Genomic DNA, 71,676 nt, shown 5'->3' on the forward strand with positions numbered 1-71,676 from the left:
TGGAGATTCCAGACCTAATCACACACGCGCGCGCGTGCACACACACACACACACACACATGTCTCCTGTCGGTTCTGTTTCTCTGGAGAACCCTGAGTGCTACAGCCTATATTTAAGGAATCGGAGGAAAGCAGAAGAGCCAAGAAAGATGACAGCAGAGGAGGGCTGCGCAGTGCGAAGTGGAGACTTTGGAGTGTGATGGATCAGAGTTCATGGATAAGAGTTTCAAGAAAATATTTATTTATTTATTTATTGAGACAGAGTCTTGCTCTGTCGCCCAGGCTGGAGTGCAGTGGCGCTATCTTGGCTCATTGCAACCTCTGTCTCCCAGGTTCACGGGATTCTCCTGCCTCAGCCTCCTGAGTAGCCAGGACTACAAGGGTGTGCCACCATGCCAGGCTAATTTTTGTATTTTCAGTAGAGACAGGGTTTCGCCATGTCGTCCAGGCTCGTCTCAAACTCCTGACCTCAAGTGATCTACCCGCCTAAGCCTCTCAAAGTGCTGAGATTATAGGTTGAGCCACCACAGCCAGTTGAGTTTCAAGGAAATCTTAATAAACAGTTTCAAATCATAAGTCAAACAAGATGGAAAGTCTGATCTTAAAAAAATTCTGCATTCTGGCTAGGTGTGGTGTGGTTCACACCCGTGATCTCAGTGGTTTGGGAGGCCAAAGTGAGTGAATTGCTTGAGGACAGGAATTTAAGACCAGCCTGGGCAACACAGCAAGACCCTGTCCCTACAGAAAGAAAGCTGGGTGTGGTGGGGCATGCCTGTAGTTCCAACTACTTGGGAGGTTGAGATGGGAGGATCACTTGAGCCCAAGAATTCAAGGTTACAGTAAGCCATAAGCATGCCACTTTACTCCAGCCTGGGCAACAGGGCCACACCCCATCTTAAAACAAAATTCTGTATTCAAATATCTGCGTATCATCTGGATATCTATTATTTACAACTCACCTATTTCTGGAAGAAAATTGGAGGTAATGTCTTTTTTTTTTTTTTTTTTTTGAGATGGAGTCTTGCTCTGTCACCTAGGCTGGAGTGCAGTGGCTCAATCTTGGCTCACTGCAAACTCCACCTCCCGAGTTCAAGTTATTCTCCCGCCTCAGCCTTCCAAGCAGCTGAGATTATAGGTGCCCGCCACCATGCCTGGCTAATTTTTATATTTGTAGTAGAGACAGGGTCTCAACCATGTTGGCCAAGATGGTCTCGAACTCCTGACCTCAAATGATCCGCCATCCTCGGCCTCCCAAAGTGCTGGGGTTACAGGCGTGAGCCACTCTGCCCAGCCGGTAATGTCTTTTAAAACTGTCCAATTAAAAGTGTCCATCCAGTAGCTAGTGAAGCTACAGAGGCATGTCAATGTAAAACAAGCTTACTGTCAGAGCTGTCTTAACAGGAAGTGTGGGTAGCGACTCCTGGCAGGTGCTGAGAATAGATGGAGGCCAGGAGATCCTGCTGCCTTGAAAGATTCCTCTTGCAAATCTTGTGCTCAGGCCTAAAACCTCAAACATAAAGCTTTATGCCTTTGTTTTCGTTGTTGATGTTGTTTGAGACAGAGTCTCACTCTGTCACTCAGGCTGGAGTGCAGTGGTGCCATCTCAACTCACTGTAACCTCCGCCTCTTGGGTTCAAGCGATTCTCATGCCCCCCCATCCCGAGTAGCTGGGACTACAGGCGCGTGTCACCATGCCCAGCCAATTTTTGTATTTTTAGTAGAGATGGGGTTTTGCCATATTGGCCAGGCTGGTTTCGGACTCCTGGCCTCAAATGATCTGCCTGCGCTGGCTTCCCAAAGTGCTGGGATTACAGGTATGAGCCATTGCACCCAGCTGAAGCTTTATGCCTTTGGATTAAGGTAATGTCTTTTGACAAAATACATGTGGCTTTGGGAGAGATAAAAGACAACTCCACAATGGGTTACTAACACACGATAATGAGCCAGGAGTGGTGCTTCATGCTTGTAATCCCAGCACTTTGGGAGGCAGAGGTGAGTGGATCACTTGAGCCCAGAAATTTAGACCAACTGGGGCAACATAGCAAGACCCCATATGTATAGAAAAATAAAATAAAAATTAGTTGGGTGTGATAGCACACACCTATAGTCCTAGCTACCTTTGAGGCTGAAGTGGGAGGGTCACCGGAGCCTGGGAAGTTGAAGCTACAGTAAGCCATGATCACATCACCGCATTCCAGCGTGGGTGACAGAGGAAGACCCTGTCTCAAAAAAAAAAAAAAAAAATGACTGGGTGCAGTGGCTCATGCTTGTAATCACAGCACGCTGGGAGGCTGAGGAGGGCGGATCACGTGAGGTCAGGAGCTTGAAACTACCTTGGCCAATATGGAAAAACCCCATCTCCACAAAGAATACAAAATTAGCCGGGCATGGTGGTGCATGTGCAATCCCAGCTACTCGGGAGGCTGAGGCAGGAGAATTGCTTGAACCCAGGAGACAGAGGTTGCAGTGAGCCGAGACAGTGCCATTGCACTCCAGTCTGGGTGACAGAGTGAGACTCCGTTAAAAAAAAAAAAATGGTATTGAGTGAGTGAATAAAATTGCGGGGATCAGCTGAAGTATGTTGGGGTGGGGTGGTGGGGCTGGTGGAGATATGAGGAAGTTAGAATACATGAGCACTTAAGAAGAAAGTTTGCCAGGACAGCATGAGGGAATATCTGGAAAGCAAAAGAGATTTTAGAATTTTGACAACAGAATTTATTTCACAAATTTATCCATACTCAATCTTGGTTTTAATATAGAACTAGTTAAGTTAAAAACAAAATAAAACATCTTTTTTCTTTTCTTTTTTTTTTTTTTGAGACAGAGTCTCACTCTGTTGCCCAGGCCAGAGTGCAGTGCTGCCATCTTGGCTCACTGCAACCTCTGCCTTCCAGGTTCAAATGATTCTCCTGCCTCAGCCTTCCAAATAGCTGGGATTACAGGCGCCTGCCACCATGTCTGGCTAATTTTTATATTTTTAGTAGAGATGGGGTTTCACAATATTGGCCAGGCTGGTCTCAAACTCCTGACCTCAGGTGATCCAACGGCCTCAGCCTCCCAAAGTGCTGGGATTACAGGTGTAAGCCATGGTGCCTAGCCTAAACATCTCTTCTTCATGCCTGCCAACACTTGACCAAAATTGGCATCTCTTGGAGGCACTAAGGTGGGGTGAAGGGACTTGTTGATGAGGGAGGGGTCGGAGTATTATAAAATGAAACTCTTTTTTCATTGGCAGAGATTCTTCTTCCATCCCTTTTTATCGTTTATACTTCTCTTACTTAGTGGGCAGAGGGAAACCTCACAGCAAATCATCCTAGAGAACCAAGTCCCGGGCCAGGAAGGAGTGGCTCATGTATTTGTGTCCTCAGACCTTCCTGGCCTTCAAGCTTAGAGCCCCAAACAGGAGTCCAGAGGAGGATCTAGGACCTTACAAAGCAAGAAAGTGTGAGAAGAACAAAGGTGGGGCAGATTGGTTAGGAGCTGGAGCCATCCTGGGTACTTGCTTTTAGGAAGATGAAACCGTGACGTCAGTGCTATAGACAAATGGGTCAACACCAGCCCCTGTGGTCGATGGACCTTCATCACCAGGGTCGGGAGGCTGTGCTCCTGAGGAGGTGCTACACCTGGGGTAGGTTTGGAAGCAGGCTGGAAAGGGCCTTGCTCTCATCATCCCTTGTATATGTTCCTATTAATCCACTTCTCTTAGTATGTATACTGGAATTAATTTACCCAAGTTCTCTCCAAAAAGTAAACCACTAATTCCACAATGTGCACCTTAACGGTAGGCACCTGGGGTAGGCAGCACCCACAATGCCTCCAGGAGTTCCTCCCTTTCCTGGTGCTGTGGTTTGCAGGTGTCCCCTAAACCATATGTTGGAAACTTAATGTACAATTCAAAAGTGTGAATGAAACTTAATCTATGATGCGACAGTGTTGAGGAGTGGAACTTTTCAGAGGCAATGAGGTCATGACGGCTCTGCCCTCATGGATGGACTAATGCTATTATTACAAGTGTGGGCCCCTCTTGCTCTCTCTTCTGTGTCCTCGCATCATGTGATGCCTTAACCATCTTACAATGCAGCAAGAAGACACACATCAGATTTGGCCCTTCCATCTTGGACTTCCCAGCCTCCAGAACCATGACCAAATCAACTTCTATTGCTTGTAAGTTATCCCAAAATCTGTGGTATTCTGTGATAACAGCACAAAATGGACTAAGAAATCTGGTATTCAAGCCCTTGTGTAGTCCCCTTCCAAAGCGTACCAGGGATGTTCTATGTGAACCATAAAAAAACAGAGAAATGATAGTATGTTTCTTCTGTGATTAGGTTTTAAAGGATATGACAGCTTTCATCTTGGTCAGTCTCTCTCTCTCTCTCTCTCTCTTTTTTTTTTTTTTTTTTTTTGAGACGGAGTCTTGCTCTGTCGCCCACGCTGGAGTGCAGTGGCAGAATCTCAGCCCACTGCAACCTCCACCTCCCGGGTTCAAGCGATTCTTCTGCCTCAGGCTCCCCAGTAGCTGGGACTACAGGGGCGCACCACCATGCCCAGCTAATTTGTTTGTATTTTTAGTAGAGACAGAGTTTCACCATATTGGCCAGGCTGGTCTCAAACTCCTGACCTCGTGACCTGCCCGCCTTGGCCTCCCAAAGTGCTGGGATTACAAGCGTGAGCCACCGCGCCCGGCCCTCTCTCTCTCTTTCTCTCTGATCACTATAGGTAACTAATACAGGACCTCTTACTCATCTCAGCTCCTATAAGAGTATCTGACATTTAGCAAATTCTTAATCAATGGTGATGAAATGAATGAATGAACAAATGTGGCTACACTTAAGTAAACTAGCAATGCAGTCAGTCTAAGCTAAGAGTTGAGACATTTCATATGTAACTTTAATGTGGTTTATCTTCTCAGGAATTCCTACCAAGTGATAATGTGGCAATGGAGAATAGAATAAACTATAGAAAGATGATTTAACTTATTGATCTGAGCAAAAATCTAAGATGATTGTAAACAAAATTTTATACAGCACAAAAATGAATCCTAAAAAATAAATGACATGCACAAATCTCCAAAGTAAGTTTTTATTACAAAAACTTTTAATACAATTCAATGTTTTATTAAGGTTAAAGTCAGGACCTTGACAACCTACTGAGTTGTAAGGAAACACATGAGGAAAGTCAACATGTCTCTAGGCTGACTTGAATTATTCCTTGACTAAAAATTCTAGGGTTATGTGGACTTTTCTGTTATCCTGACTTAACTCCTTTCTTTAACAGCAAAAAAAAACAGCAGGAATAAAATTCTTGGCAGACTGCTCTACAGAATAAAGTGAACAACAGAAAAATATAGATATGAAGTGCAGAAGCAGCAAGTTACCACAAGAGGGGGCTATACACTCAAGAAAGAATAGTTGGTTAGCGAAGTTTCTCTATTATCGGAAAAAATTAAAAATACTTTGAGAAGTTTATTCCATGCCTTCATCTTTACAGCCCAGCTAAATAATCCCACAAAAATGAGAAACTAATGTTTTACAAAGCCCCTCAGTCTCCTTCAAGAGAGTGGAGGATTTATTAAGGATAGGCTATTTTGTTGTCTGCAAAGCTCTCCTTTCATCTACCCTAATGCCTAAAGATGCAAAGCTCTCCTTTAATCTACTCTAAAGTCTCAAGATGCTGGATAAAGCCGTTTCCCCGTAAGGTGAGCATATGCTTGCAGGCAGGTGTGAGCCTTCAGGCAGAGTGTGCTGTCATTGTTTTTGTAGGCAACTTGGTGTATTGAGAAGACCAAAGACCTTGGTGTCAGACCAACATGAGTTCAAGCTCTGGCTCTGCCATCAGTCAGGCAGGTGACATTTAAGTGATTTAGTTCCCTTAAGTCTCAGTTTACTCATTCACCTATAAGTTGTGAGAATGAAATGAGATGTAGGTAAAGTGCTTAGCCTAGAGTCTGGCGCTTATGTTAACAATTAAGGGCCATTATTATTGTCTCTTATTTATTATTTAGTTCTATCATCTGTAGCTACCTAATTCTTAGTCTAGCAATTGTGGAGCAGGAGTCATCAAGATAAAAAATGTAATCTGATTTGTTCTTTTTGTTGGTTTTACTAAAAAACCTTAGATAACCTGAGATATGTTGTTCTTTTTGATGATTAAAAAAAAAACATTTAAGGCCAGGCACGATGGCTCATGCCTATAATCCTAGCACTTTGGGAGCTGAGGTGGGTGGATCACCTGAGGTCAGGAGTTCAAGACCAGCCTGGCCAACATGGTGAAACCCCATCTCTACTAAAAACACAAAAATTAGCCAGGCACGGTGGGGTGTGCCTGTAGTCCCAGCTACTTGGGAAGTTGAAGCAGGAGAATCACTTGAACCTGGGAGGCAGAGGTTGCCGTGAGCCAAGATTGCACCATTGTACTCCAGCGTGGGTGACAAGAGTGAAACTCCGTCTCAAAAAACAAAAACAAAAAATGTAAAGTGGAAAAAGAGAGATAAGTGCTACACCAGGAATATGCATGTTACATGAAACCATAAAACACAGATAGTAAAAGCACTGAAAGTCCATTTGATAAACAAAGCAAGGGCATTTGTTTTAAGATCAAGGGTAAAATAAAATCTTCAATGCAAACACAGGTAATATTAGTTACAACTGACCCTTGGTTTATAATTTGAAGGCTTATTCTACTTTACATGTATTATGCTAATTCAACATACCTCAAATGTTGACTTTGAGTGGTTAAAATATTCTAAAGGAAACTAGAAAATAAACAGCTTACTACATCTTTCATAAAATAAACAAAAAGTATTTAGAAATTGATAGGCTGCCTGAACTTAAATCACACATGACTCACTTGGTTTGAGTAGAAGATGGTGGTTTACATTGTCTGAAGGACCCACACTCTAAGGGAACTTCCCAACATCCATCCTGGAAGTGATGAAATAATTCTCTAAATTCCATTATTTTCATTTCCCCTGGGCAACAATTAGATTCTCTGGTATCCAGATGATTGACACCTGAGGCGGATTTTATAGACACCCATACCCACAAGGCAGAGACCAACCACGATGGCCCCAATCACAGGAAGCACAATTGTGTAGTCAGACGAGCACTCATCCACTAAGAGAGAAAACAAATACAATACAGTGGGTAAGGTTTGGTGATGCAGTCCAGAAAGTAGGCTAGAGGGGAAAGAATATGAGCTTTGGCATCAAACAAAGCTTGACTTTTAACTCCACCGTTAACTAGCTTTGTGACCTTGGACAGGTAATTTACCTTTGCAATTTCCTAATTTATAAAGTCAGCAAATAATATGTAAGACTGTTAGAAGATTAAATAACCATATTTTCTCAGTAATTAACATTCAATAATCATAATCCTCATTTCCTGAACTGAGTAAGAAGTCACTCCAGGCATACTGCCTGCTAAGTGGGATATGCTTACAAAAAAGAGACCAGCTGGGCGCGGTGGCTCATGCCTGCAATCCCAGCACTTTGGGAGGCTGAGGTGGGCAGATCACCTGAGGTCAGGAGTTAGAGACCAGCCTGACCAACTTGGAGAAACCCCATCTCTACTAAGAATACAAAATTAGCCGGGCACGTGACACATGTGTAATCCCAGCTACTCGGGAGGCTGAGGCAGGAGAATCGCTTGAACCTGGGAGGCAGAGGTTGTGGTAAGCCGAGATCACACCATTGCACTCCAGCCTGGGCAACAAGAGTGAAACTCCATCTCAAAAAAACAAAAACAAAAACAAAAAACAAAAACAAAACAAAGACCATTTGGTGACCAGTGACCAGATTACAGATGATCTCTTGAGAAACATGATTTTTATCCATTTTATAAAACAATTTTGTCACTCCTAAGGTTTTATTGTATTACTTTTAGTTAATATTAGAAAACAGACCAAATTATTTATGAGAGCTTAAAAGTGAGAGTTTACAAACTTATCAAAACTGTTTTTTCTTTATACCATTAGAAAGCGCTTACTCAATTCATCTAAATGTAATTGATTGAGTCAGAGACTAATAAATCTCAACTGAGGAAAGACGGAGGGGTCTGGGGAAAAGGGGGAAGTTGATAGAATAATAAAGAGACTGGGAGAAAAGGGCAAATAAATGAAGAACCATGTGTTAGTCATAGATAGCTAAAAAGATACATGTGTGAGGTCGTTGTATGAACCAACACTGAAATTATGTCCTGAACCAAGGATCGCCATCAACGCAATTCAGTGTACCTGAGATCCAAGAATAAAAGGATCAGAAGAGGTCAGAGAAGACAGAGTGGCAATCAGAGATTCCAGGAAAAAGAAAATTGGACAGGAAAGAAACTGTGCTTGTAGTACACTACTTGGCTTGACAGCAGCCAATATTTATAAAACTATAATAATGCATGCCTTAATACCTTACTGATTTAACCAAAAATAGTTGTGTAACCACAAATCTTATGTGCCATAGCAGGAAGTCTAAAATGGATCAATTAGGAACTATCATGATAAACCTTTTACTTTTTAGAGTTATGGAGATGGCAATCAGAAGAAACTGTTAAAATTAGTTAAATGTATTTTGTATCTTGGGGCAGGGAGGCAGGGGGACAGAGATATGTTGCTTTCCATGATAAGACCTTTTGGAGTACATGAAACTTTGTTACTTATATATGCTTCTCTTTTTTTGCAGCCTGTGCAGCCTGGAACTCCTGAGTTCAAGCCCTCCTCCCACCCTGTCCTCCTGAGTAGCTGGGACTAGGGGTGTGTGCCACCATGCTGGGTTAATTTTTTATTTTTTAGAGATGAGGTCTTGCTATGTGGCCCAGGCTGGTTTCAAACTCCTGGGCTCACAGTCCTTGACTTCCCAAAGTGCTGGGATTACAGGCATAAACCACCATGCCTGGCCTATATTTCTTAAATAAAAAAAGAACTTTGACAAGTTTTAAGGAATTAAAATGAGTGGGAAAAAATACAAAAAGTTAAAACAAAAGGTAAAGCACACAACTGTTGACCCAATAATTCCATCTCTAGGAAATTATCCCAAAGATATATTTGCACAACTATGCAAAGATATATTACAGCACTGCTCATTTTATGAGAGACAATTTAAATATACGTAAAAACTAAAATAGTGTTCAGACAATAGAAAATAATATGGCCATTAAAAAAGAACGTGGCAGGTCTCCACGTTCTATAACAGAAGTTCCCTAAGATCCGTGAAGCATCGTGTGAACCCAAACCCATGTGCTGGTGGGTCCGGTGTGCAAAGATACACCAAAAACTGGGAGGAGGACTGGGAGGGAAGTGGAGGGCAACTTTTACTGTCTATACAGTTTTGTTAAATGATTAAATTATTTAACATTGTTTAAACATTTCTAAAATGCAAAAGAGTACACAAAGAAAAGTAGTGACTGATACAATCACCACATTTCTTCTATTTGAATCAATCACTATAAACCTTTTTGGGCATGTGGTTCCCCTGTGAATATGTGTGTGTGTGTGCACGCGTGCACGCGCACATGTGCAAACTCACGTGCGTGCTTAAAGCAAAATCACTCTATTTTAAATAGTCTATGCTCATTATAACTAAAATAGTAGAGAAAATCACAAACAAAAAAGTGAAACCAGTTACCCCAGGGCCATCCACCCAGAAATGTCATTGCTAACATGGAGAAACATTATTTCAGGCATCTTTCTTTGAACTACAAGGATAGATAGGTTAGAAAAATAAATAGAAATACTTTTATTAAGATAGGATCATACAAGTACTATTTTAATACATTTGTTAATTTCAATTTTACTTGCACTTAATAGAAGAAAAAAACTTAAACTGAAGGAATTATCACACACCAATGTCATGGGAAATATTGGTTCATAAGGGGCCCCTTTAAAGTTGTAGAAAGAGATTCTGAAGTATGCATTAAACAATTATAAAAGACATTAAGAGGTTATGAAGTAAATTGGACTTGTGCTTGCTAAACTTTGTTTCCAGTTTAAACATTATCTATTGATACTGTTTTGAACGACTAGCACTAACAGATTCCCTTGCATCTCCCCTCTCTTCAACTCCAAAAAAAATTTTTTTTTTGAGACACAGTCTTGCTCTGTTGCCCAGGCTGGGGTGCAGTGGTATAATCATAGCTCACTGAAGCCTCAAACTCCTGAGGTCAGCCATCCTCCCACCTCAACTTCTCAAGTAACTAGTAGTACAGGCAAATGCCACCCCACTCAGCAACTTTTTAAATTTTTTGGAGAGATGGGGTCTTACTATGTTGCCTAGGCTAGTCTTGAACTCCTGGCCTCAAGTGATCCTTCAACCTCAGCCTCCCAAAATTTCAGGCGTGAGACACTGTGCCCAGACAACTCCAAATTTTGAATAGTTATGTTACTGTTTTTAACATTGTCTGGGTTTGTTTCATTTTGTTTTTTTTTTTTTTACAAAGTAAACTGATTTTATTGTGAAATTCTCACAGACAGAAAATTAAATCAAATATTTATTCTGTCCTTTTCATTTTACAATAACCTTATCACTTATTTTTGTACCATGCATTTCAATTGCCTGCTAAGTAAAAAATGTTTTAAAAACTATTAATTTTTGAAGTTTTTAGCTTAAATTTTATCATCAAGAAGCCCACAATAAAATACGTTGCCAGCAGCCACCCACCAAGCCCCTGTGTGAAGAATGTTTTGGTTGCTATTTCAACTTAAGGAAACAATCTTTGACCTTGATCCATTGTATAGGTTTATAACACTTCAATTCTATTTGATAACTATCATTCCTGTAATCTTTAAAAATATGTTCTGACTGGCTGGGCATGGGCTCACGCTTGTAATCCCAGCACTTTGGGAGGCCGAGGTGGACGGATCATGAGATCAGGAAATCGAGACCATTCTGGCTAACATGGTGAAACCCCGTCTCTACTAAAAATACGAAATAAATAAATAAATAAATAACCAGGCCTGGTGGCGGGCACCTGTAGTCCCAGCTACTCGGGAGGCCGAGGCAGGAGAATGGCGTGAACCCGGGAGGGGGAGCTTGCAGTGAGCCGAGACTGTGCCACTGCACTCCAGCCTGGGCGAAAGAGCAAGACTCTGTCTCAAAAAAAAAAAAAAAAAAAAAAAGTGTTCTGACTATTTAACACATTCATATGATTTAAAAAGTCAAAATAATACAAGATGCTGTACATTGAGAAGTTTCACTTCCACCCTTGCCCCTTCTTCTTAATTCTTCCTGTCCCCTATTAGATAATTATTTTCCTTAGTTCTTGTTTATATTTCTGATGTTTCTTTGTGCAGATAGGACAATAATGAATATACTATTATGCACTATACTTTTTTGATATAATATATTTTGGAACTCTTTCCTTAAACATACATAGCATCCTCATTCTTCTTGAAGCTGTTTAAGGATTCCTTTGTGGGATGAATCAGTTTTAAAATCTGGCCCCTACTGATGGACCCTTGGCTTGTTTTCATTTTTTTGCTATTACAAATAATGTTGTAATGAATAACCATGTACAAATATCATTTCATATATGGGAAAGTGTGTTTGTATTCCCAGACCCATAATTGTTTGGTACATTTTATATGTAAACGGATCCACTATTCACCAGCATCAGTCTTTTTTTTCCATTTATTTTATTTGTTGATTTAGAGACAGGGTCTCACTCTGTCACCCAGGCTGGAGTGCAGTGGCGATCGCAGCTCACTGCAGCCTGGACCTCCCAGGCTCGAGTCATCCTCCCATCTCAGCCTTCCAAGTAGTTTGGGACTACAGTCATGCACCACCATGCCCGGCTAATTTTTGTATTTTTTGTAGAGATGGGGTTTTGCTATGTTGCCTAGGCTGGTCTTAAACTCCTTGGCTCAAGCAATCCTCCTGCCTCAGTCTCCCAAAGAGTTGGGATTACAGGTATGAGCTGCTACACCAGGCCTACTGTGACTTTTCTATTCCTAAAGGCTGCTTATTTCCTTGTTTATATTGCGACTCATTTCCTCTCTCAGTGAATTTCATTGTCAAGCAATATTTTTTAGAAGGGCTTACTTGTGCTGTATCCTTTGAATTATTTCATAGTTAAGAATATCTAAGAAGAAGAGGCGAGAACGACCCCCGGACCGACCAAAGCCCGCCGCGCTGCATCCCGCGTCCAGCACCTACGTCCAGCCGCCACCTTGCCCAAGAGAAAGGCTGAAGGGGATGCTAAAGGAGATAAAGCCAAGGTGAAGGACGAACCACAGAGAAGATCCGCGAGGTTGTCTGCTAAACCTGCTCCTCCAAAGCTAGAGCCCAAGCCTAAAAAGGCCCCTGCAAAGAAGGGAGAGAAGGTACCCAAAGGGAAAAAGGGAAAAGCTGATGCTGGCAAGGAGGGGAATAACCCTGCAGAAAACGGAGATGCCAAAACAGACCAGGCACAGAAAGCTGAAGGTGCTGGAGATGCCAAGTGAAGTGTGTGCATTTTTGAGAACTGTGTACTTCTGGTGACTGTACAGTTTGAAATACTATTTTTTATCAAGTTTTATAAAAATGCAGAATTTTGTTTTACTTTTTTTTTTTTTTTTTAAGCTATGTTGTTAGCACACAGAACACTTCATTGTTGTTTTTGGGGGAAGGGGCATATGTCACTAACAGAATGTCACTGAAGCTGGATTGATGTGGGGAAAACACCTTTCCTTCCTAGTTTTGAGAGACTTCCTCTTGGCTCCCAGGAGGAGGGAGTCCCTGACTTTGACACACATGGCCACCTTGGCACAAAAACCTTGTGGTATGGAAAAACAAATTTGTTTTTATGTCCTCTTCTCCCTTTCCATCTTTCAGCATAGACTTAACTCCCTTAAGCCCAGACATCTGTTGGGACCTGACCCGTAGTCATTGGTTACCAGTGTGTCAGGCAATCTGGACTTTCCAGTGATGCCACTGAGATGGCACCTGTCAAAACAGCATTGGTTCCATTTCTAGATTGTGGATCTTCAGATAAATTCTGCCATTTTCATTTCACTTCCTGAAAGTCAGGGTCGGCTTGTGAAAAGTTGTCAAACAACATGCTAAATGTGAAATGTCAACCCTCACTCTAAACTTTCCCTGTTCAGAGCATCAGATGAAGACTTCATTGGGTTTTATAGTGGCTTTCTGATTTTTGGTAGTCCATTGAAGAAGGGAGTTTGAAAGTTGTTGTATACTGTTAACGATTGTCTGCCCATGTCCTGCCTGAAATACCATGATTGTTTATGGAAAGTATCTTTAATAAAGCTGGATACAGTTTGGCTTGGAAAAAAAAAAAAAAGAATATCTGCCTGGTGACAGAGCAAGACTGTCTCAAAACAAACAAACAAACAAAAGAATATCTGCCTATTGTCTTTATACTTGATATTTTTGGGTCATACTTTTTTTTCTTAGATCATTGTAGAAATTATTTGCTGGTTTTAAATGTTGTTGTGAAGAAATTGGAGGTCAACTTTAACTTTCCTGTTTACAGGTGATTTTATTTTATTTTCCATAAAGGCCTAAAGACTTCTTTATGTTTGAAGTTTTATAGCTTGTTTCTGATATGTCCCAGTGTTAAACTTTTGGTATCAATTCTTTTTTGGGACATGCTCTTTTAATCCCAACTTCAATGATTTATCTCAAGGAAATGTCCTTAAATCTTCAAATATATTGTCATTCTATCTTTGAGGTCTCTATGTCAGAGTAGCTTGTATATCTAGTAGCTTCCCTGTAATGCTTTAATCATAAGGTTTATCTGTATTACCTGTAATGATCTCAGTCATTCTCTCTATGAAAATAATATAATTTCCTCCCTATTTATTCTGCCTCTTACTGTTTCTATACATTATGTAGTGTATTGCTTTGACATTCCTCTTGTTTTCTTACTCTTTCATTTTAACATCTTATCTTTAAACTCTGATTATCTGGAATTCACATTAAGTGATTCTCAGCATCAAGCAATTGTCAGGAATTTCTTTCTGTTCCTTGAATTATGTTTTCTTTGTATTTTACTATTTTCATTTCTAACTTTCTGTTATGGACTAAATTGTCTCCCCTCCCTTCCCCCAAATTTACATGGTGAAGTCCTAACTTCCAGGAGCACAGAACATGTATTAGGACACAGGGTGTCTCAAGAAGTCAATAAGTGAAAATGAGGTCAATAGGGTGGGCCTCTACCCAATATGAATGGTATCCTTACACAAAGAGGACACATGGATACAGACAGGTACCGAAGGAAGACCACATGAAGACACAGGCCATCTACAGCCAAGGAGAGAAGTTTCAGAAAAACCAATGCTGTGGACACCTTGACCTTGAATTTCTAGCCTCCAGAACTGTGGGAATACACATTTCTGTTATTTAAGGCATCCAGACTGTAGTATGTTCCTAAGATAGTCTTAGCAAACTAATACACCCTCACTCCTTTTCTTAATTTAATTTCATACTATTCTGATTTTGCTGCAGTATTTTGGCACAGTGACCATGCAGTTGGTTTTCATTTTGCTTATGCTTGAGCATGTCGGTCCAAATACTCCATTTCCTATGATGCCATTTGGGTGAATTACGGTCTTTCTTTCCATGGCATCTGACTTCAGTTGATGTTTCCCTTTGGGCTAGATATTTGGATTCTATTCTCTTTTTTGTAGCATGGAAACTAGCTGCAGCCTGGAGCGATCCTCGGCCCTGGGGTTGCTTCCCCAGTTCGCTGCCACCAGTCCCTACCTTTACTCTTCCCAGTCTTCCTGGGAGCCATTTTCACTATCCTAGGTTAGTAAAGGAAGAAGATAAAGCAACCCACTCTTTTTTTTTCCTCCAGATTTAGTAATGGAGGAGTTCACCGAATTTTTTTTCCCTCTCATCACAGGCTTCTTAGGGTGGATGTGTGAGTGGTTAGGAGGGGAGGCAGATGAGGAGCCCATCTCGGCTGCCCCTCTCCTCTCCACCTGGAAAGTGGGCAGGACTGTGAGTAAATCACACATCCAAGCGTTTATTTACTGGCCAGTCCAATGAGACCTTTGCTTTTTGTGTTACCAGAATGCCAATTCAAATTAATTCTACGAATAACTGGTACTGGGGTGGGGGGAATAGATAGCAGGAGTCCAAGCAGTGGCCATCATCCAAAAGAACTCCCTGAAGAAGGTAGGAAGGAAAATTAAATTTAAGTGAATGGTCATATCCCTCTACACTTGATTTTAAATTCTGCTTCTGTTTCATCTGCGAGGGGAGGGATTTCCACATGCTAGAAGGTAAATCTTACATTAATCATTCTGCAGAAGGGTGAGTGGCCGGTGAATAAACACCTTGTCCTCTGCCCTACAGAACTTTCAAGTGCCCTTAACACTGGACACAGGGGAGCCTGGAGCAGGAGACAGTTTAAAGGAGGAGGTGGAAGGAGATCGCAGCTCTCCAAAGCCAAGCTCTTGCTGTTAAGCCTGAGTCACTTGGGGGAACTCCTGGGTCCTCATATCAGATTGTCATCAACGTCTCCTGTTTTAAGAGGGCAACAGACATTTCCTGACACTCTGGATGTCTTCAGGGGCTCTTAGCGCTCTTTTGAAGCTGCGGTGTTCCCTCGGCCACAGCCCCACTTCTAAGAAAACAAGGAGAGCAAAAATGCCTCCTGGGGAGTCAGTACATTTCCCAAATAAGCAGTAGTTTTAGAGTTGTCAAATTTCATAAACGTCATGTTAAAAATAATGAATGGCACCTCTGGAAAATTTGGAAAAACAAGAAAACTTCCAGTCAGTAGAATCAATTAAGAACATTCCTCTCCCCTCTCTCTGAATCAATTAAGAACATTCCTCTCCCTTTTCTCTGAACCCCAATCAATGTAATAGGAAACCATGAATAACATCCTAAGCCATATTTTAATAGCATTTTTCCTCAGATATCAACCGTCCGCCATCAGGAATGTACTGCTTTTGGTGAATGTTTGCATAAAAGGGAAGTGAGTGATCCTGCAGGCGGGTCTACCTCTTCCTGCTTGCCATTCCGGATTGTTTCCCTGCTCTGCCTCCCTCCTCTCCTGCAATGGTCCAAATGGACACATTTACAAGAATAAAACAGCATCAAAGAAAAGCCGACAAACCAGGAAAAAAGTAGCTAAGAAGGCAGACAACACATGAAGCTGAAGGAACAGAAGAGCTAATATTTATTGAGCTCCTCCTTTTTTGCCATGATCTTTGATATGTGCTTCAAATTAAAAAAATGAAATAGGCAGTTACCTAATTTTTTAAACGGATAATACATTACCATAGAGTAGGATATGCTTTTTAAAAAAATAATAGTATACTAAGATCATCTATAATTTAAGTAAACCAAATGTTGGTAAAATCCAGGAGTTTAAAATCATTTTGTAACCAACTTTGAAATGCATTGATTTTTTTTAAAGTAATGTTTTTGAAAACTGAAAATCAGGACTCTTGAAAATGTCTAAGAGAAATCAGTCAATTTGCAAATGTCTTCGCCACGATTCTCCCTCCAGGTTTTTGCTTCCTCCCTTCTCACAAGCACCCCGCTCATGTCTCTGCCTATTGCCTCTAATTCCGGAAGCCAGCACTGGTATATTCAGGTGTGGCAGAGGGTGTCAAGCACACCTGGCATGGCCTCCCCAAGGTAACAGGAGGAAGTGGGGAGGTGCCGTTTCCTAGCCCTGGGGTAGCCCTTTGGTGGGAAGTTAGGTTTCCTAATCAGCTCTGGAGGGTGCAACAAGCAACGAGACAGATCAATCCTTTCACTTCAGGCTGAATATGAGGCCGGAATTCCCAAGACCTTAACCTTGCACGTTTTGAAGAAAGTGGGGCTTTACATGCGTTCATATCCTCTACTGGGCCTCTTTCTGGCCACCAGACATGCGGTTAGCAAAATGACAAGCAGTCCTGTGATACTCAGGCCCATGGCCACAGGGATTTCTCTCCTGTTTCTGTCACTGAAGCATTCATCCGCTGTAATTGAAGTCAGAGTAACAAGTGTTACAGACTGGCCACAAATGCTGGGAAGTGGCACTGCCACATCTGCCTCAGCTTTGGAGAGGAGACTGAGGGAGAGATGGAGCTGCCGGGGCTCAGACCACAGTGGGTGAAAATGAGAGGGAAAGGGATCTTTCCTTCTCAGATCCTCTCAGAGCCACAGTGGCTCTGACATGTGTAGCACTGGTAATTAGTTAGGGAGCTTATTAAATTGCAGATCTCCAGACACATGGCCAGGAAATTATAATTCAGTGGTCTGAGCTGGGGCCGGTGGGATTCTGATGCTGCTTCCAGGCAGATCCAGCTTTGAGAAAATATGCTAGTTTGGCCTAGAGGGTTGTGATCAGAGTTATGTCTTGATTCTCAACTTAGAGTAATTCCTGGAGCCATATTGTCCAACTCTAGTAATAGTTTGAGACAGAGTCCCACTGTGTCACCCAGGCCAGAATGCAGTGACACAATCTTGGCTCACTGCAACCTCTGCCTCCTGGTTTCAAGTGATTCTCATCCCTCAGCCTCCCGAGTAGCTGGGATTACAGGCATATGCCACCATGCCGGGCTAATTTTTTGTATGTTTAGTAGAGATGGGGTTTTGCTATGTTGGCCAGGCTGGTCTCAAAGTCCTGGCCTCAAGTGATCTGCCTGCCTTGACCTCCCAAAGTGCTGGGATTACAGGAGTCAACCAACACACCTGGCCCTAACTCTGTGTTTCTTAAAGGGGCTGCTCAGATAGCTTGGGGCTGCTAAAACAGCATAATAAACAGCCAAAGGAAAGGACAGCAAAAACCCTAAAACTCAATAAACAAAAAACAATGTATGCAGGCTCCAGGATTTTAGGGAGGAGGGGATTTTAGGATTTAGGAGTCTACTGTTTGGGATGACCATTATCTTTTACAAGTCTCAGCTTTGACACTTGCTGGATTCCTCTCCAGTTCTTCAAGCCCCTGTTTAAAAATCGCCCATCAGTCAAGACTTCTTTAGTCCACCCTCTCATCAGCAATACTGTCAATCACAGCTTCCTCTGGGCTCCCATAACCCTCTGCACATGTATCTTTTAAACACCATATGGTATGGTAACCTGCTCCTCTTTTCCCCCTTCTCTTACTCTCTGCTAGAAAATCCTATTTACAGAATGACATGCCTCTTCGCATTTGAGCATCTTTAGTGAAATTTGAAGTGCAAACACTAGGAAGATGGCGTTGAGTTGACAGGGTGACAGTGGGAGAACAAGGGGAACATTTTGGAAGTGGAATTGTTAGGGCTTTGTGACTATTTGTATGAGAGGCTGCTGGAGGGAAAGGAGTTAAGGAGAACTCTGAAGTCTGTTGTTTGGAAAACTATCCAATTAATGATGCTTTTAAGGAAAAAAAATGTAAAGACAAGAGAGCTTTTCTATGCATCCCTGTGAACACTGCTAATAGGAGGCCAGGCACGTCCTGCTGAAAGGTTTTATTTCCCACCTCTGCCACTAAGAGATTTCCCAGACCTGATCACTTCCTGCTTCACAGAGCTTCTGAAGGGGAAGAAGAGCAAGTGTGTACCTTTTTTTTAGGATCACACGATTACAGAAGTTTTTCAAACCTTCATAATGATTGTAAAAGAAAGAAATAGTTTTCTAACACTAGAAGTTTTGAGAGTGGATGACAAATGGGGGCAACCCCTACTGGCAAATTTTCATATGACTGTGGGACTCCGACAAAGCCTACAGAAACCAGGGGACCCAAGGCAAGCAACGCCCAGTCCTTCCTCTGCCAAATGCCTCCCACTGAGTACCTGCGGAGAAGTTTTCTGCTACACGCATCTGCCATTTCATGATGGAACCCAAAGCAAAATCAGATTCATATTGTAGACATTTAAAAGATGGCTAAACTTCTAGCTAAATCTATTTTTGATGACTGGGAAGGTGTGAGCACATTTTTTAGTTATTATGAGAGGGATGTTTTAGAAATTGAAGTACATGACCCTCCTGGGCATATGTAGAAATCCTCGTAACACTGTGTTCCTGGGAGGGAGAAGAGGGCTGTTCTGGAAAGTCACCCTGGTCGGCTCCTGGCCCTGGCCCAGGGATCTGTTTTCCTCCAGGGCAGTCATCAGGCAAGCTCTGCCTGTGATGGTCAGAACTCAAAGCAGAATTTAGAGGGAAACTAAAACCAACTCTGAGGAAACACTGTTGGGTGCAACAGCTTGTAATTGAGATGAGGGGTTCCAACAGCTTGTAATTGAGAAGAGGGGGTTTCCTTCTATCTTGAATTGCTCCATTTTGCTCTTTTCCCTCTGCGGTGGGAAAGAAACTATCCTCAAATCTTGATTTTAGACATTACTGATACTGAGGATCTTTAAAGTGTTCTCCAAACATATCTGAATTTACACCCACCAGGACATAAAGGGAAGTCGTAGGTGGTATTTTCTGTTTTGATTGAGCGCATGAGTGTTTAAATGAATGAGAATGTGTGAGAGTCTAAGAGAATGTAATCTGCTGTAGGACAGCCGTGACTGGGTGGGTGCAGGTGCCTGATTCTGAGGTGGCCAGAGGAGCCTGGCCCTGTGAGCTGTGTGGAATCATACTGTCCCAGGAAGCTCATGACATGCTGGCTCCTTGGACATCTGCAGACAGAAAACCATTTGGATCTACCCTGGGGACTCTAAAGTGTATGTTTGCAACCCAATCCATCTTTAACTTACCATTTCCGAAGTGGTCATCTTCAAAATCAAAGGCTTGAAGTTGGACATTGGTTGTTTTCAGCTGCAGGTGGGCTGACAGCTGGAGGCTCTGTTCACTCACGCACTTGAAGGAATGCCCGACCACTGTCTGGAACATCACCACTGCATGCTTCATTCCTTGGTAAATTGTCTCTGAAAAGGTGACATATAGATTTCTTAAGAGTCCTGATAGGCATCCACCGAGCTCCAGCTGTGGCTGGGCTGCCCATGTGCAGCTAAATGGACTTCCTTCTGAGTGGCTCTCTGGGGGTTCTGCCACCTTCTCCCCATGAAAAAACACCCTGGTGCGGTTTGGAGACTTTTTCAGCTGCTCTGTTTGGGGTATAAGGGAGACACCTCACATAAACTGGAATGCGCAAACACTGAAATGAGAACTTTTGAGAATGTGTTCTTTGGTTATTTTAAATCACTGGGGACAGAGTGGGTGGGAACTAGTCAGTACTTGGGGGCTACAGAGAGGTGCCTCCAAAATTTTAGAGGTAAGAGAAGATTGCTTTCTGAGACTTAGAAAGTCACAGAACCCTTAATGAATCAGTGAAAGGACACACAGTCAGCAAATGCAGCACTTGCCTATCGCCAGGCTGAATGTATTAGACGAGCAGGGTCAAGAACTCATTAAGGGTCGGGCACAGTGGCTCTTGCCTGTAATCTCAGCACTTTGGGAGGCCGAGGCAGGCGGATCACCTAAGGTCGGGAGTTCAAGACCAGCCTGACCAACATGGAGAAACCCCGTCTGTACTAAGACTACAAAATTAGCCAGACGTGGTGGCACATGCCTGTAATCCCAGCTACTTGGGAGGCTGACGCAGGAGAATCGCTTGAACCCAGGAGGTGGAGGTTGTGGTGAGCCGAGATTGCGCCATCGCACTCTAGCCTGGGCAACAAGAGTGAAATTTCATCTCAAAGAACTCATTAGGAGGAGTTGTTGCATCCATCCACAGAAACAGAGAGAAGGGAGAGGCCCATCTCTTCCCATCTGAGTGCCGTCTGGGTAGAGGAACCTGCTCAAGGACTGGCCCTGTCTTATGACAGGTACACCCTGCTCAAGGAAGTGGAGGCTTCATCAGCAGATGAAGTTAAACATTTTAATTATTGAGGCCAGGCATGGTGGTACGTGCCTGTGGTCCCAAGTACTTGGGAGGCTGAAGTGGGAGGATCATCTGAGCCCAGGAGTTCAAGGTTGCAATGACCTATGATTACGCCACTGCACTCCAGCCTGGGACACAGAGCAAGACTGTCTCTAAAATAAATAAATAAATAAATAGGCTGGGCATGGTGGTTCATGCCTGTAATTCCAGCATTTTGGGAGGCTGAGCTGGGCAGATCACTTGAGGTCTGGAGTTTGAAACCAGCCTGGCCAACATGGTGAAACACTGTCTCTACTAAAAATACAAAAATTAGCCAGGCGTGGAAGTGGGTGCATGTAATCCCAGCTACTCAGGGAGGCTGAGGCAGGAGAATTGCTTGAACCCGAAAGGTGGAGGTTACAGTAAGGTGAGATCGTGCCACTGCACTCCAGCCTGGGCAATGGAGCGAGACTCTGTCTCAAAAATAAATAGATAATAATAATAAAAGAAAAATAATTAATCATACAATGAACTCCATTTTCTCTAATTCCATGCTTACTAAGCACTCTTCTGACTACACTATAGCTTCTTGAATGGTAGAAATTTCACTGGTCAGAGGACCCAACTGTCTGGTCCGCTTAGTAGTTACAGTAAGGAATAGTCCCAGGATGAATTAACAAGGTGGCATTAATGCCAGTGTCTGTACATGCAAATGCCCTAGACAACATACTGAATTCTCTGTGTACACGACCGTATCATGTGTTATATCCTGGGATAGTCTGCTACTACCATCCCCACTAACATTACAACTGTCACTACTGTAATTACAACTGATTACTATTCTTAATACCCCCATTAACATGAAAATCATCATTACTGTGACTCCTTAAGCTCCTGCTCAGCCATTAGGATCAGGACCTAGAATTGATTTTCCCACACCCTCAGCTCTAAATTAATTTTTGATCAGTCTTTCACTTCCCCTGCCTTTTTTTTTTTTTTTTTTTTTGAGATGGAGTCTCACTCTATTGCCCAGGCTGGAGTGCAGTGGTGCGATCTTGGCTCACTGCGACCTCTGCCTTCTAGGTTCAAGCAATTCTTCTGCCTCAAACTCCTGAATAGCTGGGATTACAGGCAATCGCCATCACGCCCGGCTAATTTTTTTTGTATTTCTAGTAGAGACGGGATTTAGCCATGTTGGCCAGGCTGGTCTTGAACCCTGACCTCAGGTGATCTGCCTGCCTCAGCCTCCCAAAGTGCTAGTATTACAGGCGTGAACCCCTGCACCCAGCCTCCCTTGCCTCTTAAGAGATTGCTACTCTATTGCTGGCTAAAATCTGGTCCATACCTAGTGATAACATTAGCTAACTGATGTTAGCACTCACAATATTTATTCTCTATCCTAAATGAGACAGGTCTAAGTGAATTAACATATATGAAAATGAGTTGTCAACTATGCTATCTTACTTACATTTAACAATCATTGGCAAATCTCCCTGAACATACCAATACAATGTAGCTGATATTTTAAGTAGATATTACTCCACATTTTCAATTCTTGGCAAGTTTCTTTGGCATAAATTCCTTAACTGGTAAAATAATGTTTAAGCTAGTCAAAGGATAGAGCTTTGAAAAGGAGAAAACAGACATGAAAACTCTTAGTACAGTACCTGGCACAGGGGGATACAAGAAAATAAAAGTTATTTAACTTTGCAGGGAAACATTTGAGGCCTCTGAGAGACATCTAGTGTGAGCGGGAGCTTTGCTTCTCTGGAAGTGAACACTGTAGGAGTTCTCTGAATTTACCCCACTAGAGTCATTGTCCATATAGCAACCAAAGTGAACCTTTATAAATGTAAATCTGAGGTATCATTTTCCTCTCTCCCCCAGACCCCCTGGTGGCATCCTTTCACACTTTAGAATACAGTCCAAAGTCCTGACCCTTGCCTTGCCCACTGGCCCTACATGCTCTGGCCTGGCTGTCTGTCCCTTGACCACATTTGCTGCTTGTTCTCTCTCCTGGCACACTGGCACCCTGCAGGTCCTTGAACACACTAGCCAGCTCACCCCTTAGGGCCTGTGCATCTGTTCTTCTGGCCATCTGGAAAGAGCTTCCCTAGGCCCGGATATCCCCAAAGAGGTGAATCTCTCTTCTCAAACTTCACCTCTTCAAAGGGCCTTTCTCCCCTGAGGGCTTCCCTAAGATATAAGGGATAGACTCACCTAAAATAGCTTTCAATTCCTCTCCACTCCTCCTGCTTGTGTTTGTTCATAGAATTTATCACTACTGGGCCGGGTGCAGTGGCTCACGCCTGTAATCCCAGCACTCTGGGAGGCCGAGGTGCATGGATCACCTGAGGTCAGGTGCTTGAAACCAGCCTGGCCAACGTGGAGAAACCCCATCTTTACTAAAAATACAAAAATTAGCCAGGTGTGGTGACAGGTGCCTGTAATCCCAGCTACTGAGGAGCCTGAAGCAGGAGAATCGCTTGAACCTGGGAGGCAGAGATTGCAGTGAGCCAAGACCAAGCCACTGCACTCCAGCCTGGGCAACAGAGCGAGACTGTCTCAAAAAAAAAAAAAAAAAAAAAAAAAGATCACTACTTAACAGAGCACAGGAGTCCCCCTTATCCTTAGGGGATACATCCCAAGACCCCCAGTGTACCAGTGTATGCCTGAAGCCATGGATAGTACTGAACTCTAGATATACTATGTTTTTTCCTGCATATACATATATACCTGTGATGAAGTTTAATGTATAAATTGGTCACAGTAAGATATTAAAAACAATAACTAATGATAACATAGAAAAATTGTCACACCATAACAAAAGTGATGTGCATGCGATCTCTCTCTCTCAGAAACTCTAACTGTACTGTACTCACCTGTTTTTGCACCAACCATGAAAGGTGAAACCGTGAATAAGGTGGGGGGGTTACTGTATTATCATTTAACGTGTTGTTGCACTCTTCCTCTTCTAGAATGTAAACTCCATGAGGGTAAGATCTATTAGTCTGAAATATTATGGATCCGCAATGCCTAATACAGGGCTTAGCACCTAGCAGGCACTAACTACATTTTAGTAGAGTGAATGTATGATTCCCAGAGTATAGAATCAGCTGCACTATCAACAGCAGATCTGTCAAAAAGCCACTAAACTCTTTATCGTTGCCAATCATGATCTCTGACATCATACTAGTCTAGCCTCATTTACGAGCAGATGGGCAAATTACAAGCACACAGAGGCATAGTAAAGTCCCCCAAAATCACATTGCTGGCTGCTTTCTTAGCCTATTCCTTAAAAGCAGCATTGGCTGGGTGCAGTGGCTCACACTTGTAATCCCAGCACTGTGTGGGACCGAGGTGGACGAATCGCCTGAGGTCAGGAGTTGGAGACCAGTCTCGGCAATGTGGTGAAATCCCATCTCTACTAAAAATACAAAAATTACTGGGTGTGGTAGCACACATCTGTAATCCCAGCTACTTAGGAGGCTGAGACAGGATAATGGCTTGAACCCAGGAGGCAGAGGTTGTAGTGAGCCAAGATGGTGCCACTACACACCAGCCTGAGAAATAGAGCAGACTCTATCTCAAAAAAAAAAAAAACAAAACAACAACAACAACAACAACAACAACAACAAAAAAGCAGCATCAAACATGAGCAGATTCAATAGCATGAAAGGTGAGCTAACCAGAAACAGTGTCATGGCTGGTAGAACGGGCATTCTGTAATTACTAACCTGGATCCGAGACAGTCAAACAGGCTCCCACTTCACTGATATAATATGATCCTTCATCCTGTAAAACAGCAGGGTGTTAACCTTTGGTTCATCTCTATTCATATGTTTACAATCTTGGTTTATAACCTTTGTTTAGGATTCCAGCTATTAAATCTAGATATAAGGGCTGGGGAGTTACTTGATACTGGGTCATAATTGTGTATAAAAATTCCAAAAAAGTAAACATACCACAAATAAATAAATAATAACTAACAGTTTTCCCCTGGCCCCAAATTTCCCTACTGCATACTAGTTGCTAGGGCCTGATATTCAAATTCCACCAGTATAATCTGAGTCCCTTGGTTGGGCCAAATTTCTCCCTGTTACAATGCAAGTCCATCAGGAAGGTGGAGGAGCAGGAGCGTATAGTAAGCTTTTACTAGCAATTAATATCTAAGGGTAGGAATTCTTATCCTGAGACCACGCATCCTTTCCTTTTATTTTTAAGACCATCCATCTGGTTTAGAAGGCTCATCCTTAAGGATACCATGGGAGGACCTCCCGGGGTCCATAAACCCTCTGGGAAAAACAATGTATACAAAATGGTGTCTACACGTTCCTACATAGGGTGTCAATGGCTTTACGCAGCTTAATGGGTCTATGTCTTCAAAATGGCTAAATGGGGCCACTGGGAGGGATTATGGGAAGAAATGCCTTACCCTGAGATCCTGGGTATCCTCTAGAAGAGAACCCCAAGTGGTTGTATTTAAACACAAAGCAGTACCCCCACATTTCATCTAGGAATTATCTTTCCAGAAAAACAAAAACAAACTACAAAACAGCCCTATAAAAACGAAGGGCATGAAACCTTATAGGGAACTGAATTGGGGTGTAGAAGGGTAAGTTGAAAAGGGAGTTTCCATTTTTTAATTGAGGTGATCCACAGTGTTCTCAGTTTTAAACATCCCTTAGAAAACCATCTATAAGTAAGAGGTGCAAAAATGGCAGAGCAACCCAAATCAGAACATGAAATTGAATTACTTTTAGAGGTTTCAAATATAGTCATTAGAGAAACTTAACAATACTAATCTTGACCACATTATAGTTCATTTGTGTATTGTTAGTGGATAAAATGTTGATTCATTATACAATAAAAGGGTTCCATAAATACAAACTGTTTTAGTAAGATCATTGATACTGATACACTGAGCTCTAGATCCTACAATTCATTGAATAGCACCTGCCACACAATAGCTTCCTACCCTGTGTCAGGCACTGTCGCGGGCACTTCCATGCACTTGCCTTATTTAATCCTCACCATAATCATGAGGGAAAATGAGGCTGGGTGACTTGCTCCATGTCACAGTCCTAAGAGGTGGCAGGGGAAGATATGACCTCCAGCTCTGCTTGCCTCCAAGTCTAGTCTTTAACGTCTCTTTCATACCCACTCCATGCCAGGGACTGTTCTAGGTCATGGGAGAGGACCTGGTTGCCTCCGTCAAGGTGCTCAGTCTCTTGGGTCTTGAAGGCAAGTTGAACAATGCCCTTAGACCATCCATTTGCCTTAGGGAGAAATGTCTCTTTTAAAAAGACACCAACTTGGCCAGCCGCGGTGGCTCAAGCCTGTAATCCCAGCACTTTGGGAGGCCGAGACGGGCGGATCACGAGGTCAGGAGATCGAGAGCATCCTGGCTAACATGGTGAAACCCCGTCTCTACTAAAAAATACAAAACCAAAAACTAGCCGGGAGAGGTGGCGGGCGCCTGTAGTCCCAGCTACTCGGGAGGCTGAGGCAGGAGAATGGCGTGAACCTGGGAGGCAGAGCTTGCAGTGAGCTGAGATCAAGCCACTGCACTCCAGTCCAGGCGACAGAGCCAGACTCTGTCTCAAAAAAAAAAAAAGAAAAAGAAGACACCAACTATGTGTTGCTTTTATATACCATTTATTCCGGGCATTTTTAAAATTTGGAGCCTCTTTTAATCTAAGAGAGACTTATATTTCAGGGTCCACAGTCAGGGTTACAAGACCCCCGCCCCATCCCTAAGGGCAAAGAGGGCCCATTGAAGGGTTTTAAGCAGGGCAGTGACATGAGCATAGCTTTGATTTTGGAAATGGCTCGGGCTGCACTGTGAGACTGATTTGAGGAGCAGCAGAATAGTAATGAGGTCAGCTCAGACTCCTCAGAGGCCTCTTGGAATCTTCCCTTTGGTGTCTGACCTGTCCACCTAAGGAAAGAATGCGTGGCATTTCTGTGAGAGTTTCACCATTTGCCACATGCATGTTTTCACTGACATTGCCTCACTTGATCCTTACAACGACCCCCTGAGACCAGAATCGATATTATCAGACCATTTTACAGCTGAGAACAAAGAGGCTCTGAAGAGTTAAGCATCTACCGCAGATGCACATAGCTTGTAGGTGAGACAAAGCAAGATCCTGCCCTGCGTTTTCCTCCATGGGATGTGTGGGTATAGGACAAAAATTCATTATGTGAGAATTTACTTTCACATTCCCTGAAAGGCAGCTGAAACCTATAACCATTGATGGGAAGCAGGACTGGCTACATAATGAATTTTTGGGGCTCAGTAAAAAATGAAAGTGTGGGGCCACGTGTTCAAAACTCAAGAATTTCATGGGGCAACAGCAAAGCATGAAAACAAGCCTAAGCCCTTCCAGATGCACAAGCGGAACACCTGGGAACCCGTTCCTGATGGGCAGGGCCACTGCCGCTCCACAAGAATCCATGCTTTCTAGGACTAATCAAAACATGAGGCCTTCCACAAGCAGAGTGCTCACATTCACTGTGAGTTCATCTTAAGGGCACAACAGGACAGAGTCTGGAACCTGTACTCAGATTTCTTTCCATTTTGACTGAATCAAGATTAGTCAAACGTTGACTAGGACTAAGCTGATGTCTAGCTTTTTTTTTTTTTTTTTTTTTTGAGTCGGGGTCTCCCTCTGTTGCCCAGGCTGGTGTGCAGTGGCAAGATCTTGGCTCACTGCAGCCTCAACCTGCCAGGCTCAAGTGAGCCTCCTGCCTGAGCATCCCAAGTAGCTGGAACTAGAAGCACGTGCCACCACAGCCAGCATTTTTTTAAAAAATTTTATAGAGATGGGATCTCACTATGATGCCCAGGCTAGTCTTCAACTCCAGGCCTCAAGAGATCCTCCCTACTTGGCCTCTCAAAGTGTTAGGATTACAAGGAATGAGGCTTGAGGTATGAGCTACTATGCCTAGCCATGATGTCTATCTTTAGGGTAAAGGAAAAGTATCTGTTAGGTGGATTCATGTCAACAAAAGGGCAAGGGGATATTTAGTTTTCTTAAGATTCCAAGTTTGACTTGACATGATCATACTTCAATCGTCCTGCACATCTCTTCTGACTCACCCTTTCCATATGGTATTTAAGCCCCGGGCCTCAGGGTTAATGGCATGGGGATATACCATCTTGTCTCACCACCATTCAAGACAGACATGGCTTCTGTTCATACATCCCTATTCAGTATTTCTTTTCAAGAAAAAAAAAGATTCCAAGTTTTACATAATTTATGCTCTGGAATGAGGCTTAGTTAGACAATTGTGCCACTTTATTTTGTAGAGTTATAGTGTTACTGGATATTCTTAAAGGAAACAAAATCATCTTTGGTAAACTTTTTTCCAGAAATATTTTAGGTTCTGTGGTCCTTTGTTAATCCGTCAAGAATCTTAACATCCTCCTTAGCAAAACTGAGGGTCCACCAACATGTCTACCTTTGTACAGACATACGGGGGTCTGGCACCAACCAGCCAATTCATCCTGCCCAGGACGCCAGCATGCCAATAACCGCGGGGCCCTAAGGTTCCCCCGTCCACTTCAGCAAAACACACCATGGAAGCTTCACAGTCCCTAGCTGTTCAGGATGTGGATTTTGTCTTCAGCATCGATCACGTCTTTTTTGCTCAGCACCGTTGTGACTAAATCAAGAAAGTTTTGTTCTGGACATAGCAAAAGGAACCTGTGATCTACTTTTTGGCACTTTGACCCAGAGTTCTCTGCAAAATTTAGATTTTCTCCTTCATTGATTCATTTGTTTATCAAATGTTTGCTAAAGATACACTATAGATGAAGTCCGGGAGGGTACTAGGGAAGAGAAGTGAAGGAGCCATAGACTTTGCCTTGGGGATGGTGAAATGTGTGACCAGTGCATTGATGAAGTTTGGGGAACAATGACTAGAGATTCAGGGAACTAAGAAGAGGAAGTCTCTCATTTTACCTGAAACGGAAGTAGGGAAGGGGGAATTTCACAGGATGATGATATTTGAGTTATTTTAAGGATGGATGCTAAAGGAGCTGAGGGGTGGGAAGGTCCTTCCAGGCAGAGGGAAAAGTACCAGGGGAAACAGGGTGTGGAAAGTACAGATTACCTGGGGGGTTCTAAGCGGTGCACTGTGAGGGTGTTAACATTTGAACATTGGTCACGGTCCTCAGAAGCCCAGCTCATAGGCCAAGAGGGTTCCAAATGCCCCTCAAAGGCTCTGGAGAACAGTTTGAGCAACATAATTAAAACCCATCTCTACAAAAAATAAAAATAAAAAAAAATTAGCTGGTGGCATGTACCTGTAGTCCCAGCTACTCAGGAGACTAAGGCATGGAAGGATCACTTGAGTCCAGGAGGCCGAGGCTGCAGTGAGCTATGATTGTGCTACCACACTTCAGCCTGGGTGACAGAGGGAGCCCTTTCTTTAAAAAAAAAAAAAAAAAAAAAGAGCTGGAAACTGGAAACACCAGAACACCAGGTGGGTCTGCAGCATTGATTCCAAGACCTCAGTTGGCCAGTGCACTGCCTGACCCTGGCACCTCTCCTCTCTTGATGGTTAATTTCACTATGTCGAGAGCCAGGGCTGGAGACCTAGAGCTGCCCGGCCAAAGGGGTGGAGGAGAAAGGGATAGTCCTGCGCACAGAACAAAGTTACGAAGGATGTTTTAAAAGCAACTATCCCACCAGGAAGGATGTTGTAGGGAGGTGGGGGGAGAGACGTACGTGATCTTGAACTTGAAGAGTCTGAACAAGTTTCAGCCTGTCACTCTAACCAAATGAGACACTGACAGGGAAAGTTTTTCAGTTTTTCAAAAAATGAAACTGAGGGAAAAAAAAGAAAGGAAATCCACCTCTCCTGACCCCACTAGGGGCCAAATACCGCGCTGAGCACTTTTACATTCTTTAGCTCAGCACACTCTCACGGCAGCCCCGCAAAATAAGCACTGGTTGGCTCCATCTTATAGAAGAGGAGCTGAGGCTCAGAGATCATGAGCAGCCTGTCCATGATCACGAAGTGAATGATATGGATAATTTGCCTTGAGTGAACGACGAGGTTAAGTGACTGATTTTTCTTTATGTTATAGTCATTGGTAGTATTTCAATTTTAAAAACTACAAATTGGGCTGGGCACAGTGGCTCACACCTGTAATCCCAGCACTTTGGGAGGCCGAGGCAGGTGGATCACCTGAGGTCAGGACTTCAAGATCAGCCTGGCCAACATGGCGAAACCCCGTCTCTACTAAAAAATACAAAAATTAGCCAGGTGTGGTGGTGCGCACCTGTAATCCCAGCTACTCTAGAGGCTGAGGCAGGAGAATCACTTGAACCTAGGAGGTAGAGTTTGCAGTGAGCCAAAATCATGCCATTACACTCCAGCCTGGGTGACAAGAGCAAAACCTCATCTCGAAAGCAAACAAACAAAATCCTACAAATTGAAAGCTGGAACTATAGCCTATATTTCTGTTATTTTTCTTTCATAGCCAAGCTCATTGTTAGGGACAAAGTAAGTGCTTAGTAAATTCTTACTAATAAACGAGTTGATAAATCAGGCCTAATCAACATCCATTTATCATTCTACAACCTAGCTCCCATAACATCTATTATATTATAATGAATAAACTCACATTTTCTAAGGTTCTCTTTTTCTCTAGAGCCATGGTTTTCAACCACAGATGATTTTTGCCTCCCAGGAGACATTTGACAATGTCTGGAGACATTTCGAGTTGTCAGACTGGGGTGGGCAGTTGCTCCTGGCGTCTTGTAGACAGAGGCCAGAAATGCTGCTAACCATTTTTCAAGGCACAAGGTAGTCCCACACAAAGACTTACCTGGTCTCAAATGTTAATACTGTTGCTGTTGAGAAGTGCTCGTTTAGAAAGCAGCAACATTTCAAAAGTGATCGACTGAATAGTTGAGTCTATTTCTCTTTTGAAAAAATCTAGAAAGCTTTCTTACCTAAATACACTTCATACAACACACCCATTAGGGCAGAAGTCACAGCATCAGAATCTACAGGCCAAATCTGGCCTTACGTTATAGGTTTTTTGGCCAGCATGGTGTTTTTTTTTTTTTTTTTTTGAGACGGAGTTTCACTCTTGTTGCCCAGGCTGGAGTGCAGTGCCACAATCTCGGCCCACTGCAACCTCCGCCTCCTGGGTTTAAGCGATTCTCCTGCCTCAGCCTCCCAAGTAGCTGGGATTATAGGTGCCTGCCACCACGCCCAGCTAATTTTTGTATTTTTAGTAGAGACAGGGTCTTGCCATGTTGGCCAGGTTGGTCTTGAACTCCTGGCCCCGGGTGATCCACCCACCTTGGCCTCCAAAGTGCTGGGATTACAGGCGTGAGCCACCACACCCGGCCCTCAAAATTTTAAAAATATATTGCCAACATTAAAAAAATCATGTGCTTTTCTAGAAAGATCTAGATTTCTGCCTTATCTTGAACAATCAGAAGATCTGGCATTACCACCCTCACCTTACCACCTGATTGACGGGACATGTAAAATATTGAGCAACTGCGCCTGTAATTCCAGCACTTTTGGAGGCCAAGGCGGGTGGATCATGAGGTCAGGAGATCGAGACCATCCTGGCTAACATAGTGAAACCCCATCTCTACTAAAAATACAAAAAATTAGCTGGGCGTGGTGGCGCACGCCTATAGTCGCAGCTACTTGGGAGGCTGAGGCAGGAGAATTGCTTGAACCCAAGATGCGGAGGTTGCAGTTAGTCAAGATTGTGTCACCGCACTCCAGCCTGGGCAACAAAGCAAGACTCCATCTAAAAAAAAAAGAAAAAAAATATTGAACAACTAGTATAGAAGGTAAGCCACTCAGAATGGACATTGGAGCATCCCAAATAAATGCCATAAAGGATAGTGATAATCCTCGGGGCTAGACACCAGCCCTGCCATTTGCACCATCTGCAGAACTAACTCCTAGGGAGACGAACACTCTCCTGCCCCTCCCTTTTGTCTCCTAATTTCTGAGTCCTTGTCAGTTGCCTCATTACTTTGTGCTTACTTCAACATTTTTTCTTATTAGATTGAATGGAAATTGAAAGCTTTCTTGTCTTTAATTTTTGATGAAGACCTATTTTGATCTTTATCAAAACTGGTAAAATAAAAATTTAGGACTGCTTGTTTCAATGAAAACAATTTTTTTTTTTTTTTAAACTAGCTTGCTTCGCTCATTAAGTTATATGCCTAGCACCTGCAATTCTCGAATTCAGGGTCCCTGTTTTGGCTTAAACAAGTTCCTATTGATTGATGTTTTTTAGAAAGAGTCTCACTCTATCACCCGGGTTGGAGTGCAATGGCACAATCACAGCTCATTGCAGCCTTGACCTCCTAGGTTCAAGCAATCATCCCACCTCAGCCTGCGTGTGGTAGCTAGGACCACAGGTACACGTCACCATGACTAGCTAATTTTTAAATTTTTTGTAGAGATAGTGTCTTGCTACGTTGCCCAGGCTGATCTCAAACCCCTGGGCTCATGCAATCATTCCACCTCGGCTTCTGACAGTCCTGGGATTACAGGTGTGCCAGCCAAATTCTTTTTTAAAATGCAGAAATTCAAAGGTGCCAAGAACATACATTGAGGAAAGGACAGTCTCTTTAATAAATGGTGCTGGGAAAACCGGATATCTATAGGCAGAACGATGCAACTAGACTTCTATCTCTTGCCGTGTACAGCAATCACATCCAAATGGATTAAGGACTTAAATCTGAGGTATCAAACTTTGAAACTACTAAAAGAAAACACTGGGGAAACTCTTCAGGGCAAAGACTCCTTGAGTAATACCCCAAACCACAGGCAACCAAAGCAAAAATGGACAAATGGGATTACACCAAGTTAAAATGCGTCTGCACAGCAAAGGAAACAATCAACAAAGTGAAGAGACAACCCACAGAATGAGAGAAAATGTTTGCAAACTATCCATCCGACAAGGGATTAATAAGCAGAACATATAAGAAGCTCAAACAACTTAACAGTAAAACATCTAATAATTTGATTTAAAAAATCTAATAATTTGATTTTTAAAATTCAGTGCAAAAGATCTGAGTAGACATTTCTCAAAAGAAGACATAAAATGGCAAACAGGTCTATGAAAAGGTGCTCAATATCACTGATCATAAGATAAATGCAAATCAAAACTACAATGAGATATCGTCTCACCCCAGTTAAAATGGCTCTTATTCAAAAGACAGGCAATAACAAATGCTGGTGAGGATGTGGAGAAAAGGGAACCCTCGTACACTGCTGGCGAGAATGTAAATTAGTAGAACCAAGATGGAGAACAGTTTGGATCCTCAAAAACCTTAAAAGAGAGCCACTATATGATCTTGCAATCCCACTGTAAAATATATACCCCAAAGAAAGAAAATCAGTATATCGAAGAGATCTGCTCTCCCACATCCGTTCTAGCACTGTTCACAACAGCTAAGGTTTGCAAGCAACCAAAGTGGCCATCAACAAATGAGTGGATAAGAAAACACAGTACATATACACAATTCAGCTGTGAAAAAGAATGAGATCCAGTCATCTGCAACAACGTGGATGGAACTGGAGGTAATTATATTAAGTGAAATAAGCCAGGCACAGAAAGACAAACTTTCTACCTTCTCACTTATTTGTGGAAGCTAAAACTCGAAACAATTGAACTCATGGAGATTGAGAGTAGAATGATGGTTACCAGAGGCTGGGAAGGGTAATGGGTGGGGTGAGGGAAAAGGGAATGGTTAATGGGTAAAAAAAAATATAGACAGAATGGGCCAGGCGCGGTGGCTCACACCTGTAATCCCAGCACTTTGGGAGGCTAAAGTGGGCGGATCACAAGGTCAAGAGATCGAGACCGTCCTGGCCACCATGGTGAGACCCTGTCTCTACTAAAAATACAAAAATTAGCCAGACATGGTGGTGCACGGCTATAGTCCCAACTACTTGGGAGGCTGAGGCAGGGGAATTGCTTGAACCTGAGAGGCGGAGGTTGCAGTGAGCCAAGATCGCACCACTGCACTCCAGCCTGGGCGACAGAGCGAGACTCTGTCTCAAAAAAATAAAAAATAATATGTATGTGTGTGTGTATATATATATATATATATATAGAGAGAGAGAGAGAGAGAGACAGACAGAATGAATAAGATCTGATACTTGATAGCACAACAGAGTAACTGAAGTCAAAAATAATTTGTTGTACATTTTAAAATAACTGAAAGTATATTTAGATTTTTTGTAACACAAAGGATAAATGCTTCAGGTGATGAACAATCCATTTACCCTCATGTGATTATTACACACTGTATGCCTATATCAAAATATCTCATGTAGCCCATAAATATATACACCTATTATGTACCCACAAACATTTAAAAATAAAATAAAAAGTCAAAATAAATTTAATAAAAAATAAATGCATAAGTTTCTGGGATAACTAAGGCCGGCGGGAATTTTCACGTTCCGTGAGCCTCTCTGCTCTCCTCCTGGCGGAGGCCAGCTACTTTGGGAATTTGTGCTGGGGAATGGAACGAATAAGGGGCATGTGGCTGGTGAAATTCAAGCAAAGCAGCTATTGCAACACTCAGGGCCATGGGCTGAGAGTGTCCCATTTTGCCCCTTCCTGAAGGTGGGTGAATGGAGGGAGGGGAGGACGACCTGCTGGTGCTTCTGGCTCTTTCTGGACACCCATTTTCTGCCCCTACCCTTGGAAGAACAGATAATTTGGGACCTCAAAGGATTTTCAGAAAGGCAGGGACTCAACACTTGGGTGGAATTTGGTCAGAGACCAGCCTGAAGGAATAGGAAAGGCAGGGTTGGAGCATCAGGAGAAGAAGAAAGCAACAAAAAGAGAGGTTGAAAGTGTCAAAGAAATCACTGTCTGCAGGTCTGCCTAAGGCCTGATAGCAGCTGCCCTTGTGTGCCACAAATGCTGGAGTTTGCCAATGTCTTCCATTAGTCAGTTAGTCACATGGGCAGTGGGGAGAGGTCTGGGTGGAACTGAGCCCTGAACCAAAGTGTAAAATGTTTATGTCTTTATCTTCTGCTATTTTGCTGAAGTAACTTTTTTTTTTTGGAGAGCAGTGATGCAATCATTGAATCATTACTCACTGCAGCCTCGACCTCCTGGGCTCAAGCAATCCTCCCACTTCAGCCTCCTGACTAGCTAGGGCTACAAGCATGCGCTACCAAGACCAGCTAATTTTATTTTGTTTTCTTTGGCAGAGACAGGGTCTTGCTATATATTTCCCAGGCTGGTCTCAAATTCCTGGCCTCGAGTGATTCTTGAGCCACTGTATCCAGCCCAGGGACTTTTAAAGAAATTATTGTCATCTCTATAGTTTAACTTCAATTTTCCAGGGATAGAGCAGTTATTCTACCCTGAATGTCTTCCCCATTTGCTGTGAGGAGTTAGGTATGAAGGACTGTCTTTCCCACTTGGTCGCAAAAGGAAACCACTGACTTCTCAAGTGCAACTCTACCTTAGTACGCTCCAGGAGAATAAAGCCTTTGAGACCAAGTTAATAATGACAACAATCATAACCACCCTTCACTGAACACTGTTATCTACTGTGCTAGACGGTTTACATACCCCATTCCTAATATTCCCAAGGGTCTTACTAGGTACATGTGATTATTTCCGTTTTACAGGTTGGGAAACAAGCCCCAACTCCCCTGAGATCATGCAGCTAATCCCAGCTGCAAGGGGCCTCTCAGTGCCTCCTGCCAGCTCTTACTGGGGCAATGGGAGAACTTGAAGGACACTCTGGGGCAAGAGGGGGCAAGTCTCTCCCTGGGGAGTGGGCTGACCAGCCCCTTCTGGTCTGCGAGACATTTGCCCGTTTCAGTCACTGCAATTGCAGCTGCCGGCTCTTGAGCATCTGCCACTTCCCATGCATGGGGCATGCTTTTTTTTTTTTTTTTTTTTAATTGAGACAGAGTTTTGCTCCTGTTGCCCAGGCTGGAGTGCAATGGCGCAATCTCGACTCACTGCAACCTCCACCTCCCAGGTTCAAGTGATTCTCCTGCCTCAGCCTCCTAAGCAGCTGGAATTACAGGCACACACCACCACGGCTGGCTAATTTTTGTATTTTAGTAGAGATGGGGGTTTCACCGCGTTGGCCAGGCTGGTCTCGAACTCCCGACCTCAGGTGATCTGCCTGCCTTGGCCTCCCAAAGTTCTGGGATTACAGGTGTGAGCCACCGCGTCTGGCTGGGGCATGCTCTTTACAGAGGCCATCTCTAAGTCCTTTCTTCCATTTTTCAAATGATAAAGCCCAGACAGGTTAAGTTGCCTGTCCAAAGTCACCAGGAGAGCAAGGGACAGAGCCAAATCCACAGTGAGACTCTCTGACCTCGATCTGTGACTGCTCTGTCCACATTACTTCCGTCTGCCCCTTCCAGGGTATGGTTTGGGAAACCCAGTGCCTGCTCAGGCCCTGAATTTTGCCTGCTGTGGTTGGAAAGAACCTGTTCTGACATTTGATTTTGGTTTTAAAATAATCCTGTTCCTCTGAATAATCCTGTTCCTCTGGTGTCCACTGGGAATTTCTATAGGTTTCCTCATCTGTACAACTTCCTCCTTTGGCTGGTTTGCAAAGGGCAGGGGTGGTTAGATTCCCCAGAGGTCAAGTCTCCCCAAGAGGCCCTGAAGCCCTTTTTGGGCTGCACAGAAGGAGGCTGAAGGGGGAAGAAGACAAACATAAGATGTTGACACTTCCTCCTCTCCATCCCCAAACCCCTCATTCTTATCAGCAAAGATCTCAAACTGAAGTGTGAGGTTGCACCACCGGGCCCCAGGATGAGGGAGAGGGAAAGCTGTACCAGATGCGGTTTGTGCAAAGGAGCTTAGGCCTCACCTTGGTAAATGTGAGATTCACAAATCCTCCCTGAAAATTCAACAGAAGGTTGGAGTTTCGGGTGCCACAGTTTCCAGAGGCTTGGGTTGCGTTGGGGTCGAGGTTGAAGTATCTCCGAGGTGAAAAAACCTAAACCAAGTAAGACAGATCAGCTAAATGAGATGTGGAAGAAAACTCTAGCTAAGGAACCAGAGGCATAGGCTAGTTTGTGAGCCTGAAACTTAAGGCTGAGGATTCACTGGAGAACTGCAAAGTCCCCAGACGGCATCTCTCGTTTCCAAACTGTTATGTTCAAAAGCTTTCTTAAAGAGGAGTTCTCTCACAGAGGAGTTCCTTTGTAAATAATTGATGGCAGGTATATTCCTGATAAGCTGCGTGGAATTTATGTTAAGTTAAACATGTTAAATGATACTAGAGGGAAGGGTTTGCTCTGTAAGGTACCTCTGTCACAAATGGCAACCTGGATGTAGAAGTTTTATTTGAAATCATTGAAGTTTGCAGAAAAAGAAAATATTGATGGCTGGGCACAGTGGCTCATGCCTGTAATCCCAGCACTTTGGGAGGCCGAGGCGGGTGGATCACAAGGTCAGGAGCTCGAGACCAGCCTGGCCAACATAGTGAAACCCCGTCTCTACTAAAAATACAAAAATTAGCCAGGTGCGATGGCAGGCACCTGTCATCCCAGCTACTCGGGAGGCTGAGGCAGGAATATCCCTTGAACCAGGGAGGCAGAGATTGCAGTGAGCCAAGATTATGCCACTACACTCCAGCCTGAGCAACAGAGCGATACTCTGTCTAAAAAAAAAAAAAACAAAAACAAACAAACAACAACAAAAAAAAACAAAGAAAGAGAAAATATTGTTTTAGTAATTCCTTTAGTACATCAAGTAATCACAACCCCTCTCCCTCAGTTTTCTCGTTAATATGGATTTCCATATTAATGTCACAACTGTCTAGAACCATAGAGACCATCTGTCTTAATCTCTCATCTCACAGGAAAGGATATAAGGCTTGTAAGTCTTCTGGAGTGGCAGGGAGGGGCTGAGATCAGCACTGAACATTCCACGACACTCTGCCCATGTTTGCTAAAAGTGAGGGGTGTGAATATTTAAATTTTTGTTTGCCTTCCTCTCTCCAAACAGTTGCTATTAGTTTCTATTTTCATGTGTATCCTCAAACATAATCACCTTTTAAGGGAGCACCTTGGAGAGAGATGAGCTCACAGCTATTGGTTTCATTTAAAGTAAAGATACGGGATGTAGGGAATGATCATTCCCAGCAAGCCAACCTCCACTCAGACTCTTTGAAGATAGTGTTATAGTCCTGTGGCCCCAACTTACCGATTCCTTGTCTTGAACAATCAGCTGTATCCCCATCTCTGCTTTTATACAGAGTCTGCTTCCATTTAGAACTTGATAAATTCCAGTCTTGATTGAAGATGGCTGAGGTGCAAGGGTGGACCCAGGAACCGTGGAGGCAGGTGCGGCTGTTCGGGTGGTATTGTGGGCAGCTGCCGTTGTTCCTGGGGCATGGGTGGGTTGAACGGGCTTCTGACCAGTTGTGCTTTTGTGTGGTGCTATGGATAAAGTTGCTGGAAGGGTGGTCTGGTTACTGGGTTGAGTGGCATTCCCAGTTGTGTGGTTGACGGTTGATGAACTGGTTCCAGTTGTATGAGCTGGTGGTGTGATGGTGGGTGGCAGTGAATAAGGGGCTAAGCTGGGGCCGACTGTAACTTTAGTAAGTGGAGGAGCTGTGTGTGAGTTGTTGGATGTGGCCTGGGTTGTGACCAGGGTGTAGATAATTGGGCTGGTGGTTGGAGTGTTTTTTGTAGTTACTGGAGTAGTTGTTGGAGTTTTTATTGTAGCCGCTGTTTGAAAGGTGATGTGACCATCCATTAATCTTGCTGCTAAAGTTTGGTGAGGTGCTTGGTTAGCTGGTTGCTGGACAGGTTTTGCTATGTCCTGTCCTGTTGCTGCTGCAGTAGGTTGAGAATAATCTCTGGTTTTTGGAAATGCTTTTGCTCTCATTTGACTGCCATCGTGCAAAATTACTGAAAATTAGGAAACAAACGTGTTAAAAACACTAACCAATTGCTTACAAGGTCCCTCTCCCATCCCCATCTTGATGTTTGTTCATAAAAAACCTAACATGCAAATTTTTATATTGGGAGGAAATTTACAAGGGTATAACAATGAAGCAAACATCATCAAAGATTCTACCCCTAGGCCACAAATGTAATGTTCTGGTTGTATCCATGTCTTTTACAGGGTTATGACAGTTCCACAGCACCCAGCCCCTTTGCCTGTGTGCGGTGTGGTACTAATACACACCAAAGCGATCGTGCTTAGCTAGATATCTAAGTGTCAATGCCTCTTCATTCTCCACCTTCAAATGTGAATCCGAACAGCTGACATTAAAAAGTGTTCCTGGGTGAACAGCTGCTATATGACCTGATAGAGCTGGGGCAGCATGAATGATGGCAACAAAGCTTTACAGAGTTATACAGTTTTCACAGAATCACATAATCCCAGGTTTGAAAGGGGTCTTAAAGGTCATCTAGTCCAAACCCCAGTCTTTTTTTTTTTTTTTTTTTTTTTTTTGAGACAGAGTCTTGCTCTGTTACCCAGGCTGGAGTTGCAGTGGTGCAATCTGAGCTCACTGCAATCTCCACCTCCCAAGTTCAAGCGATTCTCCAGCCTCAGCCTATTGAGCAGCTGGGATTACAGGCACCCGCTACCATGCCCGGCTAATTTGTGCGTTTTTAGTAGAGACAGGGTTTCACCATGTTGTCCGGGCTGGTCTCGAGCTCCTGATCTCATGATCCACCTGCCTCAACCTTTCAAAGTGCTGGGATTACAAGCGTGAGCCACCGTGCCCAGTCCCGAACCCTAATCTGATGTCTGAGTTACACCTACAGATCTTTGCCATGTGTTCATCCAATCTAGACTTAACTGTTCCCAATGACAGGAGACTCATCTCTTCACAATATAGTCCTTTCCATTGTTTATCTTGTTCTTTGTTGTTTTCTCAATATAGACAAATTCCTGTCATTTTCTTACGTAACTTTTGGAGTGGCCCAGCCTTTCTCAACCAAGGAAGAGAATTCATAACTGCTCTGATATTTCAGGTGGGCTGTCCTTCGTGTTCTGGCTTTCATGGCAGCTCCTCAGAGCATCTTCCTTGTCCTCCTTATATAAAATAGTTCCCCATATCCATGCTTCTCCACTGCAGTGTTAAATTCATTGCTTTCACTGCGTTAATTACAACTTGTAATTATGTATGGGGACGGTATTCAAATATTTAACAATCAGCCTGGCCAGTATGTACTAGCCAAATATTTTCCTGATTAAATGTTTGCTTTTGGTTTGTTGGTTGTGGATCTTTCCCAGTAGATTAACAGCCCCCCGAAGGTGGGAACTGTGTGCACCGTTTTCACCAGCAGTGCCTGCGCATAGACAGTGTTCAGTAAATATAGGTCGAATGAAAAACTGACTGAATGTGTTAATGAGGACAATAGCATTGTAGGCCTTTTAGGATTATTGTAAGGCTCAAATGAGTTGGTTTAAGTAAAACTCTTCATGGACCATTAAGCACACAGACGGTGTCTCCTGTTGTCACAGGTTCTCTCCAGAGGTCATCCTTAAGGGCAGAGGGCCTCTGGTTCTTTTCCAACTAGAATAGGTCTATCCTTGTCTCCTTCCAGGCACATAGGGATCCAGAAAAGTGGACAAAACACAGATGATGGGCCGGGCACGGTGGCTCACACCTGTAATCCCAACACTTTGGGAGGCCAAGGTGGGCGGATGACCTGAGGTCAGGAGTTCAAGACCAGCCTGGCCAACATGGTGAAATCCCGTCTCTACTAAAAATACAAAAATTAGCTGGGTGTGGTGACACAGTGCCTGTAATTGCAGCTACTTGGGAGGCCCAGGCAGGAGAATCACTTGAACGCGGGAGGCTGAGGTTGCAGTGTGTTGAGAACACACCATTGCACTCCAGCCTGGGCAATAAGAGCAAAACTCCGCCTCCAAAACAACAACAACAACAAACGGATGATGTCTTTAGGAGTCTGTGTCAGGCACATGAGAGATGCCTGTGTCCCTTCAATTTTGTGGTTTCTCTGTGTTTACCCACAGACTCTCAGGACAGCTGGAGCTGTCCTGTGCTGGGCTGAGACTTGGGAGAACATGCAGAAAGGGAAAGGAGATCTTGCTATGCTAGTATTTACAAAGTCCTAAAGTTCATACCCAATAAAAATAATTCATATATGCCTTTTCTATCTCCCTCCTCCATTCAATACACTTCTAAGAGGTTACTTTTCTCATATTAATAACAATAAAAATTCCAGGTTACTGGACATTTACTACATAGAAGGCCTTAGGTCAAGGGCCATCTTTTACCAACTTCTCTCAAAAACCCTTTGGTGGGTACTACTTTATCCATCTTTCAAATGAGGAAACTCAGGCTTGGAAAATTTCAGCCATTTGACCATAATGACACAACTGATCGAAGTTGAGGCAGAGACTTGAACACTGGTACATCTGAATCAAAGCTTGCCCTTGGGTTTGAGGGGTGGTGGAGGTGGGGTGTCGCTGGGAAGAATGGTGAGAGAAGACACAAAAGCAGAGGAGAGAGGAACAGGAGGGCGCCCTCCAGTGACCCCAATTCATGAAAACTTCATAATGATGATCCTTGGTGAGAGTTTCAAAATTTCATGTGCTGAAAAGGGGATTATTTTCCAGAAGAAAAGTTCTAACTTTAAGTCCAGTAGTAAGACCCATGAATTATTTCTGTACAACTGGTTTGCAAAATAGGAAAGACAAAAGCATCAGTTCAAATTGTCTTTATAACCTTATAAAAAGATCGACGATTATTAATGACATGAAGTTATTTGAGATCATTCTTTAAGAGTCTTTTTTTTTTTAAATCTAAAATATCCATTTGGATAAGTTATATGCATGATACTCGAGAGTTGTAGGTTTGATGGGGTACAGGTTTACCTACAAACTTTTGTAAAATCCCTACACGTAGAACTTTTATGCCCATGTCATGGAACTTGGAGAAAGATTTTTCACTTCGAGATTATAATGGAGATTGAGTGTTGTTGAAGATTTATTTTAGCAATTCGTTTGGGTAAAACCCACATTGCTGGTTCTCTGGTCAAACACCAGTGAGAGCCCCATTAGATTCATACTATTATGATGGAGAAAGAGAATTCACTCTCAAATGTGGTTTCCAGGAATATCTTGTGGTGAAGAGTAAAGATTGCTACAGAGACCTCCAGGAGACTAGAAACCACTTGCCAGTCATTCTCTTGGGAAAGTGATTATATCCTTGCTAAAATCCTACTGTGTATGGCTGGTGTCTATAAGCTAAAGAGAATCTTCTCAACTGAGTACAATTTCCTAAACTGAGTAATGCACCCTTAAAAAAAAAAAAAAAAAGCCTTCCTCAAGATGCAACTAGAACTCTTCTCTCAGTGGTAATGAATGAACGCAAATAAATAAAAAAAAGGACTTAGTTGTTCACAAATGAACAGCATCCTAAACAAGCCAAGAAGATATATGGTACTTGGTCAAGGTGTGCTTGCTATGTAGGAAGCCTGTTGAGATGTCTTGATACAGTGTGTAGGTGTAGGTGTGTCTCTGGGTGGTGGACAGAAGGGTGGGCTAGCAGATGGCTCAACCAAAAGTGCCAAGTTTATGGATGTTACAGATTAAACCTGTCAGAGAAGTATAGTTCTCACCCCTTCTCCTTCCCTCTTCTGGCCCTCTCACTGCTCCTCCTCTCCCTGTAGGAGTGTGGTGCATAAAGGATAGGCAGGTGATTCGACTGGGGTAGGTATGCTCTGCATTGTAAAGTAGCTCAGAAAGACCATATGAGCTACTTTATAATGTATATGACCACACACATGGTCTATGTATATGACCACACATATATGACTCATTTCTGTAAAAACTGGGTCACAGGTTTTAAATGGGATGTTTGGCCCTGTAGAGGTTTAGTCAAGGTCACAGGTTTGTCTGAGGCCTAGAAAGAGGGCAGTGGGGGATGGGCACGATGGCTCACACCTGTAATCCCAGCACTTTGGGAGGCCGAGGCGGGCAGATCACGAGGTCAGGAGATCGAGACCATCCTGGCTAACATGTTAAAACCCGGTCTGTACTAAAAAAAAAAAAAAAAAAAAATACAAAAACTAGCCAGGCGTGGTGGCAGGCGCCTGTAGTCCCAGCTACTCCAGAGGCTGAGGCAGGAGAATGGCATGAACCCGGGAGGCGGAGCTTGTAGTGAGTCAAGATCACACCACTGCACTCCAGCCTGGGCGACAGAGCGAGACTCCATCTCAAAAAAATAAAAATAAAAATAAATAAATAAATAAAAGAGGGCAGTGGGCAGAAGCAAGGGCAGGTATAGACCAGACTTTGTCTTGACCCTCCCTCTATTCACAGAACATAGCTCTGGTGTTCACACACTCATCTGCCCACCGCCACCCCAGCCTCTCCTCTCCAGAATTCAGGAGACTTCGCAAACAAGCACCCCAGGCCCTTGATCCATTGCTTGGACTCCACTAGATGGAAATTCGCATGAAGAGGTGTTAGAAGGTTTTGGTTCCCCTACAACCAGTGGGTGTGAGATGAGTCATTGCCCAGTCCCCTGGGAAAGTCAATGATTTCACAAGAGATCTTTTCTAGGTATTTTCCTGACAGTCAGTCCCCTCCCAGACAGCATTTGGTTGGTTTCCCTGCCGCACCACTCAACAGTATGTAGGGGTCTCCTCTCAGGCAGGCCACACCAGACACCGGGGGTAGGTCTTTGTTCTCAGGGGCACTGTGAGGCAGACACATGAGTAGACCATACTCCTCAGTGTGACTTGTTTTTTGTTTTTGTTTTTGTTTTTATTTTCTCCTTGAGACTGGGTCTCACTCTGTCACCCAGGTTAGAGTGCAATGGCATGCTCAGGGCTCACTGTAGCCTCAGTTTCCTAGGTTCAAGCGATCCTCCCACCTCAGCCTCCCTAGTAGCTGGGACTACAGGCATGTGCCACCATGCCAAGCTAATTTTTGCATTTTTTGTACAGGGTCTCACCATGTTGCCCAGGCTGGTTTCAAACTCCTAGGATTAAGTGATCCGCCTACCTCAGACTCCCAAAGTGCTGGGATTACAGGTATGGGCCACTGTGCCCGACTGACAAGTGTCTTTATCAAATCCTCAGATACTATGAGAGTGTGGGTAGGGTGGGAATCCAAAACAAGGATACATTCTTCAGGCAGACAAGGGAGGAGATGGTTTCCAGACAGGAGGAAGAGGATGTGTAAAGGCATAGAGGCTTCAGAAGTCTTGTATGTCTGGAGAACGTGACCAGAACACAGGGATGGTATGGGAAGGGAGGGGTGAGGAGGGGAGACCAGCAGGGAGCAGGCCTGGCAGGACTTGGAGACTACACTCTGTCTGCAGAGCTCTGAGGAGCACAGTCAGGGAGTCATTGGAGCCCCACGGCCATGTCCAGGTTCAGGGAATCATAGTTTAGTCCCCAGCACCTTTTCTGGCACCTCTAGGGGCAGCAGAAGTGGCTCCAGCAGGGTGCAGCAGTGAGAATCAAGGAAACCCTAGAGCAGAAGGGGCACTAGCCCTGTGACAGACTGCTGGCTGACTGTTCCAAAATCCAGTCTCTCCTTTCTAACAGAACCTCAAGTTTCAGCTGAGCACTTGTTGCCTGGAATAAAGAGCTCTGTGTCTAAGCCTCCTTTCTAGCTGGGTGGGAGCATATGACTGAGTTTTAGTGAAAGAAGAGAAGTATCAAGATCATGTGGACCTTCTGGGAAGGCTGGGTGAAGGCAGCTCAATCACCTGTGTGGCCTGCCTTTCTACAGCCCTTCTGTTTTTCCCCCTTTGACCAACCTGCAACTTGTATGTGATGGCTGAAGCTCCAGCCGACATGTGGAACCATGAGGAGGCCTTGAGGGTAGAAGTCACATACCTATATGTCGGATCCTAATGACAGATCCCCAGTGAAGCACCCCCACACTAGAACTGACCTGAATTTCTCTGGACATATTTTCACATGAAAGAATAACAAGCAACTATTTTGTTTAATCTACTGTTATTTTGGCTTGTCTCTTACGTGTAACTGAACCTAAACTTAACTAATATGAACTTAAATCCCCCATTTTCTGGAGGGAAAATTTGAGATCAGGGAAGCATGTTGACTGGATAAAGATTACTCAGAGAGTTTACCCAAAAGCTCTGTCTCTCCTAGCAAAACTTTCTGATGATTTTTGCTCATTTCCAATTCAACAAGGATTTCTTGAGCCTATGCATGCAAGGCCATGTAGTACAGTAGTGTAGAGCCTGAACCCCAAGGCCAGACTTCGTTTTTGTTTTGTTTTGTTTGAGACACAGTCCACTATGTTGTCCAGGCTGGTCTCAAACTCCTGGCCTCAAGCGACCTTCCACCTCAGGATCGCAAAGTGCTAGGATTACAGGTGTGAATCACTGCGCCCAGCCAAAACCAGATGTCTTGAATGCCAGTCTCAGGAATGCTACTCACTAAATGGGATACCATGAACAATTCCTTAACCTGCCTCTGCCTCAGTACCCTCATCGTAAAATAGGGATAAGAATAGCATCTACTTTTCAGGGTTCTTATGAGACTAAATAAGTTATAGGTAAGTAGATGTATGAATAAAGCATATAGGTTAGCTGCTATGGGCACAGGCTCTGGTTCAAAGCTTGACTCTGTCACCAGCTAGCTATGTGATCATGGGCAAGCTATTTAACCTCTTTGTGCTTCTATTTCCTCACAAGTAAAATGCAGATGATAAAAGTACTTACAAAGCTGTTTTGTGGATTAAAGCACTGAGAACAGTGCCTGGCATGCAGAAAGTGCCAGGAAGCCATGGCCATCATTGTTATTACCATGTGCTGATGAGCCCTGTACTGAGTGAAGAAGGGGCTCACGGTCAGGTTGTGAGGTGAATGGGAAAGGGACTGGAGAGACAAACAGGAGATACGGATTAACATCACTGAACAAAATCACTGCAGTAATTGCTTTCCAGGCGCTACCTCATTTGTTTCCCCAGTACTTCTGGCAGAGGATATTATTCTCCCCATTTTTTTAGTGACGAAACTGAGCACCCGAAAGGTTGGGTGATGTGAACAAGGCCTCCCTGCTGGTAAGGGTCAGGGCAAGGGTTTGAATCCAGCTCCGTGCCACCCCTCAAAGGCCATGCAACACTCCACTTCTGAGGAAGAAACCTCTCATGCATCCTTCACCTAGCTTACCTCTGAGAATTTGTAGCTCAGAAAGGAATAGGTAATGTGGGCATTTTCTCTCCACTTGCCCTTGAATTCGTCAATACTCACTGTGTCTTTATTTATTTATTTTTGAGACAGAGTCTCACTCTGTTACCTAGGTTGGAGTGGAGTGGTACCATCTTGGTTCACTGCAACCTCCGCCTCTTGGGTTCAAGCAATTTTCCTGCCTCAGCCTCCCGAGTACCTGGGATTACAGGTGCACACCACCATGCCCGGCTAATTTTTGTATTTTTAGTAGAGGCGGGGTTTCACCGTTGGCCAGGCTAGTCTCGAAATCTTGACCTCAAGTGATCCACCAGCCTCGGCCTCCCAAAGTGCTGGGATTGCAGGCGTGAGCCACCGCCGCCGGCCTGTCAATATCATTGTGTTTCTGAGTCTATCCATCCATTCAAGGAGCGCTCACATACAGGTCACTGTGGGTTACCGGTAGGCTGAGATTGTTTTGCTTTTTTAATAGCTTGCCCTGAGAAGCATAATGATGATTTCCTCTCCTGTCCCCTAAAAGAACCTGTAACTGTAAGTCTGAAAGCGTGGCACAGGGAGAACTGCCTAGGTGAGGGCAGCTGGCACGACCCTTCCCACTGCTTTCCTAACATTCCTAGCATTCATGTCACAAGCAAAGGCCACCGTGCCCCCTGCTTGAGCATACTAGCCGGGCGGTGGGGACGGAGGCAGTGCTCTCATGACGTTCGATTAACCAGTAAACTTCATCACAGGAACAGCACTACAGCACCCAAGAGGACTCAATGTCTAGGGGGAAAAGCTTTGGAGAAAGTGGAGGGTCGGAACATAAAATAATCATAAACTCGGCGTCCCAGACGGCATCTGGGATGGGAAGTACAATGATCATTAAAAAAAAAAAAAAAAAAAAAGTCTTGGACACTCTGTCCTACACCTTTCTGAAATGGCACAATCTGTCAGACCACATCTGATGCAAGGAAGAGCAAGACATGAGCGCTTTTCCCGGATAACAAAGCCAAGACTCCCATTCCTAAGCCCTGGCTCAGGTCTCCATCTCTTAAATCCAAGTGACCTCTACAAACTCTCCCAGAGAAGGTGCCCAGAACCCTTTTGGAAGCGAGGGACAGCGTTACTGTCTTTGGGGATGACACCTGCTCTGAGTAACTCACGGAAAACAAGTTCCAGCCGGGAAGCCCTTGGACGCGCCACACCTCCCTACCCGCAGCCCGTCCTGTGGCGCGCGGGACTCCAGAGTGCGTTTAGATGACAGGGGACCGACACGGCAGGGCCACCGCGGGAAGCCCTGCGCGCCACTCACCGGCCAGGGAAGCGAAGAGCACGGCCGCCGCGCTGAGCTGCCGGGGCATGGTGGGGGCTGGGCGAGGCTCTGCAGTGCGCGGCGAGGTCCGGGCAGGCCCCTAACCGGTGCCGGAGAAACCTACCTGTGCCGGAGAGACGAAGCCACCTGTTTATGAGAAGCCGCCGAAAAGCCCGCCCAGGGCCGCTGGGCGTGGAGGGAAACTCCGCCGGCCCCCTCCTCCCCTTACGGAGCCGGGAGGGGCGGGGACGCGGCGCGGCGGCCGAGGCCGGGCCTCTGGGACCCTTTACCGCACGCGCGTGGTCCCGGCAGCGCCGGCCTCCTGCGCTCATACCCTGGGTCTCCTCTTTTCTTTTTCTTTTCTTTTTGAGATGAAGTCTCGCTCTGTCGCCCAGAGAGTGCAGTGGCGCGATCTCGGTTCACCGCAACCTCCGCCTCCCGGGTTCAAGCGATTCTCCTGCCTCAGCCTCCGCAGTAGCTGGGATTACAGGCATGTGCCACCAGGCCCGGCTAATTTTTTGTATTTTTAGTAGAGATGGGGTTTCACCGTGTTGGCCAAGCTGGTCTCAAACTCCTGACGCCAGGTGATCCGCCCGCCTCGGCTTCCCAAAGAGCTGGGATTACAGGCATTAGCCACTGTGCCTGGCCTCAGGTGGTTTTACAGACCAGAAATTCCTGGAACAAAAAACACGCAATATCTTTTTTTTTTTTTTTTGTGAGTCAGGGTCTCGCTCTATCACCCAGGCTGGAGTGCAGTGGCGTGATCTCGGCTCCCTGCAACTTCCACCTCCTGGCCTCAAGCGAGTCTCCCACCTCAGCCTCCTGAGTAGCTGGGACCAAAGGCACGTGCCACCACGCCCAGCTATTTTATTTTATTTTATTTTATTTTTATTATTTTATTTTATTAAGCTTATGTAGAGAGGAGGTCTTGCTGTGTTGCTCAGGCTGGTCTCGAGTTCCTGGCCTCAAACGATTCTCCCGCGTTAGCCAACCATTGGGATTAAGGCGTGAGCCAGGGCCCACGGCTCAACATCGCTGACAGGCAACCTTTTAATGTCTTATCTCCCTCCTCTATTAATTGTATTGTCTGTCAAAACAACGATGTTTTGACAGGGCTTGAGTCCCAGTGGGGAATACACATTTAAGCAATATATTAGGAGACCCTCCTTATCACTGGATTGAGGGCTTTCAGCCTAGCCTCAAATTATTTTCTGAAAAATAACTTTGGCTACAACTATTTTATCTTACTATGTTGCTCCAAACACTCTAATCAAGTACACTTAACCAAAGCTTGCAGTGCGTTTCAGAATGGAATTTTTATGGTGAAAGGTGAGGGTTAACTTGTGCCAGTCAACCTAATTTCAGCGACTACCTGCTTTCTGATCTTTGAGACCGTTTATTCAAAAGACAGTAAGTGGGTATAGACTGTGTGCCAGGCACTCTTCTTATTCCATTTAAGTGCGGTAGCCACTCCGTGTGGACACGGTTGTTATTACTGCTGCCCCATTTCGCAGATGGAGAAACTAAGCACAGAGAAGGGAGTTGCCCAGAGTCCCTTAGATAATAAATACAGAAACTGGGCCATAAATCCTATCTGCCTTGAGAGTGTAGGATTTTCAGCACTATGCCGTTGTAACTGAAGAGGTGTTCACAACTAGAATATAATATATGCTTTTAAGTTGCTTACTGCCTAGTTGAGAGAAATTTATTAATATACAACAATATCTAGAGAGTGACTGATCAATTATTTACTACTCAGAGCCACACTAGATGAGGAATGGGATAGTGAAGGAGATGACTTCGTGGTGGTTTGCTCTCCAATCTTCTTCTTCTTCAACATTGTTTTCACTATTCTAAGTTCTCTGCATTTCCGTATTAATTTTAGAATCGTTTTACTAATTTCTACCAAAAATCCAACTGAGATTTTTATTAGGATTGCATTAAATCTGTAGGTAAATTCAAGAAGATTTGACATTGCAACAATATTGAGTCTTCTGATTATAAACATGGTATATCTCTCCATTTTTTTAGGTCTTCTGTATTTTTTTCCCAGATTTCTCAAATATTGTTTCAAGTTTGGCCCTAAGTATTTCATATTTTTGATGCTATTATAAGTGGCATTAAAATTGTTTTAAATTTCTGATTTTGCAGTACTAGTACAGTCATAGGTAGTTTAACGACAGGAATATGTTCTGAGAAATGTGTCATTTAGTGAGTTCATTGTTGCGTGAACAAACAAACTTAGATGACATCGCCTGCTACACACCTAGGGTATATGGGAAGGCCTATCACTGCTGGCTACAAATCTGTACAACATGGTACTGTACTGAATGCTACAGGTAATTGGAAGATAATAGTCTTTGTATATCTAAACAGGTCTAAACATAGAAAAGTTTCAGTAAAAATACAGTGTAAAAGATAGAAAGTGGCACACTTAATAAAGGGCACGTACCATGAATGGAGCTTGCAGGGCTGGAAGTTGCTGTGGGTGAGTCAGTGAGTGGCGAGTGAATATAAAGGCCTAGGACACTATTGTACACTACTACAGGATTTATAAATACTGTACACTTAGGCTACACTACATTTACTTTAAAAATTTTCCTTCCTTCAATAATGAATTAACCTCCACTTACTATAATTTTTGACTTTATAAACTTTTTAATTTTTAAAAAACTTTTTGATTCTTTTATAACAACACAGCTTAAAAGACAAGCACATTGTATGGCTGTATAACAACATTTTCTTTCTCTATATCCTTATTCTGTAAGTTTTTTTCCATTTTAACAATTTTTTTAAACTTTTACAACTTTTTTTTTTTTTTTTTTGAGATGGAGTCTCGCTCTGTCGCCAGGCTGGTGTACAGTGGCACCATCTCGGCTCACTGCAACATCTGCTTCCTGGGTTCAAGGGATTCTCCTGCCTCAGCCCCCTGAGTAGCTGGGACTTCAGGCACATGCCACCACGCCCACCTAGTTTTTGTATTTTTAGTAGAGACGGGGGTTCACCATGTTGGCCAGGATGGTCTCGATCTCTTGATCTCGTGATCCACCTGCCTCGGCCTCCCAAAGAGCTGGGATTACAGGCATGAGCCACCACGCCCGGCCACAGTTTTTTTTGTTGTTAAAAATGAAGACACACACACCCGCCTAAGCCTACACAGGGTCAGGACTGTCAATATCACTGTCTTCCACCTCTACATCTTGTCCCAGTGGAAGGTCTTCAAGGGCAGTAACATCCACAGAGCGGTCATCTCCTGTGATAAAAATGCTTTCTTCTGGTATATCTCCTGAAGGACCTGCCTGAGACTGTTTTACAGTTAATTTTTTTTTGTAAGTAGAAGGAATACACTCAAAGTAATGACAAAACATAATATAGTAAATATAGACACCAGTAACATCGTTGTTTATCAAGTATTATGTACTGTATATGATTGTATGTGCTACACTTTTATACGACTGGCAGTACAATCTTAGTTTCTCACCACAAGTGATGCCCTCTCCACTTTGACATCATGACGGCTACAACATCAGTAGGTGATAGAAATTTTTCAGCCCCATTATAATCTTATCAAACCACCATTATACATGTGGTCAGTCATTGACTGAAATATGGTTATGTGATACATGACTGTATATGTATACATACAATTTATTTTTGCATGCTAATCTCATATCCTGCAATCTTGCTAAACTCACTTTTTAGTTCTAGTCATTTTTCCTGGTAAACTCCACTGGATTTTCTATATAGTCTATTATATCTATGAATAAAGACAGTTTTACTCTTTACTTTCCAATTTGGACGTTCTTATTTCTTTTCTTGTCGAAAAGCCTTCTGTTGAGGCTTGAACCTCCAGGACATTGTGAAATAGCAGCCATGAGAGGAGAAATAGCAGCCATGAGAGGAGAAATGTGTTTTGTTCCTGATTTGAGGAGGAAAGCATACTTTGGCTATTAAGTGTGATGTTAGCACTAGGTATTTCATAGATGCTATTTATCAGGTTGATAATGTTCCTCCTATTCCTAAATTTCTGAGAATTTTTCAAGAAAGGGATGTTAGATTTTATTTAACTTTTTTCTGTATATATTGGGATGATTACATGGTTTTTCATTTTGATCTGTTAATCTTGTGACTCGTATTAATTTTTAAATATGAAATCAACCTGCATTTCAGGGAGAATACCACTCATTCATGATTTAGGGTCATTTTTATATATTGCTGGACTGTTTTTGTAAAATTGTGTTATGAATTTTTGTATATGTGCTTGTGACTGACATTCATCTGTCATGTTCCTTCTTTTTTAACAGCTTTGTCTGGAAGTAATACTGACCTCAGGAATTAATTGGAAAGTACTTCTTACTCTTCAATTTTATTTTATTTTATTTTATTTTATTTTATTTATTTTTATTATTATTATACTTTAAGTTCTAGGGTACATGTGCATAACGTGCAGGTTTGTTACATATGTATACTTGTGCCATGTTGGTGTGCTGCACGCTCTTCAATTTTTTTAGAGGGATATGCCAAAATTTGTATTACTTCCTAAATGTTTTATAAAATTCCTTTGTGAAAACGTGTAGGTCTCGGGGGTTGGGGGCGGGTTTCTTTGTGGGAAGATTTTAAGTATAAATTCAATGTATTTAATAGATATAGGGCTATTGAGGTTATCCATTTCTCCTTGAGTGAGCTTTGCTAGGTGTATGAGCTAGGAAGAAAACTGTTTCTCCCACTCTTACCCTCAAGACTCAATACAAAATATATGTCTTCTGGTCACCAAGATGCGTGGGATTTCTTTCCACCAACAACCAGTTCTATAGTGAACACCAATTAGGTATCCCATAATTCAATTCAATTCTGACACTATTTACCTGGAGTTAGAGTTTGATCCCACAAGTTAAGGGCTCCACCCCACAAGACTGCCTGTCACTTCAGACACCAATTGAAAGTAGCAGGTTGTCACCTATACTTCTGACTGACTGGCTATAGATTGGGATTCCCACTATACCCTCCTTGGGTTCTATTAATTTGCTAGGAAGGCTTACAGAACTCAGGGCAACACTTACTTACATTTGCTGGTTTATTATGAAGGATAATACAAAAAATACAGATGAACAGCCAGATGGAAGAGACACACAGGGCAAGGTATAAGAGAAGGGGTAAGGCGCTTCCATGCCCCCCCCGGGATCGTCACCATCCCAGTACCTCCACATGCTTAGCAACCCAGAAGCTCTCTAAACGTGTCCTTTTGGGTTTTAATGGGGCTTCCTTATGTAGGGATGACTGATTAAATCACTGGCCATTGGTTATCTACTTAACCTTCAGCCCCTCTTCCCTCCCCGGAGGTAGTGGGGAGGGGCTGAAAGTTCCAACCCTCTAATTACATGTTTGGTTCCCCTAGCAACCAATTCCCATCCTGAGGCAATCCAGGGTCCCACCAAGAATATCCTCATTAGGACAAAAGGTACGCCTCTTACCCTGGAAATTCCAAGAGATTTAGGAACTCTGTTTCAGGAACCAGGGTCAAAGACCAAATATTAAAACAAAAGATTATCCTAGAACTCTTATATATAAGGATTTTAGGAGCTGTGTCTTAGAAACTGGGACAGAGACCAAAGAAATATTATTGTATCACACTATCACAGTTTATTATTTTCAAAAAAAGTTGTTTTCTGGCTGGTACAGTGGCTCATGCCTATAATCCAAGCACTTTGGGAGGCCAAGGTGGGAGGGTCACTTGAGGCCAGAAGTTCAAGTCCAGCCTGGACAACACAGGGAGACCCTATCACTATTAAAATTTCTTAAAAATTAGCTGGGCATGGTGGCACATGCCTGTAGTCCCAGCTACTTGGGAGGCTGAAGCAGAAGGATTGCTTGAGCCTGGGAGGTCGAGACTGTAGTGAGCTGCGATCACGCCACTGCACTCTAGCCTGGGTGACAAAGCCAGACCCTGTGTCTAAAAAAAAGAAAAGAAGGCAGGGTGTGGTGACTCACGCCTGTAATCCCAGCACTTTGGGAGGCCGAAGCGGGTGGACCACGAGGTCAGGAGATCGAGACCATCCTGGCTAACATGGTGAAACCTCGTCTCTACTAAAAAAATGCAAAAAAATTAGCCGGACATGGTGGTGGGGACCTGTAGTCCCAGCTGCTTGGGAGGCTGAGGCAGGAGAATGATGTGAACCTGGGAGGCAGAGCTTGCAGTGAGCTGAGATCGCGCCACTGCATTCCAGCCTGGGCAACAGAGTGAGACTCCGTCTCTAAAAAAAAAAAAAAGAAGAGAAAAAATAAGTTTTTTCTTTCAACTAAGTTGTTGGATTTATTAGCATAAAGCTGTTCATAACAATCCCTTATTTGTCTTACAATATCTGTAGTATAGGTAGTGATGTCACTTCTTTTATTACTAATGTTAATAATTTGTATTTTCTCTCTTATTTCCCTGATAATATTAATAATTTGTGTTTTCTCTCTTTTTTCCCTGATAAGTCTGGTTGGAGGTTAATCAATTCTATTCATGTTTTCAAAAACAACAAAATTTCATTTCATCGAGTTCCTTCATTGTTCTTATATTTTCTGTTTTATTCATTTCTACTTGATCTTTATTATTTTCTTCCTTCTACTTAACTTGTGTTTTATTTGCTCCTCTTTTAACAGTTTTTAAAGGTGGAAGTTGCCTGCATAATCCTAGCACTTTAGGAGGCCGAGGTGAGAGGGTCACCTGAGGTCAGGAGCTTGAGATTAGCCTGGCCAACATGGTGAAACCCCGTCTGTACTAAAAATACAAAAATTAGCCAGATGTGGTGGTAGGCACCTGTAATCCCAGCTACTTGGGAGGCTGAGGCAGGAGAATCGCTTGAACCCGGGAGGTGGAGGTTGCAGTGACCTGAGATTGCGCCATTGCACTACAGCCTGGGCAACAGAGTGAGATTCTATCCTGAAAAAAAAAAAAAGAAAAGAAAAAGAAAGATGGAAGTTGAGGCCAGTGGTTTAAAATCTTTCTTCCTCTCTAATAAACAGGTTTACTGTTATGAACTTTCCTCTAATTACTACTTTAGCTGGATCCCACAAGTTTTAATATGTTTTCATTTTCACATAATTAGAAATACTTCCTAATTGCCTTCTGCTATCTCCTTGACTCATGGTTATTTAAAATAGCATTATTTCATTTTCAAACACATAGTTTTCTAGATATCTTTCTTTTATTGATTTTTAATTCCACTGTGGTTGAAAACATAATTATAGGATTTAGCTCTTATAAATTTATTGAGATTTGTTTTTTGACCAAGACTCTGGTTGGTTACATTAGTTTCCAGAACTGATGTAATGAAGTGCCACAGACTGGGTAGCTTAAACCACAGACATTTGCTTTCTTATAATTCTGGAGACTAGACATGTGACATCAAAGTGTCAGCTGGGTTGGTTATTTCTTTCCTTTTTTTTTTTTTTTTTTGAGACAGTCTCTTTCTGTCACCCAGGCTGGGGTGCAGTGGTGCAATCTCGGCTCATTGCAACTTCCACCTCCCAGGCTCAAGCGATTCTCCTGCCTCAGCCTCCCGAGTAGCTGGGATTACAGGTGCCCATCACTGCACCTGGCTAATTTTTGTATTTTTAGTAGAGACGGGGGTTTCACCATGTTGGCCAGGTTGATCTCGAACTCCTGACCTCAGGTAATCTACCCACCTTGGCCTCCCGAAGTACTGGGATTATAGGCATGAGCCACTGTGCCCGGCCCAGGTTAGTTCTTTCTAAGGCCTCTCTCCTTGGCTAGTAGACACCTTTGTCTCACATGGTCATCCCTCTGTGCATGCCTGTCTGTCCTCATCTCCTCTTCTTATAAGGACATTAGTCATGTAGGATTAGTGTCTACTCTTTGAACTCATTTTACCTCTTAAAGACCCTATCTCCAAATATAGTCATATTCTGAGATACTTGGGGTTAAGACTTGTATTAGTTCATTTTCATGCTGCTGATAAAGACATACCTGAGACTGGGAAGAAAAAGAGGTTTAATTGGACGTACAATTCCACATGGCTGGGGAGGCCTCAGAATCATGGTGGGAGGCGAAAGGGACTTTTTACATGGTGGTGGCAAGAGAAAATGAGGAAGAAGCAAAAGTGGAAACCCCTGATAAACCCATCAGATCTCATGAGACTTATTCCCTATCATAAGAATAGCACGGGAAAGACCAGCCCCCATGAATAAATTACCTCTCCCTGTGTTCCCCCAACAATATGTGGAGATTCTGGGAGATACAATTCGAATTGAGATTTGGGTGGGAACACAGCCAAACCATATCATTCTGCCCCTGGTCCCTCCAAATCTCCTGTCCTCACATTTCAAAACCAATCATGTCTTTCCAACAGTCCCCCAAAGTCTTAACTCATTTCAGCATTAACCTAAAAGTCCACAGTCCAAAGTCTCATCTGAGACAAGGCCTTCTGCCTATGAGCCTGTGAAATCAAAAGCAAGCTAGTTACTTCCTAGATACAGTGGAGGTACAGGTATTGGGTAAATAAAGCCATTCCAAATGGGAGAAATTGGCCAAAGCAAAGGGGTTACAGGGCCCATGCAAGTCTGAAATCCAGTGAGACGGTCAAATTTTAAAGCTCCGAAATGATCTCCTTTGACTCCAGGTCTCACATCCAGGTCACGCTGATGCAAAAGGTAGGTTTCCATGGTCTTGGGCAGCTCCACCCCTGTGGAGGTACAGCCTCCCTCCAGGCTGCTTTCATGGACTGGTGTTGAGTGCAGCTTTTCCAGGTGCACAGTGCAAGCTATCAGTGGATCTACCATTCTGGGGTTTGGAGGACGATGGCCCTCTTCTCACAGCTGCACTAGGCAGTGCCCCGATAGGGACTCTGTGTGGGGGTTTTGATCCCACATTTCCCTTCTACACTGCCCTAAGAGGTTCTCCATGAGGGCCCCGCCTTTGCAGCAAACTTTTGCCTGGGCATCCAGGCATTTCCATACATCTTCTGAAATCTAGGCAGAGGTTCCCAAACCTTAATTTTTGACTTCTGTGCACCCGCAGGCTCAACACCACATGGAAGCTGCCAAGACTTGGGGCTTCCACCCTCTGAAGCCACAGCCCAAGCTATACAATGGCCCCTTTCGGCCATAGCTGGAGCAGCTGGGACACAGAGCACCAAGTCCCTAGGCTGTGCACAGCACGGGGACCCTGGGCCTGGCCCACAAAACCCCTTTTTCCTCCTGGGCCTCCAGGCCTGTGATGGGACAGGCTGCAGTGAAGGTCTCTGACATGGCCTGGAGACATTTCCCCATGGTCTTGGGGATTCACATTAGGCTTCTTGCTACTTATACAAATTTCTGCAGCCAGCTTGAATTTCTCCCCAGAAAATGGGTTTTTCTTTTCTGTCACATAATGAGGCTGCAAATAACTTTTATGCTCTGCTTCTGTCATAAAACTGAATGCCTTTAACAGCACCCAAATCACCTCTTGAATGTTTTGCTGCTTAGAAATTTTTTCCGCCAGATACCCTAAATCATCTCACAAGTTCAAAGTTCCACAAGTTTCTAGGGTAGGGGCAAAATGCTGCCAGTCTCTTTGCTAAAACGTAACAAGAGGCACCTTTGCTCCAGTTCCCAAGAAGTTCCTCGTCTCCATCTGAGACCACCTCAGCCTGGATCTTAATGTCCATATTGCTATCAGCATTTTGGGCAAAACCATTCAACAAGTCTCTAGGAAGTTCCAAACTTTCCCACATTTTCCTGTCTTCTTCTGAGCCCTTCAAACTGTTTCAATCTCTGCCTGTTACCCGATTCCAAAGTTGTTCCACATTTTCAGGTATCTTCACAAAATCCCACTCTACTGGTAGCAGTTTACTGTATTAGTCCATTTTCACACTGCGGATAAAGACATACCTGAGACTGGGAAGGAAAAGAGGTTTAATTGGGTTTACAGTTCCACATGGCTGGGGAGGCCTCAGAATCATGGCGAGAGGCGAAAGGCACTTCTTACATGGTGGTGGCAAGAGAAAATGAGGAAGAAGCAAAAGCGGAAACCCCTGATAAACCCATCAGATCTCATGAGACTTATTCACTATCACGAGAATAGCATGGGAAAGACTGGCCCCCATGATTCAATTACCTACCCCTGGGTCCCTCCCATAACACATGGGAATTCTGGGAGATACAATTTAAGTTGAGATTTGGGTAGAGACACAGTCAAACCATATCAAGACTTCTACATATGAATTTTGGAGGGACACAATTTAACTCATAATAGTGGGCTGTTTTGTTAAATATCTGTGTGCATTTGAGAAGAATGTGTGTATTCTTTCATTGTTGGATTCAGGGACCTATAAATGTTAATTAGGTTAAACTAATTGATAGTATGGTTCGAGAACAAATGGTATCAACTTAGGATGGTTTAACTTATGATTTTTCAACTTTACGATGTTGTGAAGTCTGTATGCATTCAGTAGAAACTATACTTTGAATTTTTCTCTTTTCCCAAGTTACTACTATGAGATCAGATACTCTCTCACGATTCTGGGCAGTGGCAGCAAGCCTCAGCTTCCAGTCAGCCACTCAATCCCAGGGGTAAACAACTGATACAGCCATTCTGTTTTTCATTTTTAGCAAAGTACTCAATATATTACATGATGCACTCAACACTTTATTATAAAACAAGTTTTGTATTAGATGATTTGCCCAGCTGTAGGCTAACGTAAGTGTTCCGAGCACATTTAAGGTAGGTTATACTATGCTATGATGTTTGGTAGGTAAGGTCAATTTAATGCATTTTCGACTTAGAATATTTTCAGCCTCCCAAATAGCTGGGACCACGGGTGTGTGACACCATGTGTGGCTAATTTTTTGTAGAGACAAGATCTCACTATGTTGCCCAAGTTGCCCTCAAAATCCTGACCTCAAGTGATCCTTCCACTTTGGTCTCCCAAAGTGCGATTACAGGTGTGACTCACCACACCCGGCCGTGTTGTCATACATTTTAATTCTTTATAAATTAGAAACTTCATAACATATTGTTCTTATTTAAAATTTAAAAAATTATCTTTAAATATACATAATATATATAAATATGTATATAATCTATAAATATATAATAGAGTAATATATAACATAAATATATAACACATTATATATTTATGTTATATATTACTCTATTATATATTTATATTATATATTTATATAATATTTATTTATATATCATATATTTATATATAAATATATAAACATATATAAATATATAAACATATATTTATATATTATATTATATATATTTATTATATATTTATATATATTTATTATATATTTATATATAATATGTATTTATATAATATAATAAATATATAATATCTATTATATATTATATATTTATTACATTATAATAGATATTATATATTTATTATATAATATATATTTATAATATATAATATATAAATATATAATATATAAATATATAATATATATATTTATAAATATATGATATATAAGTCATATGTACATGTTAATATAAATATATAACATATAGTTCTATATAAATATATATTTATATGTTATATATATTTATATATTTTTATATAATATAAATATAAATATATAATACATATAAATATATATATGGGAGAAAAGCTTTTATACTTACGTGATTACCCTTTCTTGCAGTCTTTATTACTTTGTTTAGATCCTTGGGATTTTTGTTGCTATGGTGACCTTAAGTATACCAGGCACTTCAAATCTTACCTTGTGTTTAGGATACGGACTTGTTCGCCCAGGGGTTTTCCCTAATGTCTGCTCCATCTTCAATTTTGGGTCTTCTCCGCTGTCTGTCAGTTTCTCTCTCCATACACTTGTAGCTCTCCCAGGAGTATTCCATCGTTAATCGTTAGTCAGTGCTTGTTAGCGGGGCGGTGGGGACAGAGAGGTGAGGTGCTTGGTTGTGATTCTCAGTTCTGATTCCTGCAGGTACTGTGTCCCTGGGTCTTGAAGGGTATGACCAAGTGTCTCTGTCCCTCCCCACAACAGCAGTTTTGGGCTCAGCACATATTCCTGCCCCTTCCCCAGAATCAGAGGGATTTTGTTGTTGTTGTTGTTTTAGTTTTTAAGTTTTTGTTACTTTTTCTCCAGCTGTGTTGGATGTACCAGCCCCCTGGAGTGGCAGTGTTTGTTACCCTTCCTCTAGGCTTTTAAGGCCTTTGTAGGAGAGATGGGGCAATAGCATCTGAAAGCGGTTTTGTGTCTCTCTTGTAGCAACTGATATTCTCCGCCCCCAGATCTATGCCCGGAAGGATGCTTTCTCAGGACTTTTGTTGGTCTTTTTTTTTTGTTAGTGCTCAGTGAGATACTTTGAGAAAAGTCTGCAAGTGAATGCAAATTTTCCTTATTATCTGTGGCTCTTGGGGTTTCTACTTTCTCTTGCAAACCTACACCAGACCATTAAAGATTTTAGCTTAATTCTTCCTTCCAGTAGTATGGCTGTACCTGCCACAGGTAAGCAAGTGCTTGAGTCTCATCTCTCTGTGAATGGGAATCTCTCATCTCTCTGAGAATGGGAATTGATTCTCATCTCTCCAAGAATGGGAATTCTCACACTTGCAAGGTGCTTTCTAGCTTTCTACATCTCAAGCAGAAGATACGATTTTTAACAATGCATAAAGTTCCATTGTGCGTCAGTACAATACTAGCCAGCTTTTTATTATTTGATATTATATTTGTGATCTATTATTGCTTAGCAAACTATCCCTAAACTCAGCAGCTTAAAACATTTATTATCTCATAGTCCTCTGGTAATGAATTCAAGAGTGTCTTAGCTGGGGTGTTCTGACTCTGGGTCTCTCATGAGGCTTCAGTGAAGATATCAGCTGGAGTCGAAATCATGTGAAGACTTGACTAGCGCTGGAGAATCCACTTTCAAGCTGGCTCATTCACATGGCTGTTGGCAGGAGGCTTCAGTTCCTGCCACGTGGGTCTCTCCATAGTATTGCTTGAGCGTCCTCTCAACATGGCAACTGGCTTATTCCCCAGTGAGTAATCCAGGAGAGAGAACAAGGAGGAAGTCAAAACACCTTTTATAACCCAGTCTTAAAAGTCTGTTGGCATCATTTCCACTATATTCTTCCTATTTGTTAGAATCACACTTATAGGGCAGGTAATTTGACTCTCCTTTTTGAAGGGAGGAGTATCAATTTGAGGATAAATTTTGATACTACCACAGACATTTAAGTTGCACCCCCAAACTTGTTTTTCTATGGAAAAGTAATGTTAAAATGAACACCTGTACATACATATTTTTGTTCATTTGTATACCATTAAAATATGTTTCTAGAAGTGAAATCATTAGATCAAACTATAAACATATTTTAAAATTTTGATAGTATTGAAAATTTTCTTCTAAAAAGCTAACACTAATTTATACTCTCACCAACAGTGTATAATAGTTCTGGTTTTTCTTTTTTAAAAAAATTTATTTATTATGTTTTTTGAGACGGAGTTTCACTCCTGTAGCCCAGGCTGGAGTGCAGTGGCGTGATCTCTGCTCACTGCAACCTCCGCCTCCCAGATTCAAGTGATTCTCCTGCCTCAGCCTCTCAAGTGGCTGGGATTATAGGCATTCACCACCACGCCCCGCTAATTTTTGTATTTTTAGTAGAGACAGGGTTTCACTATTTTGGCCAGGCTGGTCTCGAACTCCTGACCTCAGAGGATCCACCCATCTCAGCCTCCCAAAGTGCTGGGATTACAGGTGTGAGCCACTGCGCCCAGCTTGGTTTTTCTTTTTAATTAAAATTTTTATTTACTTATTTATTTTTTTTGTAGAGACTAGATCTTGCTATGTTGCCTAGGCTGGTCTCAAACTCCCAGCCTCAAGCAATCCTCCCAGCTTGGTCTCTCAAAGTGCTGGAATGACAGGCATGAGCCACCATGCCCAACCTCAGTTCTAGTTTTTCTATATTCTCTTCAATGCTGTGTATTATCAATTTTAAATATTGTACAATCAGATAGTGAAAAAGATACCTCATTGTTTTCATATGTTTATTGGATTTCGAATTTCTTTTCCTGTATATAGTCATGTCTTGCCCATTTAAAAATTGTTATTGATTCGTAACAGTTATTTATATTTCAAGGAAATTAGTCTATTGTCATATGTTTTGAAAATGTATCTTTTGAATTTTTACATGTTTTTTCTTCCTATATGTAAGATTTTGCTTCTGACATACCTTACTTATTAAGATTTTCCTTTGTAGCTTCTGGTTTTAGTTTTTGCTTGGAAAGATTTTTCTCAAGATTAATTTTTAAATGTTTTGACGTTCATAATTTCTTTAAGTCACATCTTTAAATAACATGAATTATCTTAAGGGTTGCGGTAAAACCTATTCTTATCATTTTCAATACTGCTAGCCAGTGGTCCTCAAACCATTTTCACGTGTAATTTATCTTTTTTATTCAGAACTAATTTGAAATGTATTTTTTTGTACTCTAAATTCTGAGATGTATTTGGGTCCATTTAAAGATTCTCTGTTCCTTTTATGTTTGTTTATCCCTATAATATGTGTCTTCTGGAAAATTAAAAAATTGTATAAATCTGTAATTTTTGCTACTTTAATAGCCATATATGAAAGTTTCTTTATATGTAAAATCTGCTGTCAGATTAAAGATGCAAGTGATACATATTTTATAGATAATTTGTGAAACTATGTTTTATAAAGCTTTCTGTCTTCACATTATGACATGGAACCAGAACTCAAGAGGTACTTGATACATATAGGCTGAGTAAGCAAATGCTAGTGTGATGCTGATACTGGCCCAGGAGTTGGAAGACCTGGATTCCAGTCGCCGCCTTCCTGCAGGCTGGCTGGGTGACACTGATACATGGTAATAAAGTTTAGGTAGGGCAATGTCCTCCTAGCTAGGTTCCCAACTCCCTTACGGGTTAGCATGGCCATGCAACAAAGCTTTCACCAAAAGAGTAGAAGAGAAGGTGTTATGTACCATGTGCAGGATGGGCTTTAAAACATTGCTTATGCAAACTTCCAAACTCTTTCCCATTCTTCACAGCTGGAAATCAGATATTTCTGAGATGTACTTTTGACTGTGGCCAATGTTGATTAGAGACAAAGACAGCATTCTAGGGCAGTGGAAAATGAAATGCAAGGAACCTGGGACCCAAAATGGCTGTGCAAAGCAGAGCAGCCTGCATACCCAGCCTGGACTGACTTACAAGACAGAAATATTCTTTAAATCACTGTATTATTGGATCTCTTTGTTATAGCACCTTAGCCTTTTCCCTTAGGAATACACATGGGACATTATATTCCACAAACAGAAAGGTTCTGTGGCCAAATAAGTTTAGGAAATGGTGAGTTTAATAAAACGATACAGGCTTCCTTTTTGTAGAAGTTTTCAGATTCTTTAATCTACTAATTGAGATCGACCAAGAGAGGGACAGAATATGTGGTATTTAAAAGTGCATTTGCAGCCATGTGCAGTGGCTCACACCTGTAATCCCAGCACTTTGGGAGGCCGAGGCAGGCGGATCATGAGGTCAGGAGTTCGCGACCATCCTGGCCAACATGATGAAGTCCCATCTACTAAAAATACAAAAATTAGCCAGGTGTGGTGGCGTGCACCTGTAGTCCCAGCTACTTGGAAGACTGGGGCAGAAGAATCGCTTGAACCTGGGAGGCGGAGGTTGCAGTGAGCCAAGATCATACCACTGCACTCCAACCTGGCGACAGAGCAAGACTCTATTCAAAAAAAAAAAAAAAGCATTTGCTCTTAATTTTTTTTTCTGCTTGGCATGTTATGGGGTTAATTCATTGAACTCTTACACTCTTCTGCATATTCTGCAAAATATACTCTGGGAAGGCTGGTTTAGAGGATCTCTAACTTTTCTAATATTTCATAATGCATGGCTGATGTTTAATATGAACTCAGACTCCCACCAGATGTTACAGATCTGGGTCTGCTTTTAGTTCAAATGCTTCAGCCAGGGCACTTTATCCTGAGGCTACAGCATTTCCCAATCGTCAGCAATATTGTGAAATCTGAGTTCCTCTGGTGGACAACAGGCAACATCATATAGCCATGGAGTATCTGAACAACTTCTAAGTGTGAGGGATTTCATCTGGTGGTTTTGGATTCTCTTCCATTTATACTTAAATAAGGTGACATAAATTTCACTCAGAGAAAAGCCACTCTTTTTTCCCCCGTTTTTAAGAAGTCTAAAAATGCACAACTATTTCCTGAATGAGCAGTGCAACCAGGTGTAGAATAGAGAACGTCGTGTCTGCTGGGAACAGACGGTTCCTGGCACAGCTTTATGAAAATTATCCCACGATTCCTGTCCCACCATGGGCTCAGTGGGGAGTCTGATTCTCTGAGCCCCAAAGGGTAGCTTTTTCCCAGACGACACCAGCAAGCAGAGCAGCAGCTCGGGGCTTTGACATGGAGGCTGGAGTGAAAGGTCAAATTGGACCATCCTGGATCACTGGAGGACAATAGCCCAGGAACCTCCAGCAAAGACTGGCATTGGAATGACTCCCCTGGTCACCCACCTGTGGCATGACATTTGCAAACAGGGTCTTCCTATGAGGCTTGTGAGGTTTGGCCCAATTTGCATTCTGCTAGAATTATTAAGTGTGGACATCTTCATAGATCCAGAAAAGGGCTGAGATCCAAAGGACTGAGAATGCTTTGGGGGGTGTTTCCATAGTGAGTGGCTGGCTATTCAACAGACAAATGTTTGAGAGGATACAATGATGTGTTTCCTGAGGCAAGTGGTCAGAACCCAACAGACTCTTCTGTTCAGCTAAGATGTGAAACCATCTGAGTTCTTACATGTTCTCACAGAGAAATGGATTATCATAGGGAAATGGATATATTGTGATAGACACGATAAACAGAGAACTCTGCTGGGAAACACACACACACACATCAAGACGGAATGCATGGACGTGTATTATAAAAAGCGTAAAAATGCACAACTGCAGATTGTGTAGGACTATATTTTCTTTCGACTTGAGACATATGTTTATTGCTATGAATGCTGCGAAGGGCTCTACGTGCTTCAAAAAATCCCAATCTGTTGCATTCGTAAGCCTGGGTTGGATCTAAAGCAGCTTCCCACTTTGGGAAAGGCATCCCCACGACCTTTCCATGGCTGCTGAATGCAGCTGGTGATGTCCGGAGCCCACTCCCCACTGTGCTGGTCTGCAGAACTTCTGCATGCCATTCCTGCAAGCAGGTCTCTGCCCCGCTCTCCTCCACCTGCCTGCTCTCCTCCACCTCCCTGCTTTCCTCTACCTCCCTTGTCAGTTGAAGTCTGTGCTTCACAGCTTTCTGGTCTCAACCTTCCTCCATCCCTACAGTTATTTAAGAAGCAGGAATCAAAAGGTGAAGGAGAGGGCACAACTCACCTCCGATGGACAAGTGTAAAGTGAGAGATGGATAAAACCAAGAAGGAGCTTAAGATATCCAGAAATGTACACTGTGTTTGGAAAAGTAAGGTCAGGAGAAGCATGGGACTCCTGAGGTTGCTCCCTACTATCTTGCAGACTTGCTGCAGGACCAAATGAAGCAGGATCTGTCAAGCACCAGGGTCAGCCCTTAAGCTTAGTGCCTTTCTGAACCTGTGACCCAGCAGTCCCCATCAACTTGTCCCACCTGCCATGCACAGCTCCTCCATGCCCCTGTACCTGAGCTCATGCTGTTCCCTCCACCAGGGTGCCCTTCTCCTTCTCCACTGGGAGAAGACACTTGCCTGTAAGACCCAGTTCCAATGTCACCCCTTCCTGACTGTATCAGGAAGAGTCAGTGATGGTGTTCTGTGCTCCCAGAGAATTTGCCACATCGTGTTGTGATTCTGTTTCCACATCTGTCTCCCCAACTGGACTGAAAGCTTCACTCATCTTCATACCTCCCTGGTATCTACCTGGTGCCAGACCCATCCTCAGGGCACAGGAGTGCTCAAGAAATAGGCGTTGAATAAAACGAGTGTATCCATCCAGCCATGCATCCATCCATCCATCCATCCATCCATCCATCCATCCATCCAGACGTACATACATATGTAAACATTCTGATGGTCAAATGGAACAATGTGGGCTGAAGAATAATGCAGGTAGAAGAACCTAAGATTACAGATTCTTGATTTGGGAGGAACTTTATTTTATTGTGCAAACAGTCTACGCATTTGAAACACATTCTATCAAGAAAAACACTGTGTTCTTAGGAAAGGAGTGGGAGACGGTGGTCCCACAAAACAGCGTAAAGTTCTAAAGAATTTGAGAGGAACACTCTGTGGGATCCTGTTCCATGGGCACCTTTCTAAGAGTCTGTCCCTCAGGCTCTGCCCCTTTTTGGCCACGTCATCGAAGGGCTTCTTTATGAACAAAGTGAGACACATTATTTTTGTTTTCTTGAATTCTAAAGTGATTGTCTTGTGTGTCCTGGGGGAGACTTCTGTGAGGCGTGGCCCACTCTATTCCAGAAACAAACCAGGAGACTCATCCCAATCCCATATCCCGAGAAAATGTGAAATCAAATCACCCCTAACAATTCCAAAACTAACGGAATCCTAACGTAACTCTAACTCTATGTAACTCTAAAGCTGAGTGTGCTGGTAATTAAGCTTCCAGCCCACCCTTCCGTGATGCAGGGCTACCACGGGCTCCTTCCTGTGTGCACCCCACCCCCGCCCCCACCGTCAGCATCCCGTCTCCACTCTGAGAGTGACAGCTGGTTCTAGCAGAGGCAGTTGGTTCCAGCTTGCTATTTTCCCAGCACTCCCATAACCGGCCTGATGATGCCCACTCAGAGACAGCAGCATGGGCTGGCCATGTCCCCTCCCCAGAATTCTGCATCCAGCTCCTGGACCTTGGGCTCTGAGCCCTTGGGCCACATGTACCATTGGTAGTGCCTCCTCCTCAGAGGACTAACCCCCAGCCCTAGGGCTATGTTCACATTTCTGAGTTTTGATATTTTCAACCTCTTCTCTTTATTGTATGAGTCCTTGGGCTGGGAGCTTGTAGTCAAAATCTTCATGATATCTCATTATCACTACTTTTTTTTTTTTTTTTTTTTTTTATCTCTGCTAGCTGGATAACAATTATTTATATTAAATTCTCTCTGTTGAAATAACTGATATAGTGTCTCTTGATTGAAACCTGACTAGTAGATTAAGAATTCTAACTCTAAATAATTCTGAGGGCCGGGTGCGGTGGCTCACGCCTGTAATCCTAGTACTTTGGGAGGCCAGCGCAGGTGGATCACCTGAGGTCAGGAGTTGGAGACCAGCCTGGCCAACATGGCGAAACCCGGTCAGGAGATCGAGACCATCCTGGCTAACATGGTGAAATCCCGTCTCTACTAAAAAACAAAACAAAACCAAACAAAATTAGCCAGACGTAATGGCGGGCGCCTGTAGTCCCCCAGCTATTCCAGAGGCTGAGGCAGGAGAATGGCGTAAACCCGGGAGGCGGAGCTTGCAGTGAGCTGAGATTGCACCACTGCACTCCAGCCTGGGCGACAGAGAGAGACTCTGTCTCAAAAATAAATAAATAAATAAATAAATAAATAAATAAATAAATAAATAAAAAATTAGCCGTGCATGATGGCACACTCCTGTAATCCCAGCTACTTGGGAGGCTGAGGTAGGAGAACTGCTTGAGCGCAGGAGGCGGAGGTTGCAGTGAGCCAAGATTGCGCCACTGTACTCCAGCCTGGGAGACAAGAGCAAAACTCCATCTAAAAAAAAAAAAAAGAAAAAAATCTGAAAATTAAATAAAAATAAAGAACAGAAAAAATTTGAATGTCAAATACAAAACTGAAATAACTGAGAACAAACAACTCTGAAAATAGCTCAAAAACTAAATATCTCAAAAACTCTTTAAAAATTCAGAAAATATAATTTTCAGATATGAAGTAATGCTGAAAATGAAATAACTAAAAACCAAATAACTTGGAAAAAAGAACATAAAAATAAACAACTCAAATATAAAATAACTGAAAATAAATACCTGTGAACATAAACAACTCTAAAACTAGATAACTAGGGGAAAACCCTTAATTAAAACATTTCAATCTGAAAATAAATAACTCTACAGTAGTTCAAAAACTTCCAGTGAGTTTTTAATAGTCAAATTAGTTACTGTAAAAATAAATAACTCAAAAACTCCAATAAGTTAAAGTGAAATAACTATGAAGGTAAATAACTCAGATAATAATTGTAAAGATGATGAAAAATAAATTCCAAGCAAATTAATTTGAACATCTATAACTCCTAAAACAAAATGGCTACATATAAATAACTGAAAATGAACAACTCGAAAACTAAATAACTTTGAAAATAAAGTAACTATAAACCAGTAACTGAAACTATAAAATTAAATAACTAGAAAACTACAAAAAATTAAAATCAACCAATAAAACTAAAAATAAAATACAATTGAAAATAACAAAACTCATTTAAAAACTAATAAATCGATATATAAAATATCTCAGAAAGTAACCTGGAACGAAGTGTCTCTGCAACGAAGCAATCTTGGCACTAACACGAACACCCCATGAATGCTCGCAGGGATTCTGGGAGGGGGACCTGGAGCTCTCAGTCTGCGGCCCCCGCCGGGTTTGAGCAGCTCCGGCTCCGCCAAGGCTCAGGCTAAGCGGTTCTCAACCGATTCCCACCCCGCCCTGGAGAAATGTGGGCGTGTCTGCAGGCATTTTTGATTGTCACAATTTGGGGGTGGGGTGGAGGATGGGGTGGCGCATTCCTGGACCCTAGCGGGTAGAGGCTAGTGATGCTGCTAAACATCCTACCGTGGGAGCACAGAGAAACCCACACAACAAAGAATTGCCCGGCTCGGAATGTCAAAGTGTGCGGTTGAGAAGGCGTGGGCTGTGGGCTCTGCAAGCGCCTTAGAGCAGCTCCGAAGTCCCCCGTGCGGAGCCAGGCGCTCACTCAGGGCACCCCTCGGGCTCCCGGAAGGCGGCCCTGCGTCCCGTTTCTGCCGCCGCCGAGGCCCCGGCTGCTTTCTGCGTAGCTGGGCAGGGCCCGGGCCCCCACACCGCCTCTCCTGGGAATGCGGGCGCTCTGGAGCCGAGGAGCGGGGACGTCCGCAGGGAGGTCAGCTCTCCGGGGCGGAGGTCCTCGGGCGCCGTGCCCGCGCCTGGAAACCAGCCGTCGCCCCCGCAGGAGCCAGCCGGCCCGTGGACGCCCCAGCGCGCTCCTCCTCGGTGCTGCGGGTCGCCCTGCAATTCCGAGAAGAAAGTCAGAGACGCCGTGGCCCAAAAAGACGCTTAGTCTTTCCTCGTTCACACTCACGTTTCCTCCTCATCGCGTTCTTCTTTTTCTCCCTGGGTGCTTTCTCCCCTCTCCAGGAAAGCAGATTTGGAAGAACAGGTTTCGTGACTGTCCTCCGACTGGAAAAGGCCTGCGAGCTGGAAGGGAGGGGACGGGTGCACCCTGAGTTATTGCTGGAGGCTGTGGCCAGGCCGAGCAAGGTGGTGACTCCCGCTGGCAGGCTGCGGCCCACCCCAACCCTCCCACCTGGGCCACGGGGCTCCCAGCAGGAGCCCCAGTTATGACCGGACACCAGCGCACCGCCAAGGAGACAGCCACGTGGGGACGTGCCAGGCTAGGAGGGTCTAGTGACCTCGGCTCCCTGGCTTAACCAGGTCCTTATGGGTGAGAATCCTGAGGAGGGGGGGAGGGATGGAGGCGAGGGACAGGAGGCAGGAGGAGCTGATGAACAGGAAGGAGGAAGAAGATGAAAGAAACAAGAGGGAAGTAATTACACTCAGAGCGCTGCTCTCCTTTTGCATGTCTTCTGCACCTTCACAGTCTTCAAAGGTGTCCATGGAGCTAAACTCCCTGCTGGAGCAGCCTTCGGGAGAGAAAGGGAAGGATGGGGCCTCTGTGGGGTGGGAAGACAGCCCCTCTGCCTATGGCAGGGTGTAGCAGGCAGTGCCTGTTGCAGGTACGGTCCTCCCCATCTCTAACTCCTGATCTCCCAGGGCCTGCACTGCGCTGGGCTGTGAGGGCGTCTGTGATCTCCAGGCTGCGTTTCCAGCTCTGAAATGTCATACTTCACAGAGAAGACCGTCCACATGCTGTTCATGGCCCTACCTCCCTGTTCCTCCAAGAAAACAGTCATTGTTTTTTGTGTTTGCCAGTCTTCTAACCATGCCTCCTTCCCTTCCTCCTCCCCTGTCTCTTTCTCACCCTCCTCTCCTTGCCTCCTTTTCTCTCCCCTAATTAATGTCCATTTCCCATCTCCCTGGCAGCCTCTGCCAAGTGTCACTGCTCCCCATAAGGGAAGATCAGAGGAACAAGCAAGTGCGTCCATCCTGCCTGTCTCCCCAGTGAACTGATAAACTCATCAGTCTTGTCCGTGGTGCACCTGTTACATCCCCGGGAAGTGTTGGACACTGTGGGGAACAGCAGCCACTGCCAAATACTGAGCAACTGCCCTGTGCCTGGTGGTATGTTAGGCGTTTGTCAAAGTTTAAGCCTCACAACCCTGTAAGGGTCTCAGCCCCCTTTACAGTTGGGGAAACAGACAGCAGTGGTCACTTGGCCAAATCCTCTTGGCCTGTGGCAGGGCAGCTGGCTTCTCCAGCACTCCTGCTCTTTACTCCACTCTGAGTGAGATGGAGTCTCTGCCCCACATGGCTCACGGGCGAGGGTAGGGAGCCGAGCATCTGCAGAAAGGTCCCAGCACAGGGCAGCCCCAGACTGAGGCTCAGCTGAGTAATCCCTGTGGCGGAAATTGTGCAGGAGAGTGTCTGCTCAGGCGAGAATTCAGGGAGGTTTGGGCAGGGCTTCAGGGGTGGGCAGGACTGGAGAGGGAGGGCATTCTGGGCAGAGGCATGGCCGGAGGGCGGTAGGCGGCAGTGGAGGGAGCTGCAGTTATCTGGGTGAGCAGGCAATGAACAAGTGGTGTCTCCTGGGCTGCTGTCCCAGGTCCCCTACAAGCCATGTTCTGGGCCCCGGCCCCCAGAGCAGATCAGTGGGGGCTGTGTGAGTAACACGGGGGGGCAGCTGGGCAGCACCTCCCAGGAGGCCCCTCTGAAATCCCCCTGATGGTGGCAGGCTCTGAGGAGGCTGGACACCCTCCTCTCAGGTTGAAGCAAGTCCTGGTTAAGTTCCTAGCCCCTGGAGGTGGGAGAGGCGAGGGGTGGGGGGCAGAGGAGAAACTGCCTCAAGGATGTGCTCCCCACCTTCATCCTCCAGATGGGACTTGGGAGCATCTGAGGAAATCCCAAGACTCCTCTTTAGAGAAGTCCTCCAGCCCTGGGGTCTCCTTACGCCAGGAGCAAGCAGTGAGAATGGAAGAATGATCGTCTTGCTGAAAGCTCTGTGAGGGAGGGATAGAAGGACAAACGGAGCCATGCTCTTGACCATCCCCTGCGTGAATAGCAAGGGCTGTGTCTCCAGGGTCCATGGCCTCTGTGCCCCGGATGATGCCGGGGCTGCCAGGGACCACAGAGCCACCCACTGGGAGGTTGGGGGTTGGCCTGGCTCAGGGGCCTTCGTCAGACATACACACCCACAACCTGGTGTGGGCAGGGCTGGGAGGCGGCACAAGAACTGAAAAACCTGACAGGCTCCAGCCCCTCCGGAGGGTAAGTGGCATCTCCAGGTAAAACGATTAGCTGGTTCCAGCCCCTCCTCAGGGTAAGTGGCACCTGGGGTAAAATGACTGCCTGGAGCTGGCAGCTGCTTTCCCTGCTCTCGCAGGCCCTGCAGGGAAGCGTGGGAAGGGGAGGGGGCACAGGGCTGGGCACAAAGGGGCTATCAGACCCTGGACTGAACTGTTTCAGGGGTCATCTAGCCCATTCCCTGCCTCCAGGCAAGGATTTGCCTGAGCCTGGAAAGAGGAAGGATCCTCCCAGTGCTGTCAAGCCCCAGATTCCACCTCCCTGTGGGGGGACTGTCAGCGCAGGCCCTGACAATGCAGAGAAAGACAGAGGACCCACGTGGGCCTTTGACAGCAGGAACGCCGGGTGCCACATGTGAGGCTGGGGATGCCTGGAGCACCATGGGGGATCTGGTTTAGTCTAGAGCCAGGTTTTCCATACTCAGAGTGCAACCTCAGGGAGACGCAAATTTTACCCCCTAACACAGCATACACGCAGAAATACATTTATACAATTCAAACACAAGCAGACGAAACAATGTTTACCCTTACAGTGTGTGAAGTCCTCATCTGTCCTACCCCATCCTATCATGCTCTGTTCTATCCTAGGAGACAAAGCAGGAGGGGGGGCTGCAGAGGTGGGGGAATCTCATCCAGGCCCTTGGGCGACATCTCTCCTGAGCAAACTGCAGCTGCTCTGGGTGTGCCCTCGCCTTGTCTCCCCCCAGGCCCCGGGTTCCTGGCAGCAGAGACAGTAACCTATTGACCAGGTATCCCCCAGGGCTCCTGGAAGAAACCCAGAATTCTCAGAACCAGAAAACCTTAGACAGCATCCTGCAGGCAAAGCCCCTGGTTCTCTGGGGAGGAAAGTGCAGCTCACGGGGG

General features: G+C 43.8%; 2 protein-coding genes and 1 pseudogene across 10 annotated transcripts in view; 1 reads left to right on the forward strand and 2 right to left on the reverse strand.

Moving 5' to 3' along the window:
- Positions 1-5,067: 5,067 nt before the first annotated feature.
- LOC105480106 (lysosomal associated membrane protein 3) lies at positions 5,068-47,365 on the reverse strand. Of its 3 annotated transcripts, none has more exons than XM_011738564.2 (6): positions 47,180-47,297; positions 37,926-38,635; positions 36,586-36,714; positions 24,457-24,514; positions 19,614-19,784; positions 5,068-7,114 (listed from the first exon to the last, which is right to left on the reverse strand). In XM_011738564.2, exons 1-6 carry the CDS (start codon positions 47,226-47,228, stop codon positions 6,981-6,983), a joined length of 1,251 nt encoding a protein of 416 aa, XP_011736866.2. In that variant the 5' UTR covers positions 47,229-47,297; the 3' UTR covers positions 5,068-6,980. The 3 variants fall into 3 exon arrangements, with proteins under 3 accessions (XP_011736866.2, XP_011736867.2, XP_011736865.2); XM_011738565.3 differs by lacking the exons at positions 5,068-7,114; positions 47,180-47,297 and adding exons at positions 13,255-16,907; positions 47,304-47,365; XM_011738563.2 differs by lacking the exon at positions 5,068-7,114 and adding an exon at positions 13,255-16,907.
- Positions 10,525-13,241, forward strand: LOC105480107 (non-histone chromosomal protein HMG-17 pseudogene; annotated as a pseudogene).
- An 11,472-nt stretch (positions 47,366-58,837) lies between the features above and the next one.
- Positions 58,838-71,676, reverse strand: part of LOC105480110 (MCF.2 cell line derived transforming sequence-like 2) — a 261,761-nt gene continuing 248,922 nt past the window's right edge. For 5 of the 7 annotated variants that reach the window (XM_011738576.3, XM_011738574.3, XM_011738578.3 and 2 more), the window contains 3 exons: positions 68,948-69,036; positions 68,475-68,590; positions 66,905-68,401 (listed from right to left, as the gene is read on the reverse strand). In XM_011738576.3, coding sequence (XP_011736878.2) covers positions 68,278-68,401; positions 68,475-68,590; positions 68,948-69,036 — 329 coding nt within the window. In that variant the 3' untranslated portion in view covers positions 66,905-68,277. The other 2 variants (XR_011619936.1, XR_011619935.1) reach the window with 2 other exon arrangements.

Source organism: Macaca nemestrina, chromosome 2 (assembly GCF_043159975.1).
Source record: "Macaca nemestrina isolate mMacNem1 chromosome 2, mMacNem.hap1, whole genome shotgun sequence".
In the NCBI taxonomy this organism is placed as follows: Eukaryota; Metazoa; Chordata; class Mammalia; order Primates; family Cercopithecidae; genus Macaca; species Macaca nemestrina.

Excerpts from the sequence above, each read along its gene's own strand:
- LOC105480106 (XM_011738563.2), bottom strand. The coding sequence starts at position 47,228 with ATGCCCCGGCAGCTCAGCGCGGCGGCCGTGCTCTTCGCTTCCCTGGCC. Across the intron at positions 38,636-47,179 it reads GCTCTTCGCTTCCCTGGCCG|TAATTTTGCACGATGGCAGT; the intron begins GTGAGTGGCGCG and ends CCTAATTTTCAG. Across the intron at positions 19,785-24,456 it reads TTTGACTGTCTCGGATCCAG|AGACAATTTACCAAGGAATG; the intron begins GTTAGTAATTAC and ends TCACCTTTTCAG.